Genomic DNA, 72,089 nt, shown 5'->3' with positions numbered 1-72,089 from the left:
AGAAAAAGAAGAACAAGAACAAGAACAAGAAGAACAAGATATGAGCCTTCTAAACTTTGTTTGAGAAAAGGCAAGCAGGAGGCAAACAAAATTGGAAAACTATGCATAAAGTTCGGACATGATATGATTGGGCACCATTTTTCCCTCCTTTTGCAAGGGCAAAAAAGGAATTTCATATCATGGACCCACTTCAACTTACCGGCGGGGGGTTAAAGAGAACGTAAAATATAACGGAGGGCTGTCCGGGGTGTGCAAAAGTTGGAGGGGGTTTTTGGGAAGTTTTAAAAATGACGATGGATGAACAGTAATTTCCCCTATAATATATATATTAATTTATTTAGTTTTCTTTTCTTCCCATTGGGCATTCTTAGCACTTCAAAATATAAATTAATTTTACTAATTATTATAATTTACATTATCATATTAATCTAATTATCAATTTAATCTATTTTTACTAATCTGTTTGAGAATTTTTTTTTTTTAATCTTTCTAGCTTTATTCTTATAATGCTTTTCATGTATTTTACACGGGATGTGGAAGAGCCCTTCACAGAATACTATTGTTAATTACCATGGTTTTTGAGATTCTAAAAGTAAACACTTCAATTATTTTCTGTATCTACATATAAATAAAAAAAAGAGAGAATATCATGGGATAAAAATTAAAAATAAATAAATAAAAACTTTTCATTAGTTTCATTCTCTGCCTCTGCATCTAAAAGAAGGGGGGGACTCAAACATTGAATAAAAATTTAAAGAGTAGATATTTAAAATGGTAAAAAATAGTCTTTGTGATCTTTTTCTCTCCAATCTAGTACCTGCCAACAAAAATAAAACAACAAAATAAAATATTAAATGAAAATTTCATGGTTAGAAAGGCAAATAAAAAAATTGAACTGAAATGGAACCGTTTCTAGTTTTGTTTTCTCTAATATCCTACCCATGTGAAGAAAACCATAAACAAAAAATTTAAAATAAAATAAAAAAAATAAGGAAGATAAACAATATCTTTCTTTGTGGTATTTTTTTGAATACTACATCGGCGAATTAAAACACGAAATCAATTATATTTGAATAAACCATTCGAAATAATTTACCCTCGGAACCCAAATCACAATACTTTTGAATTAAAACCCGATTTAAAACCAATCCACCTCCTGTTGGGAATGGGCAGAACATGTAGGTCGTGTTGGTGTTAATAGTCGTCGGTGATGGTGATGTCAACGGCAACTCTGGCGGCAGATTTGGTGTGATGCGGTGAGATCGGCACGGTAGTAGTGACCGGAGAAGGAAAGGAGATCTGGTAGTGCAGGAAGGCCGGTGGCAGATCTGAGGAGGTGAGGGTAGTAGATATGGTGGAAGATATCGTGCGGCGTGGTGAGATCCGACAGCAGTGATTGGAGGAGGAAGAGGGTGGGTGGATAGGAGGTCTGGCACGAGTGGAGATCTAGCGTGGGTGGATTTTTACATCCAAGAGAGAAGGAAGGGAAAAGAAGGGCCATCGATAAATCTGGTGTGGGGTGGTAGATCTAGCGGAAGATCTGTTGTGATGTGGTGAGATCCCCTAGCAGCATTGACAGGAGGCGGAAAAGGGCGTACGGAGAGGAGGCCTACGCGAGAAGATCTTATACGGGTGGATTTTTTTCACAAGATAGAAAGGAGGAGAGAGAGAGAGAGAGAGAGAGAGAGAGATGATGATGATGATGATTAGGGTTCGGAGATGGGAGATTAGAAACAAAGAAAAAAAATGTGCTAGGGCTTATAAGGGAAAAAGTAATTAGAATGTTCTTGCAAGACACCACACCTCTTCGAAAGAATGTACCACGTGTCGCTTAATAAATGGATCTCCTTTTATATTTTTTATATATTTGGAAATCATTCGGAAAATGTTAGGTTTTCTTCTCCTGTGGACCATAAGAACTCATAATTTTAGGTTCTTCTTTATTTTAATAGTAATAATTCCTATCATCAATTTTTTAAATAATTATGTGTGTGTGTGTGTGTATATGTATATATATATATAAATGAAGAACATTTATTAAAGGAGAGGAGAAAAAGCTTTTTATTTTTATTTAACACATGAAGACAATTCTTTAAGCAAAACCAGGAGGAAAGTCACGAATCGCAAGTGCTCTTTTTCAGGATGATTCATAGCTAAATATTCATTGCTCCCTGATTGTTCATAAATATCTTTTTTCATCTTAATCATCAACTCCTCCAGCTCATCAGTAACTTTAGAAAGTTTAGTAGCCAAATTCTCATTTGCATCTTTCAAATCCTCCATTTCAGTAATAAAGTTGAAGTTTTTTTTACGTATAAAAAAACAATATGTTTCCTTTTACACAACTTGTTTATTAAAAAATAACAAATTATTCTTAAAAAAATCCAAATATAAACTTCAGTTTTTTTTAAAAAAAACAGTGTTTTATTTTGTTTTGTATGTAAGTGTTGAAGAAAATTGTTACAGGGGACGTTAATTTATTAAATAAATTTTGGTTTAGAAATTGGTCTAATTTTAATTATTTTAAAATTAAATTATTCTGAAAAAGGAATATGAAATCAGGTGGTTGAGGTTGGAGAGCATATAATTAATTTTGGATACAATATTACAGTATATTTAATTTACACTATTTAGTGGTTTATTTTAAATCAGAATGTAAAAGAAGTTAAATGTAAATATAGATACTATATGTTAAACTACAGCAGAATTATTTAGTTTTTTATGAGTAAAAATGATGCATTTAATTTTAGATTATCTAGTTTATTGTAACCTGAGAAATCTATATACATGAATGTTGATGAATTTTAAACAATGTTATAGAATTTTAAAATATATATAATCAGATGTTATAAAAGCAAAAAAATTTTAAAAAAAATTTACACATAACTGCCTATTGTTGAAGTTGGTTGCATGAGAAATCTTCAACTCTGTGTATATATAAAGAATTTAACTATTTTAAAGATATTGTTAAATAAAAGAAATTAAACTGTTTACTCATGGGTCTAATTGTATGCTTAATAATTTATATAGGTTTTGACTTTTTTTTAACACCCTAACAATCAATTCATAATGCATTGATTGTTAGAATTGCATTGATTGTTAGAATGATCCATTTAGTTAAATTTCTTTGCATATGAGTGACGGTGCAAGCATTAAATAAAAGTTGTATAAAGCCAACTGATTTGAAAGCAATCCTTTATTTGCATTGAAGAACAGTCTTTATTTGCACGAATTTCTATGGTTGAAATTGATGTTAGATACCATGCACGTGCAAGAAAACTATATTGTCCAGATAGGGATTCCAAGAAGCCTATCATTTCATTGTACTGGCCCATCTTCTTTTAAGAAAAGAAATGAAAGGCTTGCAAGTTGCAAAAGGCCACATTCATTGATAATTAGTTAAATTAATTAATACTTACATGAACAGCTCTAATTATTATAATTTACGTTATCAATTTAATCTAATCATATTTTTTTTATCTTGTTAGTTTTTATTCTTACAATACATTGACTGTATGTTTAAAGGGGTTTCGAATAGTGCTCCACATAATACTATTATGTATTGACATGTATTTTGGAAGCTTAAAAGTAAAGCCATTGATTACTCTTTGTATCTACAAATATTGTATGAAAACCAAAATTAATAAACAACGTAACATCTTTTTGAGCATTAGACACCATTATATCACATAGCCATATGTTTAATTAACTAATTTATAAATTTTTAAAAAATGTAAATATTTATTTCACCTAACAAACTTTATTGTTTAAGAATATTATTTAATTTTATAGTTATCACATTAATCTTATAATTAATTAATGCTTATATCATTCATTGAAGCAAATATAAATATCATTTTTTTATATTTATATTTATATTAATTTTGATTTTTTTTTCATTATATGTGTTGTTGAGTTGTCAAGAATAACGTCTACTGATGAAGTTTTATAATGTTTCTTTTTTAAAATATTCGGAAGAAGATGAGCTTCATTAGAAGAGCAATAGGAAAATTTTCTATTTTTTATATTTTCTAAGGAAACAACACTTTGTATAAATTTATTTTTTAAATATTAAAAATTATCTATGGTTTAAAAATGAAATAAATTATTTTGTTCCAAAAATAATTTAGTTACATTGTAAAAAATAATTACTATATATTATTGAGGAAAATTTAAAATATTCATGAAAATTGATTTGTTTAGAAAATTCTCCCACTTGAATAATGTTTCAAGTGCTAATTAAAATTTTGAAACATGTTTGAATTGACAATTAAAACTTTATAAAAAAAAACTTTGATGTTATTGAAAATCAATATCAATATGCCATTATTTCAAAAGAATTTACCCATCTTATTTTTATCTTTTAATTTATTCAAGAAACAATATTGAAATTATTTTAAAAAAATAATGAGTAATTGTGGATAAGCACATGTGATGTGTTTTGGCATTAAAATAAAAACTTTTATCTATTTATTATTTATCCATGCCCAAGCTCTTTAAACTTTAAAAATTATTTATAGTTATTATCAAAACAGAGGAAAAATTATATTTATTTTCTATATCAGTACATCTTTTTATATTGATAACCATTAAAATAAAATAAAATTTATTTAAGTTGTTTAAAAATAGGTTTTAAAAAAGAATTATTTTGTAACGCAAAAAAGCAAGATTTATAATTATAAAATTTAAAACAATTTCAAATTTCTTTAAGACAATAAAAATTTAAAATAAATCTGAGAAATTTTAAGATTTTATAAGGAATGAAAATAAACTTGTAATTTCAGGGAAAAAAATAACTAAAATGGAAATAAGAGTAGGAATGGATTTCCTTTTGAATTATTTTTAAATTTGAAAAAAATGAAATTCTTATTTATTAATTTCAATATGATCTTTTTAAATGAAAATTAAAAATGGTAAATTTCAAAAATATTAAAGAAAAATTAAATAAATAAATAAATAAAGAAAAAGCTAGTATAACAACACACAAATTCTAATTTTGAAATTAGTTTGAGAGAGAGAGAGAGAGAGTTTGTGTATATCTATTAATGTTTTTAAAAAAATAAATTATTAAAAGCTTTTATCTATTTTTTTATTATATATATATATATATATATTAATTTATTTAGGGCCCGTTTGATGGACATGATAGGATATGGACGGATATGATATGAGGACTGGATAGGAGTAGGAAAGGATATGTGCATGATAAGCTCATATCCTATTTTATGTTTGGTGCGCACCAGATAAGCCATTGTACATAATTTATTATCTTATTTTATGTTTGAAGTGGACCAGATAATGACAGGATATGATATGAATGATATGTAAATAGACAAAATTACCCTTTATAATATAATTATATATTATTTTTCAAAATAGACTTTTTTTAAATTTTTTTTCCTTATGATATGTTTGGATTGAGGGTCGGCGAGGGAATGTAAAGTAAAGCGAGGGTTTTGGAGGGTTAGAGTCGGGCCTTATTTGGATTGATATTTTTAATTTAACGAAAGGAAAGGAAGGGTTAACTCTGACCCTCTGAAACCCTCCGAAACCTCCATTTTCCTGGCCCCCCGATTTGGGGTGCCGGGGGAGGGAGAACCTCGTAAAGATTTTAAAATTTTTTAAAAGACCTTATCACCCTTAATATTTTTAAATTAATTACATAACACCACTTCATAAGTTTTTTCTTTCACTTTTTTCAATCTAATTTATTTTAATCAAGTATTCACATGACATCCATCACAAATCTTTGTTTTTATGTATTTCTTTTTTGTTTGCTTATTTTTTTATATGTTTGTTTATATTGTGTTTTTTATTTCTCAATTTATCCTTAAAATAATTTATCTTAACAAAATTCTACTCTTAATATAATTCTATTGCTATCCAAATTTTATTCGAAGTACAAATAAAATTAAAATTTTCTTAGAGTGAGAAAAAAACTAATAATTATTTAATTCAGCATAATTATTTTGCTATGAATTAAAATATTAAAATAGGTTTATTAACAATATTATAAAGTGATCTTGTGATGATCCATATAGAATTGTCGGAGGAATTGGTCTTTAAATCCTAATTAAGTAATTTGGTGTTCCATAATTGAGAGGAAAACTATTCTAAAAATAGTTAGAAGCTACTTTGCATCCGCTTGCCTAATTGTTCATGGTTGGTGCTACATAGGATAAAGTGCTATTCAAAATGTAGGTTGTTTTTTCTATTATAGATTCTGATGACTAATAATTTGTTTATATTTTAAAAAATTGATGTTTGGGAAATATATATTTTGGTCTCACTTTTATCTTCGACTTTGTTTTTGTCTTCTTTATGCAAATATTATATGGTTATATAATAGACAATAGTTTATTTGTGCTTCAAATCTCCGAATAATTTATTTTCTTTTATAAATTATGTGATTAGACATTAATGCATGTGTTTAAATAGAAATAAATAATGTTTTATTTAATAATAAGGGTATAATTGGTAAATCATATTATTATATATCCTTTCTTTTTCTTTCCCTTCCGTAACCAAACAAGGTTTATTAGAATCTCATCATCAAAACGCCTCGGGATCTGTTCACTGATTTGGATAAATTTATTTAAAATATTATCAAGTTATATAATTTATCTCTTTTAAAAAAAAATTAAAATAAAAGAAAAAAACATTGAAGTTGATCCTTGTAAACAACAAAATCTAAATTTTTCATTGAAAATTTTTTATTTTCAAGCTAGAAAAAAATGGCAATCAAATAACTAATTTTTCATTTTTCATATAAAATTTTTGCATGAAAAATATTCTATGGAAAAATTTTCTTTTCTAGTCATTTTCCATGTTGCCAATCAAACACAGCTTAATATCCTACCCCTGTGAACCTTCAACGACAAATTAAAACATGAAATCAATTATATTGGAATAAACCATTCGAAATAATTTACCCTTAGAACCCAAATCACAATACTTTTGAGTTAAACCCCGAGTTAAAACCAATACACCTCCACTTAGGAACGGGCGGAACACGTAAGTTGTGTTAATGTTAATAGTCATCGGTGATGGTGATAGTGATCTCAATGGTAGCTCTGACAGCAAATTTGTTGTGATGTGGTGAGATCGGCACGACAGTAGTGATCGGAGAAGGAAAGGATATCTGGCAGTGCAGGCAGATCGGTGGTAAATCTAGGGAGGTGAGAACGGTAGATCTGGCGGAAGATTTGGTGTGGCGTGGTGAGATCTGTAAGCAGTGACCGGAGGAGGAAGAGGCCGGGCGAAAAGGAGATCAGGCGGAGATCTAGCGTGGGTGGATTTTTTATATCAAAGGGAGGACGAAGGGAAAAGAAGGGTCGGAAGAAAATCTGATGCGGGACGGTAGATTTGACGGAAGATTTGGTGTGGTGCGGTGAGATCCAGCAGCGGTGACCCAAGCCAGAAAAGAGGCCTGCACGAGGAGATCTAGATCTGGTGCGGGTAGATTTTTTTTCCGCAAGCTAAAAAGGAGGAAGGGAAAAAGAAAGGACAGAGGAAGAAAGTGGAATTCATTATGTGCAGTTGGAGAGATCTATAAAGAAAGGGGGAAAAAACAAGACTAAGCTCTGAAAATTAATTTTTGAATAATTGAAAAAATTGAATATAAACAATAATGGTTTTGAAATAGAATCTCAATTTTCTAAAATATTTTGTAAGAGGTTATGATTGTGTTTTTTGCGGCCTATCAAACCCTTAATTTAAAGCTAATCACGTGTCAATTGTTCAGGTCATAAGGGACATAATTAATATATAAATATAGATATAGATATAGATATAGATATAGAAGTATAGATATGAAAGAACTTTCTCGGATGTTTGTGTAGATTTTTAATCATGTACGCAGATGAAAACTCTAGAACCTTTGTAATTTATAATTATGAAAATTTTCAGGGTTGTCTTGATAAAATACTCCCAAAATCGGTTATCTTGACGCCACGCTTCTTAATATTCTAAACCGACTTAAATAACTATTAAAAAACCTAACAATTAATCTGACCGTTCAATCTCACTCCAACTGTTTAATCTCCACCGTTCGTTTATCATCCTGACATCTATAAAACGCTATGCTGTGTTCATAGTTTACGCGTTTCGCCCTGTGGCTTCTGGGTTTTCCGGAGATGATCGGGGGTTGAGTTGAAGCCCAGGTCGTAGCCTTACTTGCGTGTTGGTGGTCTCGCGTTGATCGTCGCTATTCTATGGTTTGGTTTTCGTAGAGTGATGTTCTTCGGATTTTGGTGATCAAATTCAGGTCTAAGTCGATCTATTCGAGTTTTGATACCTAATTGTTGGATGTTCTTCCGATTTGATTATGGGAGTTTATTTTTTTCCGATTTAGTGATCTGATTTGGGGATTTATTGGTCGTTGAATCTGTTGGAGTTATAGAAAGCTTTTGTTGCAATCGGTGTTGTGATTGGGCGACAGATTGTTCCTTGTCGGTTTATTTTTGCGATTGGAGAGGTATATGTTGGGTTGATCAGTCTTCGATGATCTTCTGCGTTTTTTTTTCTTATCTGGTTTGAGTTATTGGAGAAGATTTAGTGGTCGATGTTTCTGTAAGTTTGGATTGATCTCTTATTTTACTTATTACTGATCATTGGGTCTTGTTGCATGATTTTGTGCTTTTGGCTTTGCCTTGTTTCATTGATCGTGGTGGTATCGGTGGGCCGTTGGTTTCTTCTTGTATGATCTATATAGTTGCTTCTGTTTGCGAAGGACGTGTTTGTTGGTAAGTTGGTATTATTGTTTTTATTGGATTTGCTTTTGAAGGCAATCGTTCTTACCATTTGGAGATCAGATTTTGGTTTTTCTTTGGTTTACTGATGCCATTGGAGAGAAATTGTTTGGATATTCTACCGTCTGTTTTGGTGATTGATCGGCTGATTGGGGATTGATACTTTATTCTGCAGTTAAGTTTGATTTATTTGTTACATGGATAGTTTCAGAATATAAGTTTGATACTTAGCTTTGCTCCACAAATAGTTTGCTTCAATCTCTGTTAGAATTTGTGACAACTGATTGAAAATTGGACTTTGGTTATGATCTGGTCAGAACTTGTCTTTTCTTATAAGAAAGAGGGTTTCATAACACTCAACATAATTTGACCAGAAACTTATTGCTTGGATCGGCTGATGCAAAATCTGTGATTGGAGTGTTTGAAAGCTGTAGGTCAGATTGATTTTTTTTTTCTGTTATGAGAACGCTGAGTTTTGAAGTTTGGATTGGATGTTGTTTATCTGCTGCATTGATTTTAATTGGGGTATATATGATCTAGGTAATTTGTGAAGGATTTTTTTCTTTGCTGCTATTATGTTTTGAATCAAATTTGGGTGTGAAGTTAATTTGCACCAAGAGTTTTTTCTGTTCAGCTTGGCAGAAGAAATCAATGACTGGTGCCTAGACAAGTTGCTATTTGGTGTGTTAATAATTCTTTCATAGATTTTTTGTGTTTTTTTGTCTCTCCAAGGAGGTAGCCTGGAGCATTAACTTCTGAATGGTGGCTTCTTGCCCCATTATACTCAACTTATGGTGCTTATGGGATGCTCCATTGATGTAGGGGACTTGCATGCGGTGGCATGGATAAAAGTTAGAGTTTTTGTTTGGAGGCTTTGAACAGGAAGCGGCCTTTTTGGAAGGGGGTTTTTGCATCTTTTCAAACTTGTCCTGATTTATGTTACTATATTGGCTTATTTGATTTTGTTTGGTTTATTGTTCAAATCCTGGAACTTCAGGGTTGTAGACCTGCATGAGGCTGAAATCAGTCCGTGGATCTTTTGCTCGCAGAATTCTGGGTTTATTTCTACTACTAAAAAGGGTTATATGCCACTGAACAAAGCATGGTTCATGATGAGATTTCTTGTTTGTTTTATTTTTAGTTTTAATTATTTTGTATTTTCAAATTTTAGGTTTGTAGTTACCAATAAAGCAAAAGCAGGTGAACTTAAGCTCTGTCAAAGAGTTTCTTCTTGTTCCAAAGGGGGTTTGGTATGATTACAAAACTTTATGTACAGCTTAGTGATTATTTCTCTATTGTGATCTGTATATTGTTGACATTTTGGAATTGGTAGTTGTTGAAGTTGGTTCATGTGTTTGTTTACTACTGGAGCTCCCTCTTCTTAGAACCAAGTGTCTTCCAAAGGTGGTTTCATATCACTAAAGAAAATGTGATGTGTGATTGCAATACAAGAAACTGTTCTCTATTTTAATATATTTATTGTTGGTATTTTTGAACTTTAGGTATTTACTTTTATGTGGGGGAGAAGTTTTTTTTTTTCGCAGCTTGTGTTCCATTTGAATTTAAGGTTTCTTGGTTCTAGAATTTGGTTTCTTCTGAGGGAGGTTTTTTGTCACTAAACAAAACTTGATTTCATTGTAGTTAACTTTTTCTTTTTTGATGTATTTATCATTGGTATTTTTGGATTTCAGTTATCTAGTTCTTTCCGACGTAGAAGTCTATTTTTGGAGCTTGTACTCTACTGAAATCGGGCATGTTTGGTCTAGAACTTGGTATCTTCGGAAGGGAGTTTCTTCTGAACTCTATAACCTTGTACCTTTCAACCATTTGTTTATAAAGTTTCTTTTGATCTCTATAACCCGGTACCTTTCAACCACTTGTTTTTATTAATCTGAAAATTTTGATTTATTTACCATTAGGAATTGAGAATTATTGACAATGGAAGTTACACTCGATACATTGCGTGCAAGTTAATTGGTTGTTTATTTAAAAAGCGCCTTTTCTTGTTTCATTTTGTCATCTGTTAATATGTTAGTTATGTGTTTTCTTTTACAGGGTTCAATGGTTGGAGTCATCTTCATTTATTTTCTTTCTATCGAAAGTCTTCGGCTGTATAGACTTCATTTATTTTAGTAGTCCAGAATCATTTGTTGGTGGTTTATTTGGGCTTTCTTTGTAGGGTGATGCCCTATGGATGATCTAAGATGGAAGTGAGTAGTATGGTATTATGAACTTTATATGAAATGAGATATTTGTTTTGTCTGTTGGTACATTTGATATGTTCCTGTTTTGTAACTTGGTTTGCTCTGTCATATAAGTAGGTGATGAAGAGGTAGTATACAAGTGATCTGTGTAATGTATTGACCAGGGAATGGTTGGCAATAATTAGCAAAACATCTCTATTGACACTTACATTTTTATTGGTAAATTTTGCTTTGCTTTATAAATATGTTTGCTTCAATTAGGAGGTGTGGCAATCAATGGGAAATTATAACTTGTAACTGTTATTAGGATGATCTTTCTTTTAGGGAGAATCTGGAAGTGACTAATCTTTCTTAGATGGAGAATCTGGAGTAATTGTTTGTGTTCTGGAATAGTATGGGGTTTCTTATCTCTTGAAGTGGTTTCATACGTGGTTTTTGAACTTTATAATTTTACTGCAAGTTTCTTGTATATGATTTTTTTTTTTAATTTTTTAATTTTTATTTTTTTAATGTATTTGAACTTTTGGTTTCTAGTAATCAATGTGTCAGATGTTGTCTTGGTGAACTTTGCTCCTAGTGCCTGCACATGTTTTTTTTTTTAATGTATTTGAACTTTTGGTTTCTAGTAACCAATGTGTCAGATGTTGTCTTGGGGAACTTTGCTCCTAGTGCCTGCACATGGGGTTTCCTATGACTAGACGAAATTTGCTTTCACCGCAAGAGGACTGTACAGATAGCAAGGGATGGGAATTCCTTTTGTGCCTATTGGTTTTATGCCGAGTAGTTTGTGTTCATGAACGATTTGTTTGCCAATTTTATGGGTTTTATTGAATATCGTTGTTAAGCTAGTCTGCTCATTAAGTTTCTCGGCTTTGAAGAAGAGATCAATGACTAATGCATGAACAAGTTGGCAATGAGTGTTTGTTAATGATTTTTTCATAGATTTTTTGTGATTATGGCTTCTTAAGGAGGTAGCCTTGAGCATTAACTTCTGATGAGTGTCTTTTTATCCATTGTTCTTGACTGATGGTGCTTATGGGATGTTGCATTGGTGTAGGGAAATTTCATGGGGTAGAATGGATAAGACAGAGTTAGTGTCCAAGTTTCTCACCTTGGAAGAAGAGATCAATGATTGATGCTTGGACAAGTCAGTAATGAGTGTCTGTTAATAATTTTCTAAGAGAATTTTTTGTGATTATCCCTCTTGTAGGTAGTCTAGAGCGTTAACTTTTGATGGATGTCTCTGTCCATTGTGCTCATCTGATCAGGAAGCGGTCTTTCTGGAAGGGGGTTTGCATGACTTCAAACTTGAAACTTGTTCTGATTTATGTTAGTTATATTGGCTTCTGTTTGATTTTGTTTGGGCTATTTTTGCCATTTTTGGAACTTCAGGTATTGTGTAGCCATGCATGAGGTTAGTCTGCGGATCTTTTGGCTCTTAGAATCTGGGGTTTGTTGCTACTGGAAAAGGGTTGTATACCACTAAACAAGTGTGGTTTTGCATGAGTTGTTTCCGTATTTTGGTTTATTTATTTTTGGTATTATCAAATTTCAGGTTTGTAGTAATCAATAAAGCAGGAGTGGATGAACTTGAATTCCAGCAGAGAGTTTCTTCTTGTTCCAAAGAGGGTTTGATATCACTACAAAATGAGTTTATCTCAGTATTCTGCATTTCTATTGTGATCAGTATATTGTTGCCATTTTGGAATTTGTAGTTGTTGAAGTCAATTCATGGTCCTTGTTTACTGCCGGAACACCCTTTTTATCAAACTGAGTATCTTCCAAAGATGGTTTCATGTCATTGCAACAAACTGTCCTCTATTTTGATGTATTTATTGTTGGTCTTTTTGGACTTCAGGTATCAAGTTGTCTACAAGGTAGTAGTTGGTTTTTTGGAGCTTGTGTTCTATTGGAATTTAAGGTTTCTTAGTTCTAGAATTTGGTATCTTCAACAGTGGTTTCATCTTGAGTTCATTGCAATAAACTTTCTATTTTAATGTATTTATTTATTGCTGGCTTTTTTAATTTACAGGTATCTAGGTCTCTGTGAGGCAGAAAGTAGGTTTGTGGAGCTTGTGCTTTATCAAAATCTGGGTTTTGTTAGTTCTAGAACTTGGTATCTTACGAAGGGAGTTTCTTTTTAATCTCTAGAACCTAGTACCTTCCAACCAGCTGTTTTAATTAATTTAAAAATTGTGATTTTCACATTTTTAGGAAATGAGAATTATTGATAGCGGTGCTTGCGCTTGATATGTAGCTTATGAGTTATTTGTTTGTTTTTTTCCTTTATCCAATTGCACCCCTTTTCCGTTCATTTTAGTCATTTGCACTTCTGAAGAACTTCTCTTATATGTTACTCATGTGGTTATTTTATAGGGTCCAATGGTTGGAGTCATCTTCAAGGTTGTTATGGTTAGGGGTGTAAGTTCATTGTTGATGTTAGATTTTTTTCTTAGACCATTATATTTTTATCTAATTTTTGTTGATAAACATTATTTGACTCTATTAGTTGAGGAATATTGGTTTTAGTTGGTTAGCAATTTTTTATTTGATTGATTTCCTTTGCCTTATTGTTCTTTAATGAATTTGGAATTTTTTTGTAGCATGGTGTTGCTTTAGAGATGATTTTAAATGGAAAGTGTTACTCTGCTGTGCATCTTTCTGAAACCAGTTTGTTTTTTTTTTCTTCTTTTTTAATCAGTTGAATTTGAAATAATTATGTCTAAATGTGTTGATGATTTGGGCAGTTGTACCGTTACTGAGAATCGCCATCATTATTGTTGGTTTTTATATAGTTCATTGTCACTCATGAAAAATGGATGTTGCTTTGATGGGCTTTTGGATGACTTTGTCTATTAATATTTTTGTTCATCAAGTTTTTGTGGTCATGCCTTGTAGGTCTGCATTAACTGGGAGGATCATGGGTATTAACTATTGAAGGAGGTCTAATTTGGTAGTGCTCTTATTTGTTTTGATTTATAGTCAATTTTTTTTCCCATAGTATGTTTAATTGATTAATGGTTTTCAGGCAGTGTACACTTGGTAGTATATCTTATTTGGTTTATTTGGTTTGATTAATAGTCATTTTTGCCCAAGTGTGCTTCACTGATTAGTAGTCTCTAGGTTGCGTACACTTGGTTGCTTGGATTCTAGGACTTCAAAAGGCAGTTTTCGAACCACTTCACAGGTGAAACTCATTCTGATTACTGACTAAGGATTTGATCTATTCAGAAGGCAGTTTTCGAATCACTTCAGAGTTGATCTCATTCTGATTACTGATTACTATTTGATATATTTCCATGGTTGATGGTATATGTGTGGTGATTCTGTTTTGTATGATAAACTTTTCCAACATGTTTGATCAAGGAAAATTGAAAATTCATTTTATGTATGGTGCTTGGTTTTTTGGCAAGAAGGATTCATGTCAGTAAGAAAGATTATTTCACCATTTTGTTGAACTTTCAGTGATTTAGACCACTAAGTGAAACGAGATTTTATCACAAAAAGTTGTTTTGGTATTCTGATCTATTTGTTGTTAAACTCCAGGTGGTGTAACTATTGAAGATTTTGAGGTTGCTTTAATTAATTTTGAAAACTTTGATTTCTTGTTTCTAGGATGCGAGGATTGTTGACAATGGCATGGTGGTTATACCTTGGATAAGTAGCTTGTATTTTTTGTTCCCCTTTGCTTTCATTTAGCTTTTGCTCTTAAGGTGCTATTTATGCTGTGTTTTGTTCAGTTTGCTCACATTTGGAGTTATCTTCTTTGCCTCCATTGTTTGGGGTGGGTAATTATTGTTGATGTAAATGGTTTGGGTGGAAAATCTTGTAGTTCTTCATGGATTAATTTTTTTTTAATTTTAGTTATCAAGTCTTTGGCTGGATAGGAATTTTTTTATTTTAGAAGCCATTATCATTGGCTGGTGCTCTATTTGGGTTGATATCTATGATTTGAACTATTGCCTTTGCTTTGTTGTAGGGTGTTGCTCTGTGGATGATCTAAGATGCAAGGGAGTCCCATACTATGAACTTAATATGAAATGAGTTATTTGTTGTCTGTTGGTGCATTTGACATGCTTCTGTTTTGTAACTTGGTTTGCTGTGTCGTGCAGGTAGGTCACATAGGTTGCAGACAAGTGAGATTTCTAGTGCATTGATTTGGTAAAGGAATGGTTGGCAATAACATTAAAGCATCTCTATTAATACTTCATTGGTGAAAATTTGCTTCACTTGATAAATTTGATCACTTCAATTAGAAACTGTGGCAATCAATGGGAAATCGCAACTTGTCTTCTAAGTGTTATTTGAAGGATCTTGTTTATACTTAGAATTTGGAAGTAATTGTTTCTGTTCTGTGAGAGTATGGGGTTTCTTATCTCTTGAAGTGGATTTTTTACTTGTCATAAACTACTTTTACTGCAAGCTTCTTGTATGTCGATTTTTTCGGTGGTTTTTTGAACTTGAATTTTCTAGCGAGCAATGTGGCAGAAGTTGTCTTGTCGAACTTTGCTCTCTGTCAGTGTCTACAAAAGGGGTTTTCTATGACTAGACAAAATTTGCTTTCACCATACTAGCTGTCTTTTGTATTTTGATACATTTGTTGTTTTTTATGCTGTCGCTTCAGGAATGATTTTAGATGGAATGAGAGTCTCATACTGCTGCGAAGTGCATCAATTTTTGGGTTATTGGTCTGGATTTATTGGCAGTATGGTATTTTTTTTATTTTTTATTTTATTAAAGCCTCTAGTTCACCCTTTGGAATTTTTCATTCCTAATGGAGATGGTGTAAACTTGGTGTTCTATTATGGTTAATGAGGGAGCTCTGTTTTTCTTATGTTATGGAAATTGGAGTGTGACAGTCAGGCGTATCTGTGTTTACCAATCTTTGCTCATCTTTTGTAGATGGTTTAGTTTCTATTTTAAATTGAGTGAGATAACTTGAATTTCTTTTTTTCTTTTGGGTTGCTGCGTGCTTTCTATGGGACTTGTAGAACAGTGCAGATGGCAAGAGATGGAATTCCTTCTATGCCCGTATAAGTTCAAATTTCAGCAGTGTTTTCCATCGATTTAATAGCTTGAAGGTCATCTGTTGTCTTTCTAGTTGTGTGCTTTGTTTGATCCTGGTTTATGTAACCACAGGTCTCACTTAATAATTTTCATGGCAAGGTGGTGTTTGTGGGTTATATGACGATGCTGCAGTATTTTATTGTTTATTGAATGTTTTTATATTAATTTTGGGTTTTCAATGGAGGAATTGTGGCTCTTTTAAGATTTTTATGGTGCAGTGAAATGGAGGTCCTTTGAAATTCCTAAGAGATGGTTTTAGGTTAACTCTGTGAAAAGCTTTCGGCCTATTTTCTGCTACTGAAGGAGCTGCAATGTTAAGAATCTTACATTGCGTAGTAAGGATTCAAGAGACTGTCAATTTTTTGCTGGATTTATCTGATTGATTTCTTGGAAAAGGGCTTCTGGATTACTTCAAAATTGAACTAGTTCTGTTTTTTATTTGCTATATTGACCTTTGCAGGATAAATTGTCAATTTTTGGACTATGGAAAATGGAAATTCGTTGTTTGGTGCTTGGTTTTTGCGAGAGTTTTATGTCACTACACAAATTGTGCACTCTATAAGCTGTTGTTTTCATTTTGATCTTTTTTTGAAAAGTAAGAAATCATTGGTTTGTGGAAATTGCCTTATGGGGTCTGTATATTCGGTGTGTGAATTTCTTAAGAGGGTTTTCATGTGGCCACATAAAAAGTGCTTTCGATGAAGCCATTTTGGAAATTGTCTTAGGTCAGAAGTTCATGGTGTTTACTATGGAAGCTAATGCCTTTTAAAAGGATGCTATTCATAATTTAGGCAAGACAGCACGATTTTTCTATAATTTATTTTTGATGATTTTATTGCTGCCCTTTCTGAAGGGGACTTTGTTAATCACCAGACGAAGCATCATCGCTCCCAATCCATTTTGGTTTTATGTATTGCAGCCATTTTTATACGTGAGCTGGGATTATCAATGTGGCATAAGTTTGGCTGTTAAATTTGGGGTTTCTTATTTTTTGAAAGTGGGTTTTGTGTCAGTGCAATAATATAATTTCATTTTGTGATTTTCTAACGATCTATTCAACTGTTTGTACTCCTTGTCCGTGGTTATCAATGGCTTGTTATTTTTTAATGGACCCTGAACAGTATTATTGACAAGCATCAATAGATTATGTTTGATACTACTTTTTATATTGTATAATCTAGATATACATCTCGAGTTTGTTGAGGATTCTTTGGTTCATGTTATGGGTTTTATTGGATTTTCTCATTGAAGGTTGTATGGCCGTTTAGTTTGTTGGAAGATATTTGAACTTGGTGTTTTTAATAGAGTTTTCGACAATTTGACGTGGTTAGCTGATAGGACTTATTAGGTGTTACCTTTGCTTTGGGAACATGCATCTGGTAGCATGGATTCTAGACACTTTCAGTTGGTGTCCATGATGGAGAGTCTAATCACCAATTTGTTTTTATTTGTAGCTCTTTTTGGATCACTTCATATTTGAGCTAGATTTGATCTGTGTTTCATATATTAGCTTGTTTGATCATGTCCGCATAGTACTTTGGTTTAATTTGGTGTTGTTTGATAAATTAATAACTGGTTAGATCATGGGAAATTGGAAATTCATCATATGCATGGTATTTTTGAAAGGGGATTTCATGGCACTAAAATAAAAAAAATAATGCCACTGCATGTAGTTTTTGTATGTTTGATATATTTTGTGGTTTTTTAAGAATCAGTGTATAACTCAAATTTTTTTCATAACTTTGGGACACTAGAAATTAGTATTTTTATTAATGTTTTCCCTAGGGATTTTCATTTCAGTTGACAAATTGTGAGTTCTCTTCAAGCTAGCACGGTTTTCTCCCAGAATCCTGGGATTTGCTAGCTCTTAAGTATTGAATAGGATCTTATATAACCAATCGAATCTTTCATTATAAGCCGTTTTGTGTCTGTCATTGATTTTTTTCTGAGTTCAAGCTGTAGTTACCAATGAGGCAGATGTTGTGTTGGGGAGCTTGTGATTGCGCATATGGGGTTTTTTAGAACTTTAACTTTTTTGAAAGAGGTATTTTAAACTTGTTTTAATTAATATAAGAAATTTAATTTTCTTGTTCGTGAGGATTGTTGACGATGGCTCTTATGTAACCATAAGTCACTTATTAAAAAATTATTTAATTGCAAGTTGTAAGGTTATTATTTAACGGTGCTAATTTTTGAATGTAGGTTTTGCAGTCCATTGGGTTAGAAGTTGGTTTGTAGAACTTTTGCTTGTGCTGCTATCTTCAAAAATGGATTTTGATTCTCTAAATAAAACATTGTTTTATCATAAATGGCTTATTTAGAATTTGGGGTTTCTTCTTTCTAGAACTCAGTGTCTTTTAACTATGTTGCTTTAGTTAATTTAAAATTTTTGAACTATTTTCATGATTCCATTAAACAATAATTGTTGACAATGAGCGGTTACACTTGTTGCGTAATTTGGTAATCTTTTATTTTTCTTTTTCATTCTTTGTAGTCACTTTGGTTTTTCTTATGAATCCCTTTTGATATGCTTTGATTTTTTTAATCATGAGTCAACTCTAACTTCTATTATTGTTTGTGGAGATTTGTTTATGATGTATGCGGTTGTAAATCCTTATTTCAGGCATGTTTAATCTATTCTTTTTGTAATCCGGTTTGGTAGGTAATAGAGTGAAAGGCTGCATCTTGTAATCTGGTTTGGTAGGTAATAGAGGGGGTTGCATCTTTTGTATGTTTATGTCCTAGCATTTTTCGATAAATTAAATTTAGTGGAAATTGCCAAAAAAACCCTTTAAGTTTGTAAAATTGCCAAAAACACCCCGTTAGTTTTGCAATCCCCAAAAAACCCCCTCCTTTTTAAAAGTCTATGTTTTTTTCAAACCCCCAAACCACATAGCGGATGTGAGCGGAGTGAGTTTCAAATTTTTTTGGACGAAAAATGCCCTTGCATGGGGAGTCGTGGGCTGCGACCATCTCGGCGATTTGAGAGGAAGTGGGGGTTTTTCCGTAGGGGTAACCCGAGAGGCAATTTATTGGAGCCGTTTAATTGCTTTTTTCTCAACTCACGTCTTGACTTTTCCATTTCGAGTTTGTCTCCGAAGTTGTCTCTCTGCGTGAAGCCTACATGAATTGGCATTTCATCGACTTTTTCCCTTTCCACGGTATCTCGAAGGAGAAGTCCCCAGCTGACTAGTTGGCATTTCATCGAGTTTGCAATCTAAGGTATTGAGTATGGTTTTATGTTAAGCTGATTACATTACAAAGAAAGATTTTTTTCGGTTTTGTTTTGTGCTCTGTTTTTTTGTTGGAAGATATTGAAGTCTGCGAGGGGATTTCTCGATTTGGGGTTTTTGTTAGTCTGCGAGGGAGATATCTCGGCTAGGGTTTTGTTTTTGTTTTGCATTTTCGTATGTATACACTATCGAAATAGTTTTTTTCGATTGTTATGATTTGTGTAATATTTATAATGTACATTTCCCGTTTCGTTTGATATGGTTGCGAGTTTTACAAATGAGGGTTGGCGTTTAAGAAATGAGATGTTCTGAGTTTAACATTTGTTGTCTACTGTTCAAAGTATTCTCGTCTCTGTTTAACAAAATGGGTCTCTGTTTAACATTTTTATATCTCTGTTTAATAAGCGAGAGTTCTACCGTTTAAAACCTTATATTTCCGCTTAAACTTTTTGTCAATCTGCATGTTGAATGTGTTGTTATTATCGCGAGCTTGTGATTATGGCGGTCAACCCTAGTTAATGGGCGTTGCTATTTGACACCGGTTGTGGAGACCTTAGCTGAATTGAAAGTTAACATGACCCCTCGACACTTTGGGAGATTATTCGAAGGACACCGTTTGCGGCGTTATCTGAGTGGAAGCCATATACCAGAGAGGGCCCTTCTTGATTCTCTTTTTGCAAAGATGCGATGGTCGCACCAATAAATTCGAGGATCGGGGAAAAGCTGCTTGAGTTTCGAGACCTCAAGATGTGGCCCTCGTTCTTGAGTACAGCGTTGCGATGGCGGCGCGGTGGTCTTTCGGAAGAAGAAAACCGGTCGGTTCGAAGGGCGGTATCTATCAAAGACCTACGAAGAGCACGGAGACTCCATCAAGAGCACTACGGTGGAACTTGTTCGACGAGAGGGAGAAGAAGATAATTTTTGTCAAACTCGATGGTGTACCTCATGGGGGACGATCCTCTTCCCAAATACATCATGCTCGGTTCCGAGTTTGGATCGTTGATTACGTCGATGATCTACCGACCATGGGGCGATACGCGTAGGGCGCGAGCGGCGCACAAGTGGCTTATGGAGGATATTCCTGGCGGCCGCCCGAGTGCAAGATAGATGCGCCGGGAAGAAGACCGACACGAGGGTACATTAAGGGTTGCTCGGTCGCGCTTAGCGTGCGGTTTCTGGTGGCGGAGCGGGGAAGAAAGTCCGTTTCGGCGAGATCCCAAGGATCTTTGTGCTACGGTGAAAGTACTTACGGAAGCAAGCGACGGTGAAAAGCGAGCTTGTCATCGCTCGATGGAAAAGAGGTAATAAATCATGGACAATGTTTAACATAAGTCTTTAATGTTTAAACATTTTTATTTAGCGTTTAACTTTAGTATTTACCGTTTAACTCTTATTCATACTTGTTTAAATATTTTGTTCTCTGTTTAATTATTTTCTATAACGTTTAAATATATAGTTTTTTTATAGTTTAAAATGAATGATCTCAGTGAAATTGTTTTGGTTTACATATGTTAGTTTCACGAAATTTGGTTCCGTGAATCTTTGAAGAAAGAAATATTTGTTGGCGCCAACCGAGCGGATGGATGCCATTGCTCCGGAACCACTTGCTCGAAGGCGGGGATGAGAGGCGGCCTCTATCGTGCTTGTGGCCGGGCGCCCGTTCTCCTACTTCCGACCCACCGCGCACGCGCATTCCTCGGCCGGGAGAGCCCTCCCCTACCCGGCGATTGCAACAACCCCCTACCACGACAGCAGCGGTCCCCCGACCATGGCGGCCCCTCCGGCCAGTGGCGGCCCCACGGTGACATTAGGGCGAAGATGTCACCGCAACTCTTATGCGAGGCATGCCGGATATTGATGACCGAGTTTCCTCGGCATGTCGCTCGTGTGGGCGCTGGAAGGGCGTTCTGCAGCCATTGCGCCATCCCTCGAAAAGAAACCCGAAGCACCGGGACGAGCGAGGCGTCGGGATTTGACGACGACGACATCATCGGGAAGGTCATTCAAAGGCGGCCACATTCGAAGAGACTTGCGAAAAAGAGGAGAACAATCGCCTCTGTCTCCACCGCCGGCTGACGATGAAACAATAGCAACACCATCGGCGGCTGATGCTGTTACTGAGTCTGTCGCCGTTGATGACATGGCCATGACGGTGGAGGACATCGTAGATGATGTGGCCGTTGCCGCGGTTGAGAAGGTCGTTGACTCTCTTCTCGATGAAATCGTCGACCCGGTGGAACCGGCTGCCGAGATTGCGGCATCAAAGATGGACACAATCCCTGAAGGTCAAGAACAAGTTAAGGGTGTGTCTCCCAATGATGCTGTTGTCATGGCCACGGTTGAGAAGATCGTCGAATCCGTTGCCGTGGCCGTGGCCGACAGTACCGCAGCCAAGCAGGACACAATCCCACCACAACAAGAACCATGTAAGGAAGTGTCTGCGGTTGATGCTGTCGCCGTCGTCCCCGCATCGAAGCCAGACACAATCCCACAACAAGAACAACAATGTAAGGATGTGTCTGCAGTTGATGCTGTCGCCATCGTCCCGCATCGAAGGAAGATCTTGATGAAGACCCCGACCGAACAGCGAGAGAGATAATCAAGGCCAATCAAAAATTGGACGGGGACGGCTCGGAAAGCTTTTTATTCGAAGAAGAAGAAATGGGTTGGCACGAGTCGTCTTAACAAATCTGACGAGGGAGTTGATGAGGATCTTCCTCAGCTGCTCTATGGACGGAGTAAGTGTAACGTTTTTATGATATTGTTTAAAGAGTTTCTTATAGTGTTTAACTATTACCTAATAGTGTTTAATACCATTATGTTATCATTTAAGTTTTTAGCCTTACCGTTTAATTATATATAATATCATGTAACAATTGATAATATCATTTAAATATTTACAATATGGTCTTCTAATATACATTATCGTTTAACCTCGGCCTTTGTCGTGTGGAAGAATGATGTTGTCGGCCTCACCTGTGACGAGGTTATACTGCTGCTTGAGGGGAAGGAGATGGTCAGCGATGATGTGATGGGCGCTTTCGTATGCATAATACAAAAAGTCGCTGAGCGAAAGAGCCATATCCTTACAAGAAGCGCCTCCATCATCGAGACCGCTTCTTGTTGTTTATGTCAAAGCGGGGACGGCGCACATGACACAATTATGGCTATGATCGGGGATCTTTGTCGCATGACTGCGTGAAGTTCAAAGTGTCATCCTCCCGATAATCATGAATGGCCACTTCCATGTCGTCGTCTCGGACAATGATAAACAAGAATACAGGGCATTATTCTTCGTATCCGGGAGTGCGATAAGGGACAGCGTTGGACATGGTAAGTTCTTTAATTATGTCCGATTAATATACAGTTTGGTATTTAAATCGGTATTCTAATCTCGACTTGCATATCTCGGCAGTGGAATCTATTCGACCTTTGTGTCGATATGGAGTTAAGCGGTCGGCGGCAACAAAAGTACCCGCTCGTGCGCGACACGAAAACTCACGCCAAAAACAAGGAAGCGTCGATTGCGCCGTCTCGTCATGCGGTTTATCGAGCAGTGCGTGGGGTGAGAGTTACGACTACCGCAGACGAGGCGTTCCTTACCTCGGATTACGGTATGTTACCGCATACTTAAGGAGGGAGGCGGCCGGCGTCCATGACAAAGGGGGTCGTCATGAGCGGGTTAAATTACATTTTTTTGAATAACATGTCTTGTATATCGATTGTCGATTTTGTTTTTCAAATGTAAATCTGGACAAAATTCAATTCATTGTTTTCGTGTTCGAAGAACATAACTTGTATATCTTAATGTAAAATTTTGTTTGTTTTTGAATTGTAAAGCGGGTTAAATTTCATTCGGTTTTCATTTCATTGTTTAATTTACGTTGTAGTTGTGTACATTTCCGTTTCATTGTTTAAATATACCATATATCGTTTAAACATCGGTTGAAATATTTCAAAATTACGAGTGTATCCGTTTAAAAATAACAATGTCTCCGTGTAAATACATTCAATTAGATTATAAATACACAATGTTTCCACTATCATCGTCGGTTTATTAACAATGCCTGAGTCGTGACAGTTTTCATTGCAAGATAAAGTCGATTGTGACGGATCCTTGGCGGCAGGCTGCAATGTAACTTCGCGGACATCAAAGCGCTGCGACTCGATCCTCTTTCGTCTAGGCCGCCCGGTGCCTTCTAGTCGCGGGTGCATAAAGCGAAAGCTCACGATTTCAGTCGAAGGCTGTCGTCGTCGGGTATGGGGAATATAGCTTCCTTGTATGCCGGTTTGTAATTGTCGGCGGTGAAGTATCCCGCTAATAAATCGATGTACGTTGGTGTGCATGCGCATTATTCTGCTGCGAAAGCATGTTTGCAAGGGATACCATAAACTTGCCACCGTCGACATGAACAAGTTCGATGGCGAGATCCGCGGAGTTCTTTGCATTGGTCGATCACTTCGTAGCGATCGTCGACACGACGACCAACACGAAGATTTCGAGTGTCCTCAACAATGATCTCTAACCCGAATGTATGTCGGGCGTAAGTAGGTCTCCCATTTGGTCGCTTGCTCACGCGGGTTACATAACATGCGCATCAACTTGAACACGGCAAATAAGGTTAAACAAAAGGCGAGTGATGGTTAAATAATTCGTCAACATGTTTAAACATTATTGTAATTAAATAAAGCGAAATGATTAATATTTAAAAGTCGAGAAAAGTGTAATTAAACAAAGATTGAGAATGTTTAAAGGGTAATACTAAATGTTAAGTGTAAATCAACATTCGCGAGACCTTATGGAGTCGACCATTTTCGTCACTGGGTAAATGGCGAGCTTCCTTGATCCAAGCATTGAGCGACTCAGCGACGTTCGAATACATCTCACCCCAGCGATCACCTCCGAGCGAGATAATTCGACCAATGTCCCATATCCGATTTATTAATCAACGGTGATGAGCTTCGGGTGATATGACCTGCGGTTCATTCACGGTATCGTCGAAAATCTTTAGCCGTGGATGCCCACGCAATGCGGAAGCATATAGACCGACACTCTTCCCAAGAAGTCGAGGCGTGAACATTAGCACTCTTCCCTCCCGTTGAATCTAGCAATACCACAAAAACTCTCCATAATATATCGATTGAAAACCAAATCGTACAAAACCAAATGAAATGAAGAACAAAAGCGAAGGCGGCGAAGAAGAAGTAGAAGATGTAAAGAACAAAGCAGCGATCGAGAAGGCAAACAAAAAAAGTGCAGGTTGTATGCATAGAGGTTAGACTAGGCGTGATGTGATTGGGCGGTATTTTTCCCTCCATCCCAAGGGCAAAAAGGGAAATATATGTCATTGTCGCGAGGAAGACATATTGTCATCGTTCGAATGAAAGTTCTCAACTCAACATGAGTCTACGTGTAAGCGTCAAGCTTTTTATGTTTAAAGCAGGATACATATAGTGTTTAAAATAACGAGTTAGCTGTTTAACTAAAAGTCTATATCATGTAAATAATATGTTATTGTTTAAATTGAATGCTTTTCAGCTGACATCGGCGTTGCTAGATGGGTACCTCCTGAGTCATTTGTTTAAAACATATTTACGTATTTTCTTAAACACCGTTGTCGTTGTTTAAAGAGTAACTTGAGTATTGTTTAACTTTTTCTATTGTTTACAATGAGCGTTTTTGTTTTCCCACATTGTTTTTACTAGGTCTCTGTTTAAATTTCGAAGTTCACGGTCAAATCACGATTGTTTCGTTTTATTTATAAAAAGATTTACAACATTTACAACATTTACAAAAGATTTACAACATTCTAACATTTACAGCGTCCGCTCGGACTTTGGACACTCCACGACTCGACCCTCGTATAGCTGAAACAAGTGTGCATGCGTTCGAATGCTCCGACGGTTTGCATAACAAGCGCATCGACTTGAACACGCAAAAGCGTACAACATTAAAAAAAGGTTAAACAACACACATTCATGAAAAGCGACTATTAATCAATGTGTCATGGTAGGGACTTAAAGCGGCGATCACGATAGTTAAACACGGAGCGTAACGGTTGTACCGCGGCGTCATTTTTCTTAAACGTTAACAGAAAGTCTCAAGTGGTAAATGTCGACCCCGTCTTAAAGGATGTTTCATGATCTCCCTCCTCTAGAGAATCCTCCGCAATCACGCTAATGCGTGAAAACTTTCTTTTCTTACCCAAGTCGAAATGCTCTCTTAATTGCTTTCCGTCGTCCATCGTGGAGAATCCTGCGCATTCGAGGCGATTATGAGGAGGATTTTCGACAAGCGAAAAAGATAGTTTAACTAGTTCGGTGATTACGGCTAGTGATTCTCAAGATAAGGAAGAAGGCTCACGAAACATCCTTTCAGATAGAGTGGTTGTCCATGGGAAGAGGAGGAAGAGGAGGAGGAGGAGGAGGATGATGAGGACAACGAGGGTGGTTGTCCATGGGGAGGGTTCTTCACGGTTATTTATGGTGTGAAGTTCGCAAGCGGTGACTCTTACGTGTCCAGAAAAAGTTAAGCGCATGAGTGGCCGACATTGGTCGATGAGAGCGAGCGTGTGTTCGGGAAATTTATGTTACGAGTGCATAGAATTAATGCCGTCGTTAATTCTTCACGCAGGGGATCTCATAACCTTGCCACTGCCCGCGTGCCAACAATTCGGATCAAGCGAAAAAGATCACCGTTTCTGCGAGACTTTGAGAATTTACGTTTATGAATAGTTATACATGTAAAGATAATGTTAAGCGGAGATGGGAAGTATTAAGCGGATATGACAATTATTAAACATATTAGTAAAAATATTTAAGCGGATAATAGCAAATAGTTAAACATTATTTAAAATATACAAATAGATAACCATAAGCGAGGAAGAACTTTTACAGCGAAAATGAACTGAAAGTCGTAATTCATCGTTCTTCTCGTCGTAATACAACTTTACAACCATAAGCGAGGAAGGCGACAATGGCACATGCTCTGCCTCGACAGATAAAAATCGACTACAGATTTCGTTTTGAAGATGAAGTGCACTTGACCAATCCGATGGAAATCAATTTCATTTTACGTTAGAAACCGAGTTTATATATTTCGGGTATGATAATGAGGAGAACAACAAGATGTAATCTGACTCCTTGGCATTGTCTATCGAAACCAAAGCGAAAGCCCGTTGAGGTTGAGCATGATGTGATTTGGTGCTTTTCCTTTCCCACCATTTTGAGGGGCCAAAAATGGGATTTCTAACATGGACCCGATTTGAGTGAGCAGTGGGGGTAAAAGGGAATTTAAACTACTGGAAGAAATCTGTCAGTGGTGTGTAAAAGTAGGAGGGGGTTTTTGGGAAGTTTTGAAAATTACGAGGGGTGAACAGTAATTTTCCCTTAAATTTATGAACATGTTATTAACCATATTTAGTTTTACCCAATGGTTAAAATGAAAGCCGTATTTAAGGTGTTTTGCCTTTGTGGGGTGAGGTTTTCTATTTAACTTAAGTTATATATATATATATATATATATATAAATATTAAAAAAAGAAAGTAGCAAGTAATAAAATAGTCATAAAATTCATCATAAAAATATTAGTTCTTTAATTTTTCATAGTTTAAAACTTATTTCATTCTAAATAATTGGTTTGTAGTCTCTCCCTAAAAATATAACATAAACACCACCATCCCTTACTAATCACTATCATTAGCAAATTTTTTCGCAAAATCTGCAAAATCATTATTTTCTTTTTCTGACAACATCAACAAGCTCTTTCTTTTCGGATCCTTCATCCACTAAGGCCACTGGCCTTTTTCTTTTACCAAGAAAATTTTTATAATATGTTAAAAAATATAATGAGTAATACTAGTCCTTTCTCTTCTTCTCTTCTCCTTCTCTTTTTCCTTCTCTCTTTTTTCACTCAGCAACAACTCTTGTATATCTCTTCTATTTTTTTATAACTTTGATAATTGCTTCTTTCGTGAGATTCACAATATGTAATGGATTGTAAGAGAGGTACTCCTTGTTGATCACTCTGGTAAATTATATTCAAGGTTTTCTAAACTACTTTGGGCTTTCCAAGATCTCCATAGTCAAATCCAACACTAAGCTTTTGATCTTTTTAAGGAATTGCTGCTCTCTTAAGATTCTGATGGTGCAGTGAAGTGGAGGTGCTTTGGAATTCCAAGATATGGTGCAGTATTAGGAAGCTTACATGTAGCATAGTTTCAAGAGATTTCATTTGTTGGTTGATGTACTTGATCAATTTTCTTGGAAGGGGGTTTCTTGATCACTTCAAAATTTATCTAGAGCTGATTTCTATTTGATATATTGATCTTTTAGAAGTTGTGAATATGTTTTCTTTGCAGGATAAGTTATCAATTTGTTATTTTTGGGAAAATTGAAATTCATCAGATGCTCTACCAAAATCTGGACATGTTAGTGCTGGACATTGGTATCTTCCAAAGGGAATTTGTTTTGATCTTTAGGACCTAGTACTTTTCTACTATTTGTTTTTTATTAAACTGATAATTTTGATTATCCTAGCTTTAGGAATCAAGAACCATTGACAATGGTGGTGCACATGATATGTAGCTTTTAAGTTGGTTGTTTTATTAAACAACGCCTTCTTGGACAAGTCATAATGAGTCTTTGTTCATAATTTTTCGTAGATGTTTCATGATTATGTCTCCTGAAGAAGGTAGTATGGAGCATTAACTTATGATGGGAGGCTCTTTGTTTGTTACACTCAACTGATGGTGATTATGGGATGGTCCACCAATATAGGGAACTTTAGGGTTGGTGTTTGGAGGCTTTGATCAGGGATCTATCTTTTTTTAAGGGATGGTTTTTGCATCACTTCAAACTTGAACTTCTTCTGATTTACGTTAGCTATATTGGCCTATTTGATTTTGTTTAGTTTATTGTTGGTATTTTGGAACTTCAGGGTTGTACCCACATGCATGGTCAAAATCTGTTAATGGGGTTGATTACTACTGGAATAGGGTTATATGCCACTAAAGAAAGCATAGTTTCAAGGTGAGCTGTTTTCTTGGTTTGGTTTATTATTTTTTTCTGTATTTGTAACTTTTCTGTCTGTAGTTATCAGTAAAGCAGATGTACGTGAATTAAAGCTATGACATTTCCTCTTGTTCCAAAGGGGCTTTGATATCACTACAAAACATTGGGTTTATCTCGGTGATTGTTTTTCTATTGTGATCTGTATATTGTTGGCACTTTGGAATTTGTGGGTGTTGATGCTTGTTCATAGTGCTTGTTTACTGCAAGAACTTCCTATTGTTGGTATGTTTGAACTTGAGTTATCTAGTTTGTCTATAAGGCAAAAGTTGGTTTTGGGAGGTTCTGTTTTATTGGAATTGATGGTTTGTTAGTTCTAGAATTTGGTTCCTTCTGAAGGGAGTTTAATATCGCCAAACAAAACATGATTTCATTGCACTTAACTTCATTGTTGGTATTTGGACTTTAGGTATCTAGTTCTCTTCGAGGCAGAAAGTTGGTTTTTGGAGCTTGTGCTCTACCAAAATCTGGGCTTGTTAGTTTTGGACCTTGGTATCTTCTGATCTTCTGATATCTAGAACCTATTACTTTTCAACTGCTTGTTTTTATTAAACTTAAAATTTGATTTTCCTATCTTTTGTAATTGAGAATCATTAACAGTGGTGGTACTTGATGGGTAGCTTGTAAGTCGGTTGTTTTTGTTAAATAGCGCCTGCTTGGACAAGTCGTAATGAGTGTCTAACGGGCGTCTATGTGCACCATTGTTTTCAACTGATGGTGATTATGGGATGTTGTACTGACATAGGGAACTTTAGACTTGGTGTTGGAGGCTCTAATCAGGAATCAATCTTTTTTTGGAAGGGGATTTTTCATCACTTCAAACTTGAACTTGTTTAGATTTATGTTAGCTATATTGGCCTTGATTTTGTTCGGTTTATTGTTGGTATTTTGTAACTTCGGGGTTGTTGCCATGCATGAGGCCAAAATAAGTCTCTAGATCTTTTGGCTCTCAGAGTTTGGGGTTTATTACTCCTGGACAAGTGTTGTATCCCACTAAATAAAGCATTGTTTGACAACAAGTTGTTTTCTTAATTTGGTTAATTTATTTTTTGTATTCTCATATCCCACTGAACACAGGATTGTTTGACAACAAGTTGTTTTCTTATTTTGGTTTATTTATTTTTTGTATTTTCAATTTTCAGGTTTGTAGTTATCATTAAATCAGAAGCAGGTGAACTTAAACTTTGGCAGATAATTTTTTCTTGTTCAAAAGGGGGTTTGGTATCACTACAAAACATCTTGTTCATTGTTAATTTTATATTATTGGTACTTTGGAATTTGTAGTTGTTGAAGTTGGTTCATGGTGCTTGTTTGCTGCAGGAGATCTCTTTTCTTATAACTGAGTATCTTCTAAAGGTTATCACTAAAGAAAATGTGATTCAATACAACAAACTGTTCTCTATTTTAATGTATTTATTGTTGTATTTTTGAACTTCAGGTATCTAGTTGTCTATGAGGGAGGATTTTTTTTCCTTGGCGCTTTTGTTCAATTGGGATTTAAGGTTTTTTGGTTCTAGAATTTGGTATTTTTTGAAGGGGGTTTGGTATCACTAAACAAAACTTGTTTTCATTAGTGTTAACCTTTCTTTTTTGATGTATTTATTATTGTTGGTATTTTGGACTTCAGGTATCTAGTTCTCAGATCTTTGATAGAAAGTTGGTTTTTGGAGCTTGTGCTCTACCAAAATCTTAGGTTTGTTAGTTCTAGAACTTGGTATCTTCTGAAGGGAGTTTCTTCTGAACTCTAGAACCTAGTACCTTTCAACAACTTGTTTTTATTAACTTGAAAATTTTGATTTTTCTATCTTTAGGAATTGAGAATTATTGACAATGGTGGTTAATCTATTTATAGAGATTGTAAGTTGGTTGTTTTTTAAAAAGCTCCTTTTCCCCATTTCATTTTGTTATCTGCTTTTCTGAAGTACTTATCTTAGTATGTTATTTAATATGTTATTTGTGTGGTTTTTTTATAGGGTTCAATGGTTCGAGTCATCTTCAGGGTTGTTATGGTCTGGGGTATAAATTCGTTGTTGATGCCTTTTGCAGTACTAATTTAATATGTTATTTAATTTGTTATTTATGTGGATTTTTTTCATAGGGTTCAATGGCTAAAGTCATCTTCTGTAATCTCATTGTTCTTTATGGAATTTAGAAGAATTTATGTAGCATGGTGTGGCTTTAGGATGATTTTAGATGATGAGAGTGTTACTCTGTTCCGCATGTTTATCAAAAGGTATTTTCTTTTTCAATATGTTGAATTTGAAATAATTCTGTTTGGTGAACTGGATTTCTAGGGTGATGAAGGCAGTTGACAGGTGATCTGTCTGTGTTGATGATTTGGGTAATTTGACAGAAATAGAGAATTGATGGTAAACCATCATTATTGATGCTTTTTATATAGTTCAGTGACGCTCTCTGAAAAATGGCTGTTGGTTTGAAGAGCTTATGGATGATAGGTTTGATTTGGTAAGGAGGATTGTGGGTATTAATTATTGAAGGAAGTTTACTTTGGTGGTTCTTGTATTTTGTTCGATTAATACGTTTTTTTTGGCCATGTGCTTTATTGTTTAATAGTCCTAAGGTAGGATGCGCTTCGTAGCTTGGATTCTAGAGACTTCATTTTGTTGTCTAGACGATCTAACTGAGGATCAGATCTTTTCATAAAGTGGTTTCTGAATTACTTCACAGTTGCTCATTTTGGTTACTGTTTGATATGTTACCTTGGTTGAAAATGCATGTGGTGATTCAGTTTTATACTGTAAACTTATCAACTTGTTTGATAAAAAAATTGGAACTTCTTTTTATATGCCTGGTGATCGGTTTGCTGGTAAGAAGGATTTATAACAATATGCAGGATTTTTACCCATTCTGTTTTGTTTGTAATTCAATGTTTTACTTACTGCTACAAGTGAAACAAGATTTTGTTGTAGAAAGTTATTTTTGTATTTTGATCTATTTATAGTTGGTATTTTTGAACTTCAGGTGGTAAGAAGGATTTATGTCGGTATGGTGTTGTTTATGTTATTTTTTGTTTGGTTTGTTCATCTTTGGAGTCATCTTCAGTACCTCCATGGTTTGGGGTGGAAAATTTTGCATGGTTCATTTATTTATTTATTCATTTATTTATTTATCAAGTCTTGGGCTGGATTGGGTTTGTTTATTTTAGAAGTCTGTTGATATCTATGATTTGAACTATTGCCTTTGCTTCTTTGTAGGGTGTTGCTCTGTGGATGATCTAAAGATGGAAAGGAATCGAGTCCTATACTATTATGAACTTAATATGAAATGAGAGATTTGTATTGTCTGTTGGCACATTTGACATGTTTCTGTTTCAACAATGGGAAATTATAGCTCATCACTGTTATTAGAATGATCTTTTTTACAGGGAGAATCTGAAAATAACTGATTGTTTTTACAGGGAAAATTTGGAAGTAACTCTGTTCTTTCAGAGTATGGGTTTTCTTATCCTTTCAAGTGGGTTTCATATTTGGCATAGAATTTTTGTGATGTTTTTGAACTTCAGGTTTCTGGCAAGCAATTTGTTAGGAAGTTGTCTTGTGGATTTTTGTCTCAGTGTCTGCAAAAGGGGTGTTCTACGAGTAGACAAAATTTGCTTTCATTACAACCAGCTATCTTTTGTATTTTGAAACATTTGCTGTTGTGTTGTATGCCTTTACTCCAGGGATGATTTTAGATGGAATGAGGATCTCATACCACTACAAAGTGCATCCATGATTGGGTTTGGTTTATATCTCAGGTATGCAATATTTTTTATTTATTTATTTTAAATTTCACCGTTTTAATTATACTTTTGGGTTTTTGAGATCTCTCTAGTTAAACCCCAAGCTTTTAATGCTGTGAGGAATTGTTGCTCTTTTAAGATGAATTTGATGCAATAAAATGGAGGTACTTTGACATTCCCAAGAAATGGTTTTAGGTGAACCATATGGAAAGTTTCAAAATATTTTCTGCTACCGAAGGAGTTGCACAGTTCGAAATCTTACATCGGGTAGCAAGGATTCAAGAGACTGTCATTATTGCTGGATTTATTTGATTGATTTCTCTGAGAACAGTTTTTTGATGACTTCAAAATTGAACTAGTTGTGGTCACTATCTACCATATTGGCCATTTTGAAGTTTTGATCATGTTTATGTATATTTGTGCTTTGCAGGACGCATTGTCAATTGGCTAGACTACTGAAAATTGAAATTCATTGTTTGATGTTTTGTTTTCACAGCAGGGGCTTCTTGTTACCACCCAAAATATGCTCACTGTTAGATGTTAATTTTATTTTGACCTATTTTGACGAGTAAGACCAAAATTATGGGCTTGTAGAAATTGCCTTCAGTTAGAATTTAGAGTCTCTTGACCGTGGAAATCAGAAGACTCTGGTTTGTGGAAATTGTCTTCTATCAGAATTTGAAGGTTCTTACTATGTGAACTAGTACCTTTCAGAGGGTGATTTTATTCATAACTGGAGAAGACAGAGCACTGGTTTTCTTTTCTGGTTTGATTAATTTATTGCTGCCATTTTCAAACTGCAACAACTAGCTTCTTTCAAAGTTGACTTTGTCTATCACAGATAAAGCGTGATTCCTTCCTATCTGGTTTTGATGTATTGCGGCCATTTTCATTCATCATGTTGCAGTTATCAATGTGGCAAAAGTTGACTGATAACTTGGTGGTTTCTCATCTTTAGAAAGGGGGTTTCATTTCTATGCAATAACATAATTTCTCTATGTTGTTCTAAAGATATATTTATTGTTTGTACTCCTGGTTAGCAGTTTTCAATGGTTTATTCTTTTTGAAGGGACATTGAACAATATTATGAATTTGTACTTATGGTTTGTTGTTATCAATGGTTTATTATTTTTGAACAGACCCTGGACAATATTATCAACAATGTTTGGTACTGATTTTTATATAGTGTGATCTAGATATTTTTTGTGTTTGTGGAAGGATTTGCCACTTGGGTGTTATTGTTTTAGTAGAGTTTCTGTAGAAGGTGTTCTGGCCATTTGGTTTTCTAACAGAAACTAGAAGCTTGTAACTGCAAGTCTGCACCAACTAATTTCTTTCAAAGTTGACTTTGTTTATAATATAAACAGACGAAGCATGATTCCTCCCATTCTGGTTTTGATCTATGTATTGCAGCCATTTTCATACGTCAGGTTGCAATTTTCACTGTGACAAAAGTTGACTGACAAATCAACAGTTTCTCATCTTTAGGAAGTGGGTTTCATGTCAATGCAATAACATAATTTCACTGTGATTTTCATACATCAGGCTTGCAGTTGCCAATGTGGCAAAAGTTGACTGATAAAAACTGTTTTTTAATGGTTGGAAAGGGGGTTTTGTGTCATTGCAATAACATGCTTTCACTGTGATTTTCATACATCAGGCTTGCAGTTGCCAATGTGGCAAAAGTTGACTGATAAAAACTGGTTTTTTCATGGTTGGAAAGGGGGTTTTGTGTCATTGCGATTACATGATTTTACTATGTTGTTTTCTAAGACAGTCTAATTGGAGCACTTCATATTTGTGCTATACTTGATTTATGTTTGATTTATCAGCTTCTTTAAACATGTCAACATGGTAATGGTTTTATTTGGTTTTGTTTGATAAATTAATACTGGTTAGATCACGGGATTGGAGCACTTCATATTTGAGATAGATTTGATTTATGCTTGATATATTATTAGCTTATTTGAATATGTCTTCTTCATATTTGTACTGTTAGCATTTGGGGTTTTTCGAACAGTTTTTGGGACATTTTTTGGTTAACCGGAAGCTATTTTGTGCATTTGTCTGTTTATCAGTGCCAATTTTAATTTCGTAGTTTCGTAGTCCTTTGGGGCAGAAGTTGGTTGGCTGACCTTGTGCTTATGTTACTTTCTTATAAAATGGGTTTTGGACCTTTTGGTTCTCTATGCCATGTTATCCATCTAGAACTCAGTATAATGTAAGGAGATTGTTTTAGTTGATTTAAAAATTTTGAAGTGTTTTCCAGCTCATTTAGAATTTGAGAATTTGAGGTTCTCTATGTAACTACGTGGTTTTTGTTAATTTAAAATTTTTGAACTGTTTTTTCGCTAGTTTAGAATTTGAGAATTTGGAGTTTCTTTCTCTCTAAAACTTAGTTCATGTAACTAGGTTGTCTTAGTTAATTTAAAACTTTTCTGATTCCGAGGGCAAGGGTGGTTTTCCTTGTTTTGCAATGTTTTTTTTTTAGCCCACTGGTTTTCTGATGAATATCTTTATATGTTACTCACGATCATGGGTCATTTTTACTGCTGTTACTGTTTGTGGAGGAGATTTGTTTTTTATGGAATGCTTTTAGTGAAGTGTTTCTCTTTTTTCATTAGTTGAGGCATGTTTGATTTGTTGTTTTTGTAATCAGTTTTTTTCGTGCTTATCAATATGAAGGACGATTACTGTTATTAATCATATTTGGTTTACCTTACTGAAGTTATCAGTATTTCTTCTGATTTCATATGTGTTTCACTAATTGGTTTGTTTAGTTTTTAAGTTGGTGAACAAACTTAAATAAGTGAGGATTTGTTTAGTCTCATAAATTGGATGTTTTCAGTTATTAATTTCAAGGAGAACCAAAGATAGGTGATGATTTATTATGCTTCACAAACTTGTTTAGTTCAACTATGAAGTTTGATAAAAAAATGAGGAGTTGGAAATTGTCTTCAATAATATTAAAATGGTTTTATTAGGAGGAAAGCAGGGAGTACAGATAGCGAATGGTCTTTCTTAGAAATCAAGTATGGTGTGCAGATAATGAATATGTATCTCAAGATTTGGTGCGTTGTTGCTTATATTTTAATTTTTGCTTTCTTAACCTAGCTGAGTTTTTTTGTTTTTTTGTTTTTTTTTGGGTTGAAAATCTTCTTTTTCCATCATTGTATTAAATTTTCAAATTGATTATTTTTTATGTACTGTAATGGGTGGTGGAATTGTTTCAAAAAGAAAATTAACAAGATGCGTTTTTTATATATTAAATAAGTTTTTTTCTTTCTTTTTTAAGTTGGTGGTTTGACAAGTTTGGTAAATCTATTTATTTAGATGGATTTAATGCTTGCATTATGGGATTTATTTGTCATTCCCATGGCTCTTAATTTTATCTTGTTTCCACTATGGGTTAGGCTCATCTTTCCGAAGGTCTAACTGTAGTGGCGGTTGGCCTAAAGTTTATAAAGCCTAGTATTGAACAAGGCGTAAGATATATATATATATATTATAGATCAAATTTGTAGTTTGTTAATGCTTCTTTAATTTCTAAAACATTTTTCAGTTGGTTCAATCAACCAAACTGTTTTAAGGCAAGATTTTGCATTTAAGTTTTGGTGCTTTTGGAGGATCAAGATCTTTTCTGATTGGCCTTTAACCAATGCAACAGGACTTCTTAAACCCACTTTTGGATCAATGGTATCTATATTTCTGCATAATTTTTTCTTACGTCTTGGTGCTTTGAGATTCTCATGTGTTTGGGGTTTGGTCATATAGTTTTAATACTGCTCATTTCCGTTAAAATGTTTTTATCCTGCTAGGGAATTCCTTCCTAATATAATTTTGATGTTAACCACAACAGCTTTGAGGAATCCATCAATGAATCAATTTTGTGTGATTACCATTATCTGAATGTAGCATGGTGTATTTTTAAGTAAAATTTACATATCTATAATGATGTATCTAAATAAAATTTGGATATCCGTACCATGTATATCTTTTCTTTAAATACAGTGCAACATACTCGGAACAGGAGTGCATGAGATTTTATTTTATATTATTTATTTGAAAAAGGGAGTTTTGGTTTCACTTTTTTTTTCTTCTATTCATCGAGGAAGAACTTATTTTACTAAAATATTTATCATCTTTTACAAACATGATTTGAATTTTTATATATTTTATATGTTTTTCATTCTTTTATAAATTTGAATGACAAATATTCTTGGATATGTGGAGACTCATCACTTGTATCTGTTCTTAGTAACATTCAATGAGTTTCCAGTTGTGGAAATATTTGTAAAATTTTTTGTATCAAGTTTAGGCACGGCCTTGTTTTACTACTGCAATTGATTTTTTGCTGATTATATGTTCAGGGTAGTTGGTGTGTATTATGAAGGATTAGTTTGTTGATGTCATGTCTTAGTCAGGTTTTATTTCTACTCAAGGTTATCTGGCAATTCAGTTTGTCTGTCTGGAGAGATTAAATATTGACGGTGGCCAATTGCTGCTGCTTGAATGAGTTTGGAGTCGAGTTCTTCTGTTAATACTTTTTTTTATTATTATAATTTTTTTTTTTATTTTATGTCTTGCTTCTTGATGGGTGTAGTTTGATTGTGTTTACCGTATTTGGTTTTGTAAGTAGTCTTTTGATCCATGTGCTTAATTAATTAATAATGTTTAGGAAGGTGTGATGCTTTGGTTTTCCACAATAAATGGCGTGGTTGCTATGTGGTTTTTCAGGGTAAATTTTCAATTGGTTAGATCATGAAAAATGGCTGTACTTTTGAGGAGCATTTAGATGACTTTGTGATTATTCCTTGCAGGATTGACTTTGTGGCTTGACACATTCAAGTCGGACAAGCAATGGTGTTTCTAGTGGCAGACGAGTAGTAACTATTGAAGGATGTTCACTTTGATAGTATTTTTTATATTTTTCTTGATCAATGCACGTTTTTGGTCTAGTATGCTTAATTGATTAATTTCCTCCAGGTAGGGTACATTGGTAGTGTGGATTCTAGTGACTTCCATTTGGTGTTCAGAAGATCTGATTGAGGATTTGAGCCCTTCAAAAGGAGGTTTTTGAATCACGTCACTTCATAGTTGAAATCGTTCTGATTACTGTTTGATTTATTGCTTCAATTGAATATGTCGGGTGCTTGGATTGCTGATGTGAAGGTCGCTGGTGAAATTATTTCATTACCATCTTTTGTTTTATTTTTATTTCTGTTTGTATTTCTGAAATTTAGGTTTTCTTTTTTGAGGTAGCGCATTTGTTTTGGGTACAAAATGTCACAGGATCAAATCCTGTCATCCCTACCTTTTACTACTACTATTCTATGGAAAGTTAGGAGGGAGTAATTTAAATCGATTAAAATTTGATTTTGAAACTTCTTTTGTATGTCATTGCTTTAGGGATGATTTTAGATGGAATAAAGGCCTTCGCTGCAAACTACATCAATGATTGTGTAATTGGTCTAGATTTAATGATGATATGTTTTTTTTTTCTCAGTTGATGATGATTTTAGCAGCATTTAATTGTTATTCTTATTATTATCTTGTCATAGCTTTTAGTTTATTCTTAGGATTTTTTCTATTGCTAATGGAGATGGCGTAAACTAGCAGTTTCCTTTTGGTCAATGTGGGAGCTCTGTGATTCTTATGTGATGGAAATTTGAGAGCAAAGGTTCTAGGAGCATTGTGGTATTTGTGTTCAATGATCTTTGCATTTTTTTGATAATTTTGTTTGTACTTTGAATTGAGAGAGATAACTTGATGCTTCTTCCTTCTGGTCACTGTGTTTACTTTCTTGGGGCTTAATAGAACTGTGCGGATAGTAAAAGGTGGGAATTCCTTTGGTTTTATGCCATCATAAAAGATTGAAGTTTATTAGTGTTTTCCCTTGAACTGATGGCGCTGAAGATCTGTTGTTGTTTCACTTAAGGTCATTACTTTTAAGTTGTGTGTTTTGTTTGGTCCTCATTTTATGTGGTCATAAGTCTCATTGAATGATTGTTATAAGTTGGTGGTTGTTTTGGCTTCAGATCTCCACAGTTTCATGCAAACGTAAGCTTTTGTTGTTTTAAGGAATTGCTGCTCTATTAAGCTTCTAATGGTGCAATGAAATGGAGGTATTCGAAATTCCAAGATATGGTGCAATATTTGGAAGCTTCCGTGTAGCATGGATTCAAGAGACTTACATTTGTTGGTGGATGGACTTGATCAATTTTCTTGGAAGGGGGTTTCTTGATCACTTTGAAAATTAACTAGATCTGATTTCTATTTGATATAGTGCCCTTTTTTAGAAGTTGTGAACATGCTTGTGTTTAATTTTCTTTGCAGGATAAATTGTCAATTGGCTATATTTCGGACAATTGAAATTCATCTTGTGCTTGGTTGTCTGGAGGGGTTTCGCATCATGATTAAAAATATGATCACCCTGTAAGCTGTTTTATTTGTTTTGATCTGTTGTGACTGGGGTTGTCAAACGATCAAGCTGTTCGTCAGCAGCTCGAGCTCAGTAAAAGCTCGAATTCGGCTCGGAATTTTGAGCTTTCGAGCCGAGCTGGAGCTTGAATTTTGAGCTCGAAATTAACTCGAGCTGAGTCGAGCTCGATCTTGCTAGGCTCAATAGCTCGAAATTATATATATATGTATATATTAATATATATATATATATATAATAATTTATTATAATATATAAAATCAACCTCTACCTTCTTTTCCTTGTTATTTTGATCGTTAGGGTTTCTAGATGCTTCCATAGAGAGATTTGAAGGCAAAGTTGCTTCCATAGTAAGGAAGCACCATGTTCATCGTCTTCGTCCGTCCTTTCCTACTACCTCCATATTTGATCTCAGCATCATGAGTATCTTCTCTCCCTCTTTTTCAATCCATCCATCCATCAATCTATCACTCCACCGGTGAGTCGGCTCACATTTTTCCGTTCAACAGCTCAAGCGCAGCATCCATGGCCTAGAGCCTGTAGGGCTTTCCCATCCAGAAATTTCGAGATCACTGCCCCACGCTCGGGCAGGACACCCACAATGCTCTTCGATTACTCTACTGCTTCTTATTATGCTAGTTGAATTCATGCCTTTTTCTTGTTTTTTCCAAGCTCTGATAAAAAATTCACTTTTGATATGAAGACACCCAATGAGTTTATTTTTTTTGTAAATTTGGTCTGAAATAGAATTGGTTTTGTTTGCATCTTAGCTAACTAAACCTAAAATTCACTATTTGATTATTATTATTATTATTATTATTTTTGTCAGAAATATAATTGGTTTATAACTATTTTGTCATTTTATAGGGATGCCAACTCCTATATCTCGTTAATCAATTGCAATTGCAAGTGTTAATGAGTCAGAATTTCAACATGAAGAACATGAGAAGAAAATGAAGTAGAAGTGGAACATGCCATTAACTTTGAAGCATTGAATGCTCAGACTTTTAGGTGTTTGGTTTATGATATTTAAAAATTTTATGGATGATTTATGGATTTGTAATGTTCATGAACTAATTAAGATGTTCTTTCAAGTATTTTTTGATAGATTACAAAATTTGTCATGTGTTTTATCGTTTGTGTTGTGTTAAATATAATATAGGTAAAAAAGACACTTGCATGTTTTGGTTGATAAATAAATTGATTCATTATGAATTTTACAAATTTTGTCATGTGTTATAAATTATAATTTATAAATAAGATTTTAATTTTGAACTAATCGAGCTCGAGCTTTCGAAAATAAAATCGAGCCTAACTCAAGCTTTCGAAAATAAAATTGAGCCAAGCTCGAGCCAACATTTTCGGGCTAATTTCGAGCTGGGCCTAGCCCAATCAAGCACGGCTCATTTACAACCCTAGTTGTGACAACTTAGGCAGAAATCAGTAGTTTGTGGAATTTGTCTTCTGTCAGAATTTGGGGTTTCTTATCTATGGAAACTAGCACCGTTCAAAGGGGATGCTTTTCATCAAAGACAAAGCATGATTTCACAATAATTCATTGTTGATCTAGTTATTACTGGTGTTTTTGAAGTGCAGCAACAAATTTCTTTCAAAGGGATTTTGTTTGTCACCTAACAAAGTGTGATTCTTCACCAATCTCTATTTGATTTGTTTATTGCTGCTTCTAATAAACATCATGTTGCAGTTATCAATGCGGCAAAGTTGGCTGATGCATTTGGGTTTCCTATCTTTGAGAGGGGCATCATTGCAATAACATGATTTCACCAAGTTGTTTTCTGAATTTCTATATATTGTGTATGCTTGAGTATCTATTTATTGTCTGTATTCAATGGCTTATGTTTTTGGTATTGCTTTCATATTTTATGATCTAGATTTTTATTTTTGTTTGCAAAGGATTTGCTATTGGAGGTAGTCTGGTCATTCTTTTTGTTAGAAGCAATTAGAAAGTGGTATTTTGGTACAGTTTCACCTTTGTGAAGGATTTGCTGGTTCATGCTATGGTTTTAATTAGATTTGTTATTGAAGGTAATCTGCCCATTCTGTCTGTTAAGAGCAGTTAGAACGTGGAATTTTGTTGGGGTGTGTGTGACACAGATATTATATTGTCTTCTCGAAATTGAATACTGGGGTGTTTTTGAAACTTAGGTTTAATTAATCCTGGAAAACATAGTTTTAATTAATCAAAGTATTTTGTTTTGTGTGTATGTTGGCCGGAAATACACATGCTTGGTGCTTGGTATTCTTGAAAATAGTTCCTCATGTATGTTAGATATGTTTTGTTATTTATTTTGAAATCAGTTTCTGGGGGTTTTAGAGACTTGGTTTAATTAATCTAAGAAGTAAGAACTTTAATTTTCATGTTTCTCTAGGCAATAGGAATTCTTGATAATTGAGGTTATCGTATGTATATATATGTAACTTGGTTTCTGTTTTACCTTTAAATAAACATCTATTAGCATGCTACTAATGTTTTTATTTTTAAATAAACATCTTTCATGGTTGGATCCATGTTGATACTACTATTGTTTTGGGGGTGAAATTTATTAATTGACAGAAGATGGTTGTGGAAGTTTTTTTTTTTTTCTAGGTTCATATATTAATTCTTATTTATGGAATCTTGGGTTGGTGATGCCTATTTGATTCTAGAATTGGTGTGGTTGGATTGAAATTTTTTATTCGATCAATTATATTTGTTTGTCTTATATGAGTTTTAGAACTTCTTATGAACTGAGTTTTCAAGGGTTTGGATTGTCATCACATTTATGCTTGGATTTGCGTTGATTTTGGTGTTCTTGTTGACGAGCAAGAGTTTCTCTTGAGAAGTCTGTTTTATTTATTTATTATTAATTAATTTTTTTCTGGACCTTTGATGATGAATTGAGTTTCAAGGGCTTGGAAACAGGAGTTTCTCTTGAGATGTATGTTTTGTTTTTTCTTTCTTTTTTTCGTGGATCTTTGATTATGCATTGAGTTTCTAGGGTTTGGATTGTCATCACATGTATGCTTGGATTTCTTGGTCTTTCTTGATCTTGAATGATCTGTCTTCTTCTTTTTATTTCTTTCTTGATGAGCAAGTATTTCTCCTTAGATACATGCTTGTTTTCTTGTGTGTTTTCTGGATCTTTGGTGATGAATTGAGTTTCTGAGGCTTGGATCCTTGCGTGTTTCTGTATCCTGAATGGTAAAATTCTTGGTTGGTCAGGGTTCAAACGCACCGCACTTGAATTTCAAAATGAAGCAGGGATTAAGAATATTCCAATTGTTACAAGTATGGTTGACAGGGGCGCTCTTCCTTCATTTGTTCATAAAGGTCTTCAACGTACACACCTTGAGGCAAATATGCATGCAGTGGGTGTTTTGGATCCTTATATCTTATAAATTTGAAGTTTTCTGAAATGTTGAAATTGGCATCTATGTTTCTCATGGTTTGAGTGTTTCTTTTTTTTTTTCGTATGCCCAAACTGATGCCGATACTTTTACCGAGTGTTGTCGCCTTCAACCATTGGATATTATTACAAACAATGTGCATGGCTTATCAAAAATAATCAAGAACAGGAGAGAAAATGCTAAGGGGAAGAGAAAATGCATTGACTATGTGAATCTAACTAAAAGCAAGGCAGCAACAAATGGGAAAGAAATGTTGATGTTCATGGAAGTACAAATGTATTTCTTTTCTTTTTAATTTTAGCTCTTATAACCTTTGTTTAGTATAGAAATTATCTAAACAACCAAAATACTTCTGGTTAACTTCTTAATTAAGTAACCTTTCTTGATAATTTATTTTGAAAGCAATTTAAACCCATGAAATTGTATCCTTAATGGATTATTGTTTTTCTAGTAGTAAGGCAATTTCGGCCAAGATCACATCTTTTTCATGGATCTGCTCTTTAGATTTTCGCACTTCTTTGAATGTTGCACCATTATTAATCTTGATCATGATGTGTGATCGCTAATTTGCTGTGTGCACCTTCTGTTGAATGGTTATCATCACCTTTTGTACCTCCAATATGACCTCAATTAATGGCCCACAACTCTAGTTTGCCACATGTGACTCTTCAAGTTTCTGACTCAAATGCGTATCTTTTGGAAGGACACAGTTTAGAGGTTTGATCAATGAAACTTTGCAATAATACTCCTGAAAATAATTATATCGTTACTCTAAATTTGTTGAATGAACTTTATTATTATGTTATTGATTTTCCTGCTCTAGGTTTTTGTTTGTGCTTGGAGTCCAACAGATTCTCTTTTGGCAGTAGGGTGGGTATAGTTTCTTCTCGATTTCGTAGCGCAACTAGGACTCATATGAAGATTTGAGTTTTTATCTTAAATTAGCCAAAATTCTTTGTATTGGTGTTCTTTATCATGCTCACATGTAGGGATGGCAATAATACCCATACCCGACCCGACCCGAGTTTGACGGGTAAAACCCGATTTGACCGGGTTTCGGGTCGGGTTCGGGTAAAACCCGACTTGTATGAAACGGGTGCGGGTGCGGGTATGGGAATTCTAATACCCGGACCCTGCACTGCATCTGCATCTCGAATCCAAAATTAAAATTACTATAATATTTATATAATATATATATGTATATATACATATATATATATATATATACTAATATGTTCTACAACTTCACAATTTAGGGTTTTTTATTTTTTCTCTTTGTTTGGTCTTGTAATTATATAATAATTTTTATTTTTATTTTTATTTTTATAAAAAAATTATAATTACTTTTTAAGTTATTTTTTTATAAAAAAATATTTTTTTATTAATTTTTTTAATATTGAGGGTCAGGTGGAATACCCATGGTACCCGATTACCCGTCGGGTGCTGGTGTGGGTTTGGGTTTTTAAAACCCGTCGGGTTCGGGTTCGGGTTCGGGTATATTAGTGGGGTATCGGGTACGGGTACGGGTATGGTAATACCCGCACCCGACCCGTTGCCATCCCTACTCACATGCTCTACACCATCTTTATTTGGTAGCATCCTCAATTCCACCAATTAATCTGCAAGGTTTATATCAATCAATAGCTTCCCTGAATTTAGTACTGCCTTCATTGGCACCAATACAAATAGCCGGACTTATGCCATTCCCTGTGATGTTCAACAAGTTACCCTACTGATTCCTTTATTTTGAATTATGTTCAATTCATGAAATTATCATCAGACTGAGAACCTTTCTCATTTTGGTGCAATTAACCAACTCACTGGCTTTATAATGCCCAAGAGTTTCTTCTTCTTGATGTGCAATGCTTCCCAGTTATTTGAACATTTGTTGCTTTAACTTCTTTGACCCCAACAACATGGAGATCCAGCAGTTTAGTTTTGAATATACAACATAGGAATGCTAACTTAGAAACTGATGCAGATTTTGTAATCCAGAATCAGCTTGTCAAATGCCTGTGATGCTGTTTAACATCTCCCATAATTCAAGTTCTGGAATAAGTGGAACTGTGTCTTATTTTGCCCGTTGAGGTTAACACATTTTTATAGAATCTTGCCATATTGTTTAGTGTGACTAGTTTTAAGAATTGATCTGAAGGTAGATTGTTGACCTGAAAATTTTTTCAAATTCTCTATCTTAAAGATGAAAATTATAAGTTCCTACAATGCTGTTTAGGGATTTCAATTAGTTCATCTCTAGATTAAGTGAACATATAAGCGATGTATCTTTGATGCCTTGATGGTCGTCTATTTCTGTATAGGTTTTCTGTTACCTTTAATGCTAACAGTCACTTCTCCTAAGAAAGTCTGCAGTATTACTTTTATTTTTCACTTTAATATTTTTTTTTACTTTTCTCCCATTTTATTTAATTCAATTTTTTTCTTGCATATTCCCTTAGTTGTGAATGCTCGAGTGTCAACAAAAGCTTCTAAGTTTTTGACATGCTACAATATATATTTTTACTCAATTATTATCATTTCAGTAAGTTTTGTAGCTCACCTTAAATGATATTTACAAAACCCGGCATGTTAATTTCTGAGTTCTTACTGATTTTGACATGTTCTCACTATGTTCTAATGCGGGTATTCTTGATTTTATTTTGTTTTACAATGTTTCCGAAATTAATGTGTTGAATTTTTATATTGGTGATGGAGTTGATAACTTCATGTCTATAATCCAGAATCTCAGATTTAAAAGATTTAAAGCAACTTTAAAAGACAGTTGTACTTTTGCTGCTTGTGTTTTGAACATAACAATTGTGAATAAAAGGTTACTTATAACTTTGCCATTTAAAATTATGCAAACTTCAGGATCAACCAGGTTTGAATTTGTCCCTAAAATGCAAGGATCAACCTCTAACATTCACTTGAAGTTATCCAACATAAGTTTTCATGGGATAGTTTGGCCTCATCTTTCATATTTATTAACGATTAGCTGTACTGCAGTTATGATAATTCTGGTAATGATGCTTCTCTCTACTTGAAAATATTTTTGCTAACATTGACATATACAAAGGAGGTAGCTCTTTCTACTGTAAATATATTTTACTAAAATGATAAAAATATCATAAATAAAACTAATTATACTCCTAATTTAAAACATCACTCACTAGATAGAAATAAGGTGCTAGGTGTACTCAAGAGGGATATAAGATAAAGCAAAAACTCATAGAGCAGCCAAACTATTGAGCATAGTTATCAAACCCGGACCGGCCCGGCGGTCGGACCGGTTGACCCGGTGATCCGGTGCTTCAACCGGTCCGGGTCTTTAATTAGACCGGTTATACAATCAACCCGTTCTGACCCGCATTGACCCGCTTTGACCCGGTGGTTAGACCGGTTGACCCAGCGGTCGGACTGATTGACCCGGCGGTCGAACCAGTTGACCCGGCGGTCACACCAATTGACCCAGTTTGATTTGTAATTTCAATTTTGAACTTTGGTTATATATTGGATTGAGTTTGGTTTGATAGTTTGATGATAAATTTAAACTTTTATTGTGAATTAGTATTGTTATGTATTGATATTATGTGAAGTTTGAGCTTTTTTCCTCTTTTCTACTACTTCCAAATCAAAGATTAGCAATTATTTTGTATTTTTTCCATCAAATTATTTATTTGATAACTAATAATTCATGGATATTATTATGATATATTATTATATAATTAAAAACTAATTTATAATTTTAAAAATATTATTTTAAAATATTTTTATCAACCCAGCATTGACCCAAATGACCCGACGGTTGAACCAATTGACCCGTGACCCAGAGTCTTGACCGGGTCAATGCCCGGGCCGGATCTGATAACTATGCTATTGAGAGGTCAAGAAATACCACTAATCTAACATATATTATGTCCCTAGACTAAAGAAGCTACAACAAGTAAGTTCAATGACTTCAAAGGTCAACACTATCATGTGTATAAAGTACAATCACCATTTTTGAAAAAAATTTGGCAATATAAAGTACAAAATTCATAGTATATTACAAAGAAAAGCAATCATACACTCCATCCCCACACTTAAAGATACACATTACCCCCAATGTATGTATGTATGCACAAGTGTAGTGAAATATTATAGTAGAAGAAAATAACAGTGTGTATGGTTACTAGTACTCCCCTGATTTTTTTAGTTGGGTCAACTCGAGCGATGAAGCTACCCTTGTCCAGGCTCCGAAATGTGCGGGCCAAAACAGCACCCTATCACCTCAATCCCTGATGAGACACAATTGAAGTAATTAAATACACGCATAAAAGAAAATACTGGTAATAAAATCCACTTTGATCAAAATAAGTATAATGTATCACTGAAAATGAAAAAATCAAAAACATTAGAAAAAGAAGATTAAAATGGTGGAAGTCAAAAAGGAAAGTCTAGCTCTGTATATGGCCGGTGGAGGACGAGTGGTGTTTGTGAAATGGGAGTAGACTCAGGCGCCACTAGAGCTAGTATGGTTGGTAAAGTAGGCGTCGGAGTGGATGAGGGGTGCTAGTGCTGCAGATGTGCCAGGATCTGTCGTAGGAGACTCTCAATCCTCACCTGACACTCCTTGAGATAGTCTAGGTGCTCCTCAAGAGCTGATGGAGTTGTAGGAGTCGATGTCTTAGTCAGGGAAGGAGGTGGAGCAATAGCAGCAATGGCAGGAGCTGTAGCCGGGATTTGGGAAACTAAGGTGGCAGTTCTTCGGGAGTGACTCCTCATCATCCGGAGACTTAGAGTCAAATCCGTGGACCACCCAAAACTACATCCCATGGGGTGTGTCTCGCCGCTTTATCATGCGCATCACCCCTGGGCATGGTAACCCCGAGCGGATGTATGCCCTTACACAGCACATACCAGTAGCCTGAGGATGGTACGATCAAGCTCTAAAGAGCTTATAATCTCCATCGTGAGCTCAAAGTAAGTCGGCTCATTGATGTCAAAGAACTGATCCCAGCCTTGAACTAAAATAAAGTCTCATACCTCATCCACGAGACCTATACACTTGAGTGTTGGCCAATCAATCTGATACCCCTCAATGAACCTCTGATCCACAAGCCTTCTGTAACGGGATCTGTGCTCGGGATCTTCAAACTGCGGAATTGTAGGCCAAGAAAACTCCTAGTTTCTTCTTCTTCTTAGCCTTTTCCTGTGGACCACCACAGTTCTCTTTTGACCCACAACCTGCAATTCATAAAAATATAGAAAATTAATCAACAGAATATGAAAAATTCAATGTAGGAATGTCTCCCCAGTAATGCTCTCTATAGGAGGCATCAGTGTTAATAACATGGAACTTTACCTTTGACATCAACTTCCCAATTCGAAAAGGGAGAGTAATTGACCCAATAGCCTTTTAACTATGTTGATCAAAGCCTTGGACAATAATCTTTTCAACTGAGAGGTAATATGTCTCCAAAGCCAAGGCATGCAAAGTCTTTAATGTCATCAAATTTACTAATGAGCCAGGACCAACAAGGATTTGATTAACTCTTGTTCCATTACAAGACTGAATAACATATAAAGGTCTAATATGCTTCCTTTTCCCTAACAACAAGTCCTTATCTGAGAACTTAATTACAGGTGAACCAAAAGCATAAAGAGCTTTTGTTATATGAGCTTCAGCAAAATAAACTTGATACTCTTCTGGATTTTGCAAGACATGGATTAAAGTGTCGCTGAGCTCTTGCGACATCATTAATGCATCGAAGATTCTTAATTGAGCTAGATTCTTCTTCAAATGAGCTATAATGTTATAATCTTGTGTCTTGGAAGTAGAACTTTTCTATGGTTGAACGATGTCTTCATTTATATCAATCACCTTCTCTTTTCCTTCATCTCTTGTCCCATGTGGTTTCTCAAAAACCTTCACGCATTATTAATCATTCGAGGCTCCTCATCCTCATCTTTCTAATTGCACCTATCATCACATTTTTCTTTAATTGTTAGGGCATAACATGTGCATGATGACTCAAACTACTCTTTTGCTAAGTGTATGGCATCAGATATGAATGCTTTCAGTAGCCGGCTCTTGAAACCATAACAATCTTCCAGTGCATGCCCTATCAAACAATTAAAAGGGCAATACTTAGGATGATTCTTCATATCTCTTGCAACATCCCCTATCTTCTTTGCAAACAACACCTCTTCCTCAACCATCTCCTGAAACAATTCTTGAATTTTGTCTCTTCTTATGGCAAAGCTCCCACCTCTTATATTGCTTAAAGGTTGAGGTACTCTTACTTCCTCCATGTCAGCCCATCGATCTTCACTATATTGAGGATGTATTTCCTTTGGCAAGACATCATCTCTCTAAATCACCCTCACAAAACCAAAAATATTTTTTCAGCACAAATCAGCCACAAGAACTTCATTACACCTCATGAACAACCACACACAACTCTCACAACACCATAACTCATCACAACAACATTACCTCATAACAGAAAATTCCCAGAACCACTAGAATACTCACCTCGGAGTCCTGATACCACTGTTAACAACCTTGACACCTAAGGAACATTTTTGTAGAAGAAATCCAAGATTATAACTTCATAGATTTAATAGGAAAAATACACAAAGTTCACTGCTTCTTAGTTAGAAACAGAAAAACATCAGAAGAGAATTAAAAAACAGACTAACTCTTTATAAGACTAATCTAGCTAAGTCACTATTACACATATCTAAACCTAACCAACTTAACCGCTTAAGCTCCCACTTAGCATCCTTGCCTCGAACTAAAGACAACATCTTGATGATATCATCTGAGCTGCCTCGAACTAATGTGTTCCTCTTGATTAGCAAATCTCCACCATTGACTTCTCCCTCTCTTACAACCAACTGAATTAACTGAATTTCAAATCCTCTTCAAAACACCTACAAACCAAAACACTTGCAAACTGTAACAAAACACCCACATTCATGTCAGCAAACACATCTATTAACTATTTTTTCCTTTCTTCAATCACTCTCCTAACTCTTCAATTACACTCTAACATTTAGGTCCTGTTTGGATGCCACCAAATTCCATAGGAATGGTGGTCATTCCTATAAAATTTAGTATTATGTAGGAATGCATAAGAATGAGTGTTTGGACAAACTTATTACTGGTTAAAATTCCTATAGAATCATAGGATTCCAAAGGAATTTTTCAAAGAGGTGAAACCAAAATAAAATTTCCCTTTGTTTTTCGTGCTGGTGTTGGGAACAAAACCTGGGCTATTTTTTTGGGATTGGCAGCAACATCTTCTCCCCATCTTCACCTTCCTCGGTTGCCATCTTTTCCTCACCACCACCTTCCTCCGTCGCCATCTTCTCTCCTTTTCCTACTCCCTCCACCTCCCTCTGCCTCCATCTTCTCCCGCCTTCCACTCCCTGCGCCTTCATCTTCTCCCCCATTTGGATCTCGATGATGGCGCGTTGCGCCCATTAGAGGAGTCGAAGGACACTGCCGATTTTGGTAGCAAATCCATTGGCGGTTTACTTTGTGAGTATTTGACTGTTTTTTTTCCTGTTGCTATAATATGGCAAGAAAGATCAAATTTTGTAATTTTTTTTCTCTCTTTCTTTGACCATCGATTCATTCACATGTTAAACTTCACATTTGTTCAAAAAGTTAGGATGAAGATCTAGTGTTTGTGATGCGTGAAGTTTGGACATCAATTGTAGTTGTATATGTTCTTGGTGATGAATTCTGTGGAAATTATTTGAGTGTCTACAGATTATGTTTTGCATTTTGAACTCTAGTTTAGATTGGCATTTGAAGAAGCTTGATATAATCTATCTATCTATATATATATATATATATAATGCGTGTGTGTGATAAGCTTTTGAGTTGGTTTAGTAGTTTTGTTTTTTAGAATCTTTTGAGGATTTGGCTATTGCTTCTCTATTTTCTAAGCCTATGAGTTATTGGTTTTTTGGAGTTTGATTTTATTTAATTGTTATTATTTTAATTTTTTTTGGTGGAGGTTTGTTATCTTTTGAGTTTAATGGAATGGTCTGAATCTATTTGGTTATTTGATGTGTTTCTTTTGTGAAGTTTTTCATATTTTGATTCCATGGAATGGGTTGCATCTTATTATTATTATTATTATTATTATTATTATTATTATTATTATTATTATTATTATTATTATTATTATTAAAAACTGTTTCTTTGTAAAAGATCTCATCTTTCTTATTCCTGCATGTCTATTTCCATGTATACATGTTGTGTTATTGTTTCTAAAGTTTCTTTTTTTGTTTTTTTGTTTTTTTTTTTATTATGTTTTTTTGTTGGTTGTTGTTCTTAGTGTTAAGTGAATAAAAAGAGAAAGGGCTTGGCATGCATGTTTCTTGTTTTCTGTTTTCATTCAAGGAACTTCATCTAATTAAGCAAAGAGATATAGTTCTACTTGTTAATGAAGTTCATATATGTTCATGAGCTTAAGTTAAGCAGGTGGATGATTAAAGCTCAAATTATGTTTTATTAGAGGTTTTGTTAGTTGTCATTGAAAAGGAAATACAACAAAGCATCTTGGAAAGATAGAAAGTTAGAGAAAGACATGCACAAAAAGTAGAACAGTTGACATGAGAGAATAAGTATATATATATATATACATCAAAATTGAAATAGCAATACAAGTAAAAATACCAGATTGGATTGACGTCAAAAATAAAAAAGAAGAAGAAGAAGAGAAAGAATAAAAGTGAAGTAATAAAAGAGTGTACAGAGAGAGATTGAGATTTGGAATATAGCATATTACCAACTAAGTCCAACATGTGACATTAAAGTGGGACCAAGACTGACTGGCATATCACATATAGGTATATTATAGAGGCCCCTCCACACCAAATTATCAATGACTTTGCACCTTGCCAAACCCTTGTCTCTATATAATATAGTCTATAGCCAATCAAACTAGAGGCCATTTCATCTCAAAAGCCAACATTTTATTTCATGCTTTTACACAATATTTAGTAACTTATGACGTTAATGAGGTGAGGTCATGTATTCAACTTTGATCCATTTTTGCTGTTAATCCTGATATAGTTAACATGTATATTTACTTCCTTGCAAAGTTTGGAAATGATTTGGATAGAAAATGGGCAGGGCTCTCATTTGGGTGAAAACATTTTCTTCAGTGGTTATATGCTTGTTATTAGCTAATTGTATTTATTGCACATCCTAGTACTCCATGTTAATACTATTACTCCATGTAAGTGTGTGAGTGGCTTATTTTTATTTTTTGTATAGATGGCAAATCAAGAGAAGACTGACACAAGGGCCAAATGGAATGAAAATCATAGGGCTCATCTAGTGAAATTGTTGGGTGATTATAATGTTCCAGCGTACCACTCACAAAATGGACGGACTAAAAAAGCATGGACTAGAATATTGCGTGACATGGTAATGAAATCCCCTAATTTAAATTGAACAGTTGTACAAGTTAAGGCATTAGAGCAAGAGATAAAAAAAATTTACCAGCTTCTAAAAGGATTTACCGAATTGAGTGGTTTTGGATGGAATTATGAAAAAAATATGGTAGAAGCTACTGATGAAGTTTGGGCACCGCTACTTGAGGTACATATTTTTATCACATAATTTACAAACTCTATGCAATAATTTTTTCAATCATTTTCATCAAAATATGTAGAGAAATAAAGAAGATGGTGTCAAAGACCCTTTCCATATTTCACAGCATTACAGGAGATTTATGAAGGTAAAAAAGGGTTGTTTACTAATGTTTGGTTTAAAGATTTGTAATGATTTTTCTAATAATTTGTACATTTATTACACAGGGAGATATGCAGAAGGAAGACGCTCTCGTGATGTAGATTATTATGCAAACGTGCCAATGGACACTCCATCTCCAAGCATTCCGGTTCCAAATGAACCCATCCAATCATTGTCTACACCCGAAATAGAGATAGAGGATCGTGATTTTGCAGAAGTGGAGCCTCCATGCAGTCAACCAAATATTTCACAACCCCAAAACTCATGTAGTGCAAGCCGACAAAGGGTAGGAGATAAAGCACAAAGAAGGAAAAATGACCGAAAGCGAAAAAATGTTCAAGAGTCATGTTATAACAATATCTTGATATGTGTTGAATTGAGACAGATAGATATATTGATGCTATGAAAATGAACCGGGTAAAGGAGAAGTTCACCATAGGAGAATGCATGGCGGCATTTAATGTGTTGTGTGATCAATTTCCAGATGAAAATTTTGTTAATATTACAACATTGTTTAAAGATAAGGATAACCGTGAAATCTTCTTGAGTCTCATCAATGAACATCAGAAAGTGTTGTTGCTTCGGCAAATGATTAATTAAAAGCAATTTTATGTTCTATGTTTTTTATATTTAGTTACTTGTAAGACGTTATGTTTTATGTAAGACGTTATGTTTAAATGACTTGAATCTTTTATGTAAGACGTTTTATTTATGAGATGTATTTATTTGTTTGAGATATACTTGTTTATTTGCTGGAAGGTTTTTGAATTATTTGTGGATATTCTATTGCTTAATAACAAGAAAGAAGGTTTTATAAATAAGGCAACATTGATAAACGTACATACCAATTAAATTACATTTCGACGATAGTTACAGTAATCATTCCACATTTGCATTGCTATTTCATCTCTTCTGCGAGCACCTGCAATACGATCAGAGTTCAGTACGTTGACATCATTTTGATATGTATCATCTCCATCTGGGACAGTAACTTTATCAGCTCCATTACTGATTTCTTCGATTTCATCCGTTCCATTGTGTATACGTATGAAATTATGCAAGACATATGAGGCAACTACTATATCAGTTTGGGAATCTATTGGATGAAAGGTTGCAACTTTAAGTATAGGAAACCTTATTTTCAAGACACCGATAATGCGTTCAACATGATTTCTCAATAAAGCATGTAGCATATTAAAAAGTTCTTTGAAATTACTTGATCTACATCCTGGCCGTCCTTACTCCTGTAAGTAATAACGCACACCCCGGTATGGAGCAATAAAATGTGGAGTATTTACATATCCTACATCCACCAGGTAATATTTATTTGGGAGGGGGGGGAGGGGGGACATGGAAGCCTTGGTTGATTGAATGTTGAAGTACTCTAGTATCAAAAGCAAAACATTCCCAACCAGCTCGAACATATACAAAACTAATAAGTGCTTCTGTGATAAGAATGCGAAGTATTCTTTCCTTATGTTGAGCATTACTTTTATCAGGTTTTAGCACTAATACTTGTGCATTTGTGTTACTTTCATGCATATAGGGTTGTTAAGCCGAATGTTAAAAAAAGAAGGCAATGTAGATCGTGAACGCACTATTTGGAGAAAATCTTAAGAAGGATCAAATGTGAAGACATAAGTCGGGTTTAAGATGCGAGAATATGTGCCAACCTCCTTGTATTCAAGCTAGCCCAATGATTTAGAGGGGCACAAAGGCAGTCATATTTGAGTATCCCGATTTATGTATTGATAGCAAGAGCTTCACCAATGAGGCCGTTTATTGAAGAAGCAAAACGATCTATGACGTAAATGTGTGCCCGTTTATGTTACCTCGATGAGAACATGGATTCAGGAGTGTTTCGGGCCAGTATTGTACCAGGGCACTGTATCAAAATAACGTAGTAATTTACTGTAGCAGGTATTGTTCATAGCTGGCCGAGAAATTGAATTTCAGAGAAACCACACGGGCGTGTAGAAATTACTCACGCCCGTTTGAAAAATCCACAGGGACACCCACAGGGGCATGTGGATGCCCGATTCCAGCCCTTTAAAAGCTGATTTTCAGCTTGATCTCAGCATTCTTTTGTCCATCTTTTCCCCAACTTTCAAGAGGGCAGCAGCTAGGGTTTTGAGAGGTATTGGCAAGGGTTTTGGAGAAGTTCTACCGCTTCGACATTGCGCTTCACTTAGAAGAATGTTATTAGGGGAGCTTTCGTCGGCACCGATCCGACGAGGTGTGCCCTAGGCCGGACAAGGGGACCCTTGGAGGAGACGAGGCCACTCCACAAGACCATCGATACGACTATCGAGGGGATTTTTCTATGGATTACTTGTTTTTGCATTCGATTTCATTGTTGATTGTAACTAGCTCCATGGAGAGCTAAACCCCCTAGTGGGTACTTGGATTTGTGAACCCTAGGATGTATTTGTTTCATTAAACATTTTATTATGTTTTCCTTAATTGATGTTTTAATTGAGTTCCAATCTTGAATGTTTGATTGATTAAATGCTCCCTTAGAATGACACTAGGGTTAAGAGATCACCTTGGTAACCCTTGTGAGTGAGTGACACACCACGAGAGTTAGACAAAACAAGATTGGAGAGGGTTGAGAGGGTGAGTCTAGAAGTAGCGGAGCATCCCCTTTCCCCTTCGACGTGATTTATCCTACCTCTATTTCTTTGAGTTCTTTGCGGTAATAGTAGAGTGAATAGGCTAAGGGATGACCTTCCGCTGGGGCTTAGTTGCAAAGGCAACGGAGTGAAGCATTGAATTGATTTTAGCACCTAGGGCTTAATTGTGACTAGGGACCTCTCACCTGGACCAAAGGGTTAGGTCTACATCTAGGAAGAGAGTTTATTACTTGGAATCCCTGGAACTCCACGCAATTCTTTACAAGTGCGAAGTGTTGAGATTGTTCGATTTCTCCATGGGACATCATATAGAGTTAGTCACGGTTGACCTTAGATTTGGGACAGTGTATTGAAGGATTTCCACGACTAATTAATGCATTAATTAGAAAGCATAATAGTTGGTTCTGCACTTGAAACGATTGTCCTAGGCGGAACTATATCCGAGTACCTCATTTATATCGATTGCCTTGTCTCTCATTTACTTGTGTTTCTCTTTCTTGTTTCTTTTATTATTGTTTACACTACATCTTATCAACACAATCATTGTTTATTCTCACTTGGTTAAGTAGCAATTTAAGTATTCTTATTCCCTACTCCCTGTGGATACGATACCCCACTCACCTGGGATTATTACTTCGACAAACCCGTGCACTTGCGGGGGTCCTTGTCAAAAACGTAGGTTAAAATCGCATAGGACCATGACATTCTGGGATAATGTTTGTTTTCTATTTCTATAAGGATCTTGCAAGGCTAAAGAAATAGTGATTGGAACATGTGTTCCATCAATAGCACCAATACAATCCTAAAATAAAAAAACCCATAATATTTGTTAAGAGAATATATAAAAAACGTAAATAATAAATAAAAAGACATTATAAAGATTTCTAACCTTGAAATATGGAAAAAAAATGTCTATTATTCTGGATAACTGGTGATGTAGTTGTTGGTGGCAATTCTATATTTGTAGTCGCGAGAGTAGTAATAGCTTATAGCATTTTTTTAAAATAACGACTAACCGTTTTTGCTGAATATTGAAAATGTTCTTGCACACGTCACAATTACTAGCGTTGTGTGCAAGAGTATACATAAACATTGCTAGTTGTTCCTCGATTGTAACCCTTTTCGAGCTTCGAAGAAGAGATCTTTCTCTTAAACAATTAGCAAGTGCTTGAAATATACGAGGCTCCATACGAAATTCACGTTTACAACATACGTCATGACCTTGAAGAATTTCTTGTACATATGCATCTCATGTTAATATTGATGTATGACAAGGCCTGGTTTCTGAACTTACAGAAAATAAACTTGGTAAAATGGTGAACATGAATTCGTCATCATCTTCATTAATCTTTCTGCATTGATCCAGATCCATATTGAAACAAAAGACTTTGAGATGTAAAAATTTAAGTTGAAGAGAGATAAGTTTACAAATGGCATGAGTGTTGGCTTTAAATAGAGAGAAATTGTTAACGGCTAGTTTTTCAAAAACTCCAACGGCTAGTTTTTTTTTTAAAACTCTAACTGCTAGTTTCATTTTTAAAATTAAAAATTTCTATGGAAAAATTTCTACGCACATCCAAACACTGATTCCGTAGGAATTTTTTCTGTAGAAAATTTCATAGGAATCATTTCTGAATCCTATGGAATAAAATTCCTACAGAAAGATTTACTATGTATCCAAACAGGCCCTTAGTCTCTATGACTATCATCATTATTTTGTTGGGTCAAAGTGGAGGATCAGCATAGTAGGTAGTTATTAGCTTTTAAATCTACCTTTGCTTAAGTATTTGAATTTAAATTTTATGGATCTCTTTGTGGCACCAGATATGTTCCATTAATTGAAAGTACTTCTATGGATATCTATGACAAAATTATCTCACTAAAAGCTCAAAATTTGTCTTCCCCTTGATTTCACTTCACATTGCTCTATTTCTTTATATTTTAGTAATAATATTCATTAATTTAAGAATATCTTAATTGGTTGTTGCTTGATTTTATCACTACCCTACAATTTATTCATTTAGGGTATAATAGATTGGTAAATCACATTTTTTTTTTCTTTGCCATTAGAAATAATCTAATTCTACTTCTCACACTGTTCAAATTTTCAAATAATAATATGAATTCAAGTATTATTCTTTAGTTGTTTGAGTTAATATGCTCTGCTATTTTAACCTGAAATAATCGATTCTCAAATTTCATTCCTCTTATTATTACTAACCCTGCAAATTCATAGACTTTGGTCTCTCATTTAATCAAGCATTTCAAAGACTTTGGGGATCTTTGCATGTTGAGAACACTTGATCTTTCAAGAAATTACCTCACTTGGAGTTTTCCCAACTAGTTAGGCATTTACCATTACAGTTAGGACATCTTGATAACAAGTTTGTTGTTCTTGCGAGATGAAAATGCATTTTGTTAGAGAACTTGATTGACATTTGTATGGTTAATGTAGAAATTTCAGATGTAATGCCAAATTGGTCTTGGGATTTTAGTTTAAAATTTCGTTCTATGGGTTTATCACATAATGATATCAAAGGGGATTGCCTCATTTGTTGGATGAGAGCCACAACTATTTCAAGGGATCAATATCCTATTTTCCACAACAATTGAAAAATTGGGTTTGAGAAATATCTCATTTTTTGGTTATTCATGATCATTGGAACTAGACCTTAGGAATTTCACTTTCAAGAGTGGATCTCTCTCACAACAATTTAAGTGATAATCTTCTTGCTTCAATTTATGCAAACAATTCATTATAAATATTACATTTGAGTAGTAATAATTAGTCTGGTGAGTTCTCTTTATAGTTGTGAAGGTTTGAGAATCATTGATCTTGAATATAATAAAATCGATGGAAGTATATCAATTTCAATTTGGGATAGCTCATATCCAATTTGTTTAGTGGAATCATTCCTTCACTATTAGGTGGCTCTGTTGTCCTTCAAGTTATAAATCTTGCACCTAACCAGATTTTCAAGAGAAAAACCTAATAACTTTTGGTAACCTAAGAAGCATGAAGAGTTCTTCTAGTATATATGGAATACTATTTCAATTTCACTATTGATCACGAAGTTGAAGGGGAGATAAAAGGAAGAGAGCTTCCGTATGATATTGCAGATGATGACCTTTCTGACAATAATTTATCAAGGAAAATCCCCAAAAAGCTAACAAGTTTGATAAACTTGTGATGCCTACATATATCCAAAAACCATTTAACAGGAAAGATCCATGATAATATTAGTGAATTGCAATAGTTAGAATCTCTTGACATATCAATAAATAATCCAACAAGTATTTCATTGTTAACCTCATTGAGTGAATCGAATCCTTTCCATAGTGAGTTATCAAAATGGTTCCATTAGGTAAATAGTTTCAAACATTCATCAATGCCTTTATTTATAGAAACCATTATAATTTATGTGGGTTTCCATTAGATGTCACCTCTAATGAGGATGAGCTATATTAGAGGCTAATATTTTGCACCGGTGAAGAAGATTTTCCGAAGATGATGAAAGAACATGGCTTTATCGAAGCGTGGGATTCGGATTTGTTCTTGAACTATGGACTTTCAAGTTTTTAGGGTCAATAATACTAAACAAGAGGTGATGCTTCACATTTTTCAACTGTTAGATAATATTTGCAATTGGATATATATATATATATATATATATATATATAGACAGCTATGGTGGCAAACTTCAATAAAATAAAGAGAACTTGTTCTTTGGGAAAAGTGGTCTTTTATTAAATTAGGTGGACTCCAAAATTTTCTCATATGTACTGAATAACTTCTTCTTTGGGTATTCTATTGTGTTATGTATGTAATAAAATTATCATGATATAATGAAGTAATATCATAGTCTCTTGATTCTATATATATAAGCATATTTTATGTCTGAAACTTTTCAGCGAGACTTAGATGCCACTTTTCTTTGGTTTACTTAAAAGTCTTTGATATCTTAATCTTTCATATTATGGCTTCATGAAGGGTTGCATACTTGATTTGGTTATTCAATCCAAAGATTTGTTTAAATTTTCACTTGGTTTTTTTTATTAAAAAAAAAGGTGTACAACTAGTATGTAAACATAAATTATTTTTCATGTCTTTCTTTTACTCAATATTAAAATTTAGTTACATAATTTTACACAATATTAATATATATTTATATTAATAAATTGTAGAAAACTTACATAAGTGTATTAAATTAAATTTTATTAATTATTTGTTTAGTTTTCGGTTTTTTCGCAGTTTTGGGTTTCTAAGAAAAAAATTGGTTCAATTAGCCCAATTAATAACATATGAAAATTGCATTTTAGTTGTCAAAAATAAATTTTAATTATCTTAATTATTCATTAACTCAATTTAATTAAATAAAACTAATTAAATGCACACCCTTAGTGCATTTGGTTGCTATCTAAGAATAATCAGTCTTTGCCTCTAGGCCACCGATACTAGTCCCCTACGAGGTCCAGGTGGAGAAATCGCTCAATCTCACACCTCACACCACATATGACCATAATGGAATCTAGGGATTTCTAAAAGTACAGCCGATTCCTAAAGATAGATCTAACCCTACTTTTAGATCAAAGATCCCTAACTCCTACAAGGTCCTAATAGAGAAATCTCTCAATCTCACACCTCACACCAAATATAGATGCATAAAGTCTAGGGAATACGGAGATAAGAAGCACTCATTGGAGGGGAAAATTGACACTCCACTATCTCATGGCTCACCCTCTCAACTCTCTTCAATCTTGGAGTTCTAACCCTAATGGAGAACTCTCTTTCTCACCAAGGCAACATATCATACAATACAAATCAATCACAACGATTAATTCGACATGCAAGCAATAAGAAAACAAGATTGAAACTCAATTAAACTAGGATTTAATAGAAAGCATAAAGTAAATCAATACAAAGATATGATCCTAGGGTTCACATGCCCAAATACCTACTAGGGTTCAACCCTCCATGGGGCACATTGCAAAGAAAAGAATAATGCAATGAAAAGCAATGAAAACCATGGAATAAAACCCCCTTGAATTTGTGATGATGGCCTTGATGGGTCGCTCAACATCTTGAAGAATCCCTAAAACCCTAGCCGCTTTGTCCTTCAAAACCTAGCAAAAAGTCCACAAAGAATAGGGCAAAAGGGCTATTTATAGTTAGAAACCGCGTCTATCACGTGCCTCCATGCGACCGTCTGAGTTTTCACATGCTCGCGTGAACTGCAAAAATTCCCACTCGATGCGTGGAATTTTCACATGGTCACATAAACAGTGTTTTGCTACAGTAATGCTATAGTGTTTCATAAATACGGCTCACACACTCTACTCTTGAGGCTACATGGTCAGGCACATGTCCACGTGGTAGGTTATGAGGCTTCTCGTCATCGAATCAATATTAGGAAGCTCTTGCATTCTTCACACAAATAGAGACATGGGAGTGTGACTGCCTTTGTGCCTTTCCAACTCACAATTTAGCTTGAATTCTCTTGGAAGTTGGCACACACCCCCATGTACATGAACTCCTCTTGTGTCTTGATCCTTATGTTGTACAAAAACTCATAAAATGTGCTTTCATAACCTATCTTTGCTTCTTTTTCTTCCTTGAAGGCATTCACAACGTATTTGCACAAAGGAACACCAAATATAATTTGTGAGACATAAACCATGATAAAAATGATGTTCAATGCATGTAAAACATGTAGAAAAATATGTCTACTCAAGCACTTATCATCTAGCATTGCAAGACAACCAGTTGAGGCTAATAATTTCCAATTGTAGCTAGCTTTCATGTCTTTAAGTTAGCAGAATCAATTTGGAGGTTCACCAGTGGAAGATTCACACCTCCACCTCTTAGTTTTCCTTGATTATTGCGACGCTGTTAAACTCAATAGAGTTCTGCAAGATGCAGTTAGGCTCAGACTTTTTCCTTTCTCCATACGGGACAAGGCTCGAGCTTGGTTACACTCACTTCCTGAGGGATCTATCACTACATGGGACCAATTGCTCCAAGTTTTTCTTTCCAAATACTTCCTGTCAAGCAAGACTACTCAATTTCATAACCAAATCACTGGTTTTTCTCAAAGAGATGGTGAATTACTATATGATGCTTGGGATAGATTCAAGGAGTTGATGAGATTATGCCCTCACCATGGCTTGGAGAAATGGCTAATTGTGCAAACATTCTACAACGGACTGAATTTGAATGCATGCATTTAAGTTGATGCCGCAACAGGAGGAGTACTCATGAACAAAAGTGTGGATCAAGCCTATAACTTGATTAAAGACATGGTACTTAATCACTATCAATGGTCAACTGAAAGAAGCACAACATCTAAACCTTCGGAGCGACATAATGTAGATTCTTTAAACCTTATAGCAGCCAAATGACCAGTTGATTTCTTCCTCTTTAGAACCATAAAATGAGAAAGTGAACTATCTCAACAACTTCAGTCAAATACCCATTAATGATTCATTCTCCAATACCTACAACCCTGGTTGGCAAAATCATCCCAACCTTTCTTAAAAGAACAATCAATCCCATTTTGATTAAAACCTCAGCTCTAATGTTTCTAAACAGCCACCAGGATTTTAGAAGAGGATTTCCAATCCAAAACCAGTGCAGAAATTGAATTTAGAGGCCTTGTTAAAGAATTTTGTTGTGGGACAAGCTAAACAAAATAAAGAATTTAGGCAACAAACTCAAGTCATGAATGAAGCAATTCGGCAACTCACTTCCAAGGTTAACTCCTTAGTGACACAACAAAATGCTAGAAACCAAATTTCTCAACAGGCAAGTCTTCATCAAGATCTCAAGGTATGTTTCCTGGAAAAACTGAAATTAATCCAAGTGAACATTGCAAGGCCATAACCTTGAGAAGTGGCAAGCAATTGGAAGATCCTAAGTCAAGACTAGCTGAAAATGAAATTGTTGAAATGGATCCAATTGAAAAAAATGAAACACCACAACAAATGACTGAACAAAATAGTGAAAGTGAAAAAAAGGATGATGGAGCACTGAGATATACACCTCCGAAGCCTTACACACCACTTGTGCCTTTTCCACAAAAATTAGCTAAAGCCAAGCTTGACAAACAATTTGGGAGGTTTTTGGAGGTTCTCAAAAAGCTCTTTATCAATGTTCCTTCCACAGAAGCCTTACAACAAATGCCATCATAGGCAAAATTTTTGAAAGATATTTTATCCAAGAAAAGAAGATTGGAAGAATATAAAATGGTGGCATTGACCGGAAGAGTGCAGCGTCTTAATTTAAAACAAACTACCTCCAAAGCTCAAGGATTCGGGCAATTTTTTGATCTCGTACGAAATTAGCGCTGTGAGTTTTGAAAGAGCTTTATGTGATCTTGGTGCAAGTGTTAGCCTAATGCCCTTGTTAGTGTACAAGAAACTAGACATGGGTAGTCATATCTACAGGGAATAGTACTTGAAAAAACAAGTATTGCTATTTAACTATAGTGATAATGATTCAAGAGTGGTGTGAACAATATCGACGCAAGTGAAAATAAAAAAAAAAAAAGAAAGAGACGCAATAGAGATAAGTAGAGGCAATCAATAGAAAATGGGGCATCCGGACATTGCTCACCCTAGGACTATTGTTTCAAGTACAAGACTCCTCATTATGCCTCCTAATTGATGTCTAATGAGTCGTGAAAATCCTAAGACACACGGTCCCAAACCTAAGGTCAACTGTGACTAACCCTCACATAATGCCCCAGCGGAAAGGGATACTCTCGATGACTCACACTGTGTGGGGTTACATGAAGATCTGGGAACTTCAAGTGATAAACCCTATTCCTAATATAGATCTAACCCTTTAGTCCAGGTGAAAGACCTCTAGTCACAATTAAGCCCCAGCACTAAGGATTACCACAACGCTTCACTCGGTTTCTTGCGTAACTAAGCCCCAGTAAGGGGTCTTAGCATTACTTTTCTCATCAAGCCTAGGACACACCTTGCCGAATCGATGCCTACAAAATCTCCCCCAATAACTATCTTCCAAAGAAACACGATGTTGAAAGCCATAGAACCACTCCCAAGACCTAGCCAAAGCCTCTCCAAACCCTAGCCGTGAGCACCTCCAAGAATGGGGAAAAGATAGGAAAAAGATTGGGAAAAGATTCCCTAAAACGTCTGAAATCGCTGCTTTTATAGGGGCTAGAATCGGGCATCCACACAGGCGTGTGGAATTTTTAGAAATTGATTTCCTATGTGTTGTAAATAATAACTACTACAGTAATTTTGCTATAGTGATTTGCTACAGTATTTCACCGAAATACTCCCGAATTCACACTTTTCATCAAAGCCACATAAATGGGCACAAATCCATGCGGTAGATCATATTGCGTCTTCAATGAAACCATATTGACAAAACTCTTGCTAGTATTGCACAAGTCGGAATATATGAGTGTGACTGTCTTTGTGCCCCTCCAATTTATGTATTTGCTTGAGCATAATGGAGGTTGGCACAGACCTACATGTCTTTGAGCACAACTTGCGTCTTCACATTTGTTCACTCCAAGATTTAATCAAAAAATGTGCCCATGATCTACTTTTGGTTCCTTTCTTTCACAATTGTCTCCACAACCCTATACACACAGAAAAACACATACACACACGAATAAGCAAGAAAATCTGAGAAAAGTAATGCTCAATGTAAGAAAAAAAATACTTTGTATTACTTATACACAAGCACTTATCAACACCCTATAGGTATTCTTGAAGGCATCCTAATCATATTCATTAAGTTCTTTATACCTGTTGATTTTATAGTTCTAGAAATGGAAGAAGATATGCAAATCCCGATCATTCTTGGGAGACCTTTTTTTCATACTGCAGGGACACTTATTAATGTTAAAAATGGCAAGGTTTATTTTAACTATTGGTGAAAAAAAAGTAGAGTTTCATTTGGCTAATTCTGTTAATTGTTCTGTCATTGAACACTCTTGTTGTAGGGTTGATTTACTTGAACAAGATGTCAAAATGGAGTTGCCAAAACACTTCTCCAAAGATCCACTCTAGCTGTGTTTGGTACAAGATGAGCTAGAAGATGATGAAAATGGCGAGATTAGAGATTATGCCCAGCTACTACAGCCCAAGGAATTTTTGCAGCACCAGCAGGTCAAAACTGAAATTATGGAGCCAATTCTTGCATTACACAACCCCGAAGAACGCAAAGCTCCAAAGGTAGAATTAAAACCTCTCCCATCTACTCTCAAGTATGAGTTCCTTAGACCCAATTCCACATATCCTGTGATTATTAATGCTAGTCTAAGCATATCAGAATCTGAAAAACTTCTTAAAGAGCTTAGATTACATTAAAATGTCATAAGATACACCATTGATGACTTGAAAGAGATACATCCTTCAGTTTGTATGCATAGAATTTTATTTGAATCTAATTGCAAACCCTCCATTGAGCACAAAATAAGATCAAATCCCAATATGAAAGAAGTTGTTAGAAAAGAAGTGCTCAAATTGCTTGATACCAGTGTGATTTACTCAATCTCTGATAGCGAATGGGTCAGCCCGGTACAAGTAGTTCCGAAAAAAGGAGCCATGACCATTGTGAAGAATGAAAATAATGTATTAATCCCAACTAGGATGGTCATGGGTTGGAGGATGTGCATTGATTATAGGAAATTGAACAAAGCAACAAGGAAAGATCACTACCCACTCCCTTTTGTAGACCAGATGCTTGAAAGGTTGGCTAAACACTCTCATTTTTGTTACTTAGATGGATTTTCTGGGTTTTACCAAATTCCTATCCATCCTAGTGACCAACACAAGACCACATTCACTTGTCCTTACGGCACTTTTGCCTATAGGAGAATACCCTTTTGTCTTTGTAATGCCCGCACTTTTCAATGTTGCATGACCGCCATTTTTAGATTTTATTGAAAACATCACAGAGATTTTTATGGATATTTTTTGGTGTATGGCACAACCTTTGATGAATGCTTAGCTAACTTGTCTAAGGTGCTCTATAGGTATCAAGAAATGAATCTCATCATAATTGGGAGAAGTGTCATTTTATGGTACATGATAGCATTGTGCTTGGACACGTGGTGTGTGAGCATGGGATTGAAGTTGACAAAGAAAAAGTGGATGCCATAGAGAAAATGTAGCCTCCTACCTTAGTTAAAGTAGTATGTAGCTTCCTAGGACATCGGGCTTCTATTGACGCTTTATAAAGGATTTCTCAAAAATTGCAAAACCTTCGACTAATTTGTTGGTTAATGATGTCCCTTTTGATTTTAATTATGACTGTTTGGATGCATTCTGCAGGTTGAAAAAAGCATTGATCACTACACCAATATATCATCCACTTGATTTGGCATTGCCATTCGAAGTCATGTATGATGCAAGTGACTATGCGGTAGGGGATGTGTTAGGGTGGCATAAAAAAAAGAGATGAATGCGATCTATTATACAAACAAAGCATTAGATGATGCCCAAGTCAATTATGCCACAACAGAAAAGAACTCCTTGCAGTTGTTTTTGCCTTCGATAAATTCAGATCTTACCTTGTTGATTTCAAAGTAATAGTGTACACCAACCATGCTACAATCAGATATCTTTTGAGCAAAATGGATGTAAACTAAGATTAATCAGATGGATTCTCCTTCTTCAAGAGTTTAACCTTGAGATTCATGATAAAAGGGTAAAGAAAATGTAGTAACTAACCACCTCTGAAGATTTCATCAAGACATGGATAGGAATGGAGAAAATGAGCCTTCAATCAATGATACATTCCCCGATGAACAGCTGCTGAAAATTTTTACAATTGAAGCTCCATGGTATGCAGATTTTGTGAACTATCTGGCTTGTGGAATTCTTCCACCAAATCTGAAATTTTAGTAGAAGAAAAAGTTTTTCGCAGATTTAAAACATTAATTTTGGGATAAACCATTCCTTTATAAGCAATGTGTTAATGGAATACTTCGAAGATATATTCCTGAAGATGAGGCAGAAAATATCCTATTTTATTGTCATTCTTCAACTTATAGTGGTCATTCTAGTTCTTCAAAAACTACAGCCAAGGTACATGAAATGCCTCTCAATTACATCCTTGAAATGAAATCTTTGACATTTGGGGAATCAATTACATGGGCTGTTTACATCTTTTGCAACAATAGGCACATTCTTGTGGCTTTGGACTACATCTCCAAATAGGTTGAAGCTCTTCCATCCCCACAAATGATGCCCGAGCAGTATGGAAACTCTTCAAATGGGTTATTTTTCCAAGGTTCGGAGTTCCTAGGACTGTTATAAGTGACGGGAGATCACACTTCATTGAACGATAATTTGAGAGCCTACTTAGGAAATATGGTGTGACACACAAGATCACAACACCATACCACCCTCAAACATGCGGGCAAGCTGAAATTACAAATTTGGAGATCAAAATTATACTTGAGAAAACTATTTCGATAACAAGAAAAGATTTGGCATTGAAACTTGATGACGCCTTATGGGCGTATTGAACAACCTACAAGATCCCCATTGGCATGACCCCACTTCGCTTAGTTTATGGCAAAGAATGTCATTTGCGGATTGAGTTGGAGAATAAGGCATTTTGGGTGATTAAAGCTCTTAATTTGGATATGAAAATAGCTTGAGAAAAAAGAAAGCTTCAACTACAAGAACTAGATGAATTGAGATTGGATGGCTATAAAAATGCAAAAACGTACAAGGAAAGAACAAATTTTTGGCATGACAAACAAATTTTTCTTAGAGAATTTTGAGAATTTGGTCCTTTTTAATTCAAGATTCAAGATTTTTCCTAGAATATTAAGGTCAAGATGGTCAGGGCATTTTAGAGTGTCCAAGGTTTTCCCATACGGCACCATTGAAGTTCAAAGTGAAGCAACTGGCACCTTCAAAGTTAATGGACAAAGACTGAAGCATTACATTGTTGGAGAGCTCATTGAAGAAGGGAGAACCTATACTCCCCCAAACCCTCCATCGCTGAATCTATAAATAAAAGGGGGGCGTGCTCATGACCATAAACGAGCTCTTGCTTGGAAGGCATTCCAAGCCTTACCTTTTTCTTTTTTATTTTCAGTCTTCTATCTTGTTTTTCAATTTTTGCATATAAATTTTCAGTTATGTTAGTTGATTCAAGTATAAATGTTTTGTGTAGGTTTAGAATTATCCCAAGACTTCCCTTGGCTGATTTGATATTCCAATGTACAGGCCAGATTGTGAACAGCCAGTGCAGACTCATCAGGACTGACTACCAAGAAACCCTACCTGGGTATATTAGAGAACACGGGTGTGGATCATGCATTAATAAGGAGAAATCATAAACATTTTTCCCTCCAATTCTTCTTAACTTTTTCCTGATCCCAAGGACTACCTTTCTCTCCCCATCCATCTCTATTACTTTTTTCCACGCCCCAAGACTGACTCAGACCCTTCCTTTATATTTTCCCATCACATCAACCATCAAGTCCTTTTCTTTCCAAAACCAAGACAACTTTCTTTTACTCTCATCTCCCCCTCCTGAAATCTCTCACCATAACTACAACACTTGACACCACTACCGGCCCCTCCTTACATTCACACATTGAACCCCTCTTGTAGCCTCTTCAACATGCCGACCAAGTAAACAAGGCGCGCCGCCGCTACCTCAAGCTCCTGAGACCAACCTCCAAGGACTTCTTCGATGAGCCAGGCCTTATTTGGAGATTTTCTTGATTCACATGGAGTTATTTTCATAGACGCTTTTTGACTTAATAGGTATAGGATTCTTTAAAAAGAAGGATTATTCTAACCAGGTATATGGATGATGGTCCCATGCGTACTTTAGGCATTATAGATGATGTTTATTGGATGGTAGGCAACCTAGGTTGGACTGAATTTGTCAACATGCGATTTCCATCCTATGAACGCTTAGCCTTGGAATTTTTAAATTCAGTTGATGTCCATGTTCTCTATGGTCCGGGAAGTGAAGAAGGTGAGATCACATTTTGGCTTCTTAACCAAGACTACAAACTCAATCTTGCTCAATTTAATCAAATCTTTGGTCTCCCAACTGGCATAGACAGTAGAACCCCCACACACTCACCCAAGAACCCAAGTATGAACCCTCCACTTCTAGAGCCACTAGTCTTAGGAACCCTTGTTTTAGGTACATTCATCAGATTATGGCTCTTACACTGTTTGGTTATGGTGATTGCAAAGCTATAGTTAGGCTATTTGAACTCATGTTTTTATGGGCCATGTTGTATGATACTCCATTAGACACGAGTGCACACCTAGCTCACCAGTTTGCCAAAGTTGGCAAAGCCTCATCCGGTGATATTGTCCTTGGTGACCTCATAACTCCAATTGCTCATGCTTTTAACTGTGATTTATCTCTATTTCAGAGAATTTCAGGTAACATAAGGCTGGATTTGGAGGCTTGCATTGCCATGAAGATGATTGTAAAGGAGGCCAACATTTACTACCTAATACTCAAAGGGGACACACCACCTTATCCTCTCCCTGAACCCGTGCCAACCACAGTCAAACGTCATAAAAATTGGGAATTTCTATGCCAAAACCCACCTTCATAGTGCAACATTGAACACCCTCATGCTGAACATAGTACACAACAATTTCAACAAGAACGACAGCAGCAGACAACCTTGCACATATTTTAGCAGTCCTCACTTCAATTTCCACTAAACAACAAGACTAATGTCACATTCTTGACCAACTTTAGCAATGAGTTACTGTATATGAGTGGCACGTCACGCAAGGCCACTTCTCACCACCTCTTTCTTAATTTGATCAGTTTCACCCCATTTGCCTATTTCGTATTAAATTTTTAACATTAAGGACAATGCAGACATTAGGCTTGGGGGAGTTTAGAAGTAGAGTAGTCTTGCATCTTTGCATGCATTCTTGTACTCACCTAGCATTTGAATACCATCACATGTTTGGCACTATATTAGTTCATTCCTAGCTTCACTGCAAGATCCACCATCCCATCATTGTACATGTCATTACATGTTCTTGCCATCATGTTCTTTCAGAATTCCTATAATAAATTGTTTAGCATGACACATAGAAGGCATGGAATAGTTTCCCTTGCTTAATGGTGATTGGGATGCACACTTAGTACTTACAAGAGCTTAAATTTGCTAATCCCATTGCCTATGACCTTATGATCTTTAACATAGTATATGTTTTTGCAATGAATTCTTCTTAAGATTTTCTGGCCCCATAACATTTTCTTTTCCCTAGTTAAAATTTCAAAAAAGAGGGAAATGACATAGGTAAAGAGAAAAAAATAAAAATAATAAAAAAGGAGGTTCACTCGATTTGCGTGTGGGATGAAAAAATTTTCTTTTGCGATACTTGTTGCATTCCATCCTATGGCAAGGCCAATTACTTCATGTCCTTTATGAATTGCCTTTATAGTTATACTCGTGTCATGTGCTAAACAATATTATCATCTGATTTATATGTGTTTCCCCTTGGCATGATGTTTGATTGTAGCATTGCTTAAAGGCAAGAAAGGATTTAAGTTTGGGGGAGTTTGTTGTTTATAAAAACTATATAAATTATTACCATGCATTTAGTTGTTGATTGTTTATTGAGTATGAATTTTCTTAGCATTTGTAATAAATTCTTCTTCCTTTATATTCAAACTACTTCTTTTAGTTACTTTGCATGTAGGAAGCTGGAGCTGACCCAAAACTGTAATGAACTGATGGTGTTTTAAAGGAAAGGAGAAAAATAACAAGACTTGACAAGTGGGCCAGCTTTTCCAAGATACACAATCCTTCAAATGAACCAACACATTTGTGGTCTGTAGATGTGGCTAGGACCCAGCTCTTGACATTGGGTATAAAAAGCATCAAAAAGAGTTTTTATGGGAACTGAAAGGAGGACAAAAGGGGTGGCAGCTGGAGAAGGAACAAAGGAGGTTCTAAAGGCTCAAAAAGGAGGAAAAAGGGAGGAGAACAAGGCTAGGAAATTTGAAGATCAAGTCTTTGTGGGCAATATAAGGGGTTTCTCAAGACTTGATGTGTTGTGCTCTTGCATAGCTTTTATCTTTCTTATTTTTTTTATAATTAAGACATGGAAGTGTAGAACTTCTATCTAGGTTTGGGATTAGCCCGAAGTTTTGATGATTGATGTGGTTGTTTCTTTTGGAAGGATCTTTTATAATTAATGGTCGATTACTTTGAGTTGGCTTTTGATTTGTGTTTGCATAGCTTGGAGTGTGAAAACACTTGCTTGCTTTATCATAGGGATCAAGATTAACTGAAAGGTTGTTCTAGGTCTTGGAAATTATTAAGTCAACCCTGAATTACTGAAGAGTATTTCTTGAGGGTTGACTTAATAGCTAAAACAACTGATTCAAGCAACATGGCTGCTGAAGTTCAAGACATTGATCCATCAATGAGTGGATGAATCCATATTTCACTTGGTAATCTTCACCTTTTCCTAGAGAGATGTTGACTGCATACTACACTTGATCAGGAACATGTTTTGAAAGATCACTCTTGTCGATTGAAACAGGAATTAAATCCAATGTATGTCACAGAAATACAACAAGTTCGATAGAAGTACAGTAGCCACATGTTACAATTTTCATCATCATCATAGAATTTAAGCAAAATTCTTCAAAACAAACGATAATCGAGAAATTTTTCCTATAATCTGGCTCTTTGATGATAGTTTCTCTTTGGCCTTCTGAATCTTGAGAACTTTCTTTACAATCCTTTGCTCTTCAACTTGAAAAGCTCTGATAATCCTTTGAAAAAAGGACCGAGCATGATTAAAAATACAGAGATTAATAACCTTTCCCTCATCACTCATCAATCATCACTCTCCCACTGATGATCTTCACTCATCACTCTTCCTTTCACTCTCCCACTCATCACTCTTGTCCTCTCTCTCTCTTCATCCTCTTCTCTTTCCACCCCTCAACCACCACCACCACTACCGGCCTCCTCATCTCCATCTTCACTGTCCCGGACCACTACTCTCTCAGGATGGAAATGCCCTAGCTAATGGAGATGTTAACGGAGGATGTGGATTCATACCTAGATTTTGATGGAAATGCCCTCGCCGGACGAAGTTTTTCGGAGACTTTTGTTCATAGGCGCTTGATTCCAGTGGTGTGGTGCAATGGATGGAAGTGTTGTGATGGATGGTGCAATGGATGGACAAATGATGAATGGAAGAGTTGAGAGAGAGAGAGAGAGAGAGAGAGAGAGAGAGTGTGTGTGTGTGTGTGAAGGGTGAACCGTTGAGAGAAAGACAGTGGCGATTTTGTTTTTTGTTTTTAAATATAAATATGTTAATGTAGAGTGAGGCATTGGAGAATTAATTTGAATTTTTATTTTTTTAATATGTTAAACTAGTAAAACATAGAGTAAATTTCGATGTTAACAATGAATATAATTAGATTTATGATTTTTTAGTGAATTATTAAAATAATTGTATATATAACACATTTATTTTTTAAAACAAATATAATATATATTGCTTAAAACATAATTTTCATAATTATTAATATTATTAGTTAAAAAAATAAAAAATTATCTTTACAAATTAAAAATTTTTATTTTCATATATTTTAATATAATTATTTGACTTATTAATAAAAAATAACAATTAAAAATATATTTTTCTATTAAAAAGGATTAAAACGGATGCTTTATAATATTTTAATAAAAAATATTTTGTATATTTAACCAACGAACATATAATTGTCAGGAAATGTCCAATTTATTGTGACAGTTTTAAAATTTCAGTAGTATAAACCATTTGTAGTTACACAATTTGACCGTTACTATAAATAATAATCAATATACAACAATATTTATACCAACGGAAAAATAGGTGTCAGTAAATGCTTGATTTATTCTAACAGTTATGATAATTTTAAAATATTGTTGGTAAAAATAGTCTATAGCTACGGAATTTGACCGTCACTGTAAATAAAAGTCAGAATACAATAATAGTTAAACTAACAAAACAAAATTCGTCAGTAAATATCTTGTCTATTCTCACAGTTTTAAAGTACTGTCAATAAAAACAGTCTATAGCTACGAAATTTGACTGTCACTATAGATAAAAGTCAGAATAAAATAATAGCTATACTAACAGAATAAAATTCATTAGTAAATATCTTGTCTATTCTAACAATTTTAAAATATTGTTGGTAAAAATAGTCTATAGCTACAAAATTTGACCGTCACTATAGATAAAAGTCAGAATACAATAATAGCTATACTAACGAAATGAAATCCATTAGTAAATATCTTGTCTATTCTAACAATTTTAAAGTACTGTTGGTAAAAACAGTTTATAGCTACGAAATTTGGCCGTTACTATAGATAAATGTCGCTATATGGCACTTTTTTGTAGTGGAAGGTGTGCTTCTCCCGATCATCATCTATCTAGTTAGTCAATTGATTATTAGTTGACTCAGTGAATTTACATGATTGCTAGAATAAATTACAGCAAAATAGCATGACAATACTGCAAGAGAGCTCCCATGATTCATTTGGAGCGTGATTTATGCTAAATGATAGTACGGGTCTTTGTTGAGTCAGAGCTTATGTAGTTCTTTATTTGGCAATGGGGTTCCCATTTCAAATCATGTTGAATGTTACCCCTCTAAAAGAACACTTTTGCATCTATATTCACCATTAGCATCTTTATTGTTTTCACTGTTGACAAGACTAATTCTACTATTTACAATGTCCATTGTCTAATATATCCACCCTTCTAGATAAATTATACTAACA

At 34.9% G+C, this 72,089-nt stretch overlaps 2 long non-coding RNA genes and 1 other non-coding gene across 7 annotated transcripts; 2 read left to right on the top strand and 1 right to left on the bottom strand.

Moving 5' to 3' along the window:
* The first annotated feature begins 27,114 nt into the window (after nt 1–27,114).
* Nucleotides 27,115–33,204, top strand: LOC120281616. Of its 5 annotated transcripts, none has more exons than XR_005542734.1 (5): nt 27,117–27,284; nt 27,374–27,440; nt 28,194–28,285; nt 31,540–32,081; nt 32,497–33,204. It is a non-coding gene; the product is annotated as an uncharacterized LOC120281616 (long non-coding RNA). The 5 variants fall into 5 exon arrangements; XR_005542732.1 differs by having other exon boundaries at nt 32,159–33,204; XR_005542733.1 differs by having other exon boundaries at nt 27,118–27,284; nt 32,262–33,204.
* A 3,027-nt stretch (nt 33,205–36,231) lies between these two features.
* On the top strand, nt 36,232–39,636 carry LOC120281617. The gene is made up of 3 exons (XR_005542736.1): nt 36,232–36,804; nt 36,887–38,501; nt 39,373–39,636. It is a non-coding gene; the product is annotated as an uncharacterized LOC120281617 (long non-coding RNA).
* A 20,728-nt stretch (nt 39,637–60,364) lies between these two features.
* LOC120283161 lies at nt 60,365–60,470 on the bottom strand. Its single transcript, XR_005543161.1, has one exon. It is a non-coding gene; the product is annotated as a small nucleolar RNA R71 (small nucleolar RNA).
* Between the last annotated feature and the right edge of the window lie 11,619 nt (nt 60,471–72,089).

The sequence above is a fragment of the Dioscorea cayenensis genome, chromosome 18, assembly GCF_009730915.1.
Source record: "Dioscorea cayenensis subsp. rotundata cultivar TDr96_F1 chromosome 18, TDr96_F1_v2_PseudoChromosome.rev07_lg8_w22 25.fasta, whole genome shotgun sequence".
In the NCBI taxonomy this organism is placed as follows: domain Eukaryota; kingdom Viridiplantae; phylum Streptophyta; class Magnoliopsida; order Dioscoreales; family Dioscoreaceae; genus Dioscorea; species Dioscorea cayenensis.
Note: the sequence above shows the minus strand (reverse complement) of the source record. Positions and strands in the feature narration are given on the sequence as shown.